At 35.6% G+C, this 72,089-nt stretch overlaps 4 protein-coding genes across 10 annotated transcripts; 2 read left to right on the top strand and 2 right to left on the bottom strand.

Moving 5' to 3' along the window:
* The first annotated feature begins 15,398 nt into the window (after window positions 1-15,398).
* Window positions 15,399-35,416, top strand: LOC105223239 (myb/SANT-like DNA-binding domain-containing protein 3). Of its 2 annotated transcripts, XM_049446129.1 has the most exons (4): window positions 15,399-15,766; window positions 34,383-34,830; window positions 34,901-34,987; window positions 35,046-35,416. In XM_049446129.1, the coding sequence occupies exons 2-4, from the start codon at window positions 34,419-34,421 to the stop codon at window positions 35,339-35,341; spliced, it is 795 nt and encodes a 264-aa protein (XP_049302086.1). In that variant the 5' UTR covers window positions 15,399-15,766; window positions 34,383-34,418; the 3' UTR covers window positions 35,342-35,416. The 2 variants fall into 2 exon arrangements, with proteins under 2 accessions (XP_049302086.1, XP_049302087.1); XM_049446130.1 differs by lacking the exon at window positions 15,399-15,766 and having other exon boundaries at window positions 33,373-34,830.
* Window positions 35,386-49,311, bottom strand: LOC115066023 (putative nuclease HARBI1). Of its 6 annotated transcripts, none has more exons than XM_049445951.1 (5): window positions 41,819-42,219; window positions 36,706-41,172; window positions 36,368-36,641; window positions 36,031-36,317; window positions 35,386-35,969 (listed from the first exon to the last, which is right to left on the bottom strand). In XM_049445951.1, the coding sequence occupies exons 3-5, from the start codon at window positions 36,583-36,585 to the stop codon at window positions 35,386-35,388; spliced, it is 1,089 nt and encodes a 362-aa protein (XP_049301908.1). In that variant the 5' UTR covers window positions 36,586-36,641; window positions 36,706-41,172; window positions 41,819-42,219. The 6 variants fall into 6 exon arrangements, with proteins under 6 accessions (XP_049301908.1, XP_049301909.1, XP_049301911.1 ...); XM_049445952.1 differs by having other exon boundaries at window positions 39,382-41,172; XM_049445954.1 differs by lacking the exons at window positions 36,368-36,641; window positions 36,706-41,172; window positions 41,819-42,219 and adding exons at window positions 44,593-44,866; window positions 47,606-49,311.
* LOC125775477 (myb/SANT-like DNA-binding domain-containing protein 3) lies at window positions 42,412-43,641 on the top strand. Its single transcript, XM_049446132.1, has 3 exons — window positions 42,412-43,055; window positions 43,126-43,212; window positions 43,271-43,641. The coding sequence occupies exons 1-3, from the start codon at window positions 42,644-42,646 to the stop codon at window positions 43,564-43,566; spliced, it is 795 nt and encodes a 264-aa protein (XP_049302089.1). The 5' UTR covers window positions 42,412-42,643; the 3' UTR covers window positions 43,567-43,641.
* LOC125775475 (putative nuclease HARBI1) lies at window positions 43,611-44,493 on the bottom strand. The gene is made up of 2 exons (XM_049446127.1): window positions 44,256-44,493; window positions 43,611-44,194 (listed from the first exon to the last, which is right to left on the bottom strand). The coding sequence occupies exons 1-2, from the start codon at window positions 44,476-44,478 to the stop codon at window positions 43,611-43,613; spliced, it is 807 nt and encodes a 268-aa protein (XP_049302084.1). The 5' UTR covers window positions 44,479-44,493.
* Window positions 49,312-72,089: the final 22,778 nt, after the last annotated feature.

Here is a 72,089-nt window from a genome sequence, read left to right as displayed (position 1 = left end):
TATAAGGCAGTATCATTTGGAAGATTTCCCGCATGGTGATGACCGCAGTGGGTAAAAGAATTTTGCTTTTATTTTCTGAATTAAGCGCTTGAATTTTTGCTGCTTTAGAGCAACATGGTTGTTCTTCCCTTGTTCTGGATTTGAGGTTTCGGGATTACTTGATGTAGTTGTAACGACTAACCCCGTGGTTTTTTTGAAATTGATTTTTCTTCATACTTTGAAAATTTGTAATACGAGGTGTGTTCAAAAAGTATCGCGAATTTTGAATTTTCTCGGGTTACGCATATTCGAATTTCGAATTTTTTGTGGCGTCATGTTAGTACTCATGTCTCTCACTTATGCCGACAAGCTCGGCCATTTTGAATGTTCATTTAATTCAGTGGTTCCCAAACTTATTTTGTCTACCGCCCACTTTGAGAATAAATATTTTTTTAGCGCCCCCCTTTTTTCACCTATTTAAAAACAACTATAACTTCGAATTAATTATTGCGACATATATATGTATATTAACGTAGAATTCTAAACGAAACTTTTACTATAACCAGCAACTTGAAACCTGGAAGCAGTATGTAACATACAACGGCGCTTAGGTCTCAAGTTAACTCTTACGGGCTCCACCTGCCAATAAGAATGATTATTGAAACACAACTTTATAGTATTAAAACAGAGAATCTTTTATTAAAAATAAAACTAAAATAATCGATCCATATATAAAAACTAATGTGAAGGATGAATCTGATGCTGTTTAATAAGTTTGTTAATATCAGGTTCCAATTTACTCAAGAACAGTCGCAAGTCGCCACGTTCGGTAACAAGCAAACGATTTCTATTTTTAGTAAGCAGTGTTGTCACAGCACTAAATCCGCGTTCACACAAATATGACGATGGGGATGTTATCAAGAATCGTTGAACGTTTGACCACAATCCAGGGTACAATTGCGAGATCGGTTTTTGTAGCCAAAATTCTTGGTAACCATTTTTGAACTTGATTTTTATTTCCTGGTTTGTTGTCAATTCTATAAGTTCTTCTTCCAGCTGAGGTGACATTCCTGTGTTGACATTTGAAAACAGATCCAACACCCAGTCTGGTATTTCTAAGTTCAAAATGTCCTGGTATCGTTGGGTGAAATCAATGTGAAGGTTTTCCAAATGTTGGCAGTAGGCAAACAATTCGTCGTTACTGCATGATACTGATAAATTCGGAAAATTGTGAAACTCACGTCTGCGCAGATTTTTTTTGTGTAGCAGTTTGGCTGCGAAAGCAGCAACGACGTTTTTTGTTTTATTTAAATTTAGTTTATCGCCTTGCAGTTGGAGATTCATGTCGTTGAACAATTTATACAGGTCTGTCATGTAAGCTATATCATTCTTTGATGTTATGAGCTTGTCTTGAAATTCTGTATCTTTAGTTTCCAAGAACTCTATAACAGAGTCAATCAGGTTGTAGAATCGAGTCAGACAATTGCCCCTTGATAACCAACGAACTTCAGTATGAAACAACAAATGATTGAAATCCTCGTCATTAGTAACACAAAGCTGTTGAAATAATTTATCATTCAAAGAGCTGTTGCGGATTTTATTGACTGCTTTGATGACATATTGCAGTGAGTGAAATAGTTTTTCACTTAAGATTCTAGCAACTAAATGTTGTCTATGAATAACGCAATGGTCACCAAGGACATCTGGAATTTTATTTTTTAAGTGCGCTATTAAGCCTTTATGGCACCCTATCATAGCCGGAGCGCCATCCGTAGCAATTGAAATAATATTTTTCAAAGGAATCTCTTTCTCATCGCAAAACTTCTCCAATATATTGAATATGGTTTCGCCTTTTGTATCGGTCTCTAAATTTCTAGCAAATAATAGTTCTTCACATATTTTCTCATCTTTAATAAACCTCACGTAAGACAACAACAATGCTTCATTAGTTGGTAAAGTGGACTCATCGAGCTGAATTGAGAATTGGCTTGTCCTCAGGGGATCGCACAATGATGCTTCAATGTTTTCAGCCATTTAATCAATTCGTCTTTGCACAGAATTATTACTCAAAGGAATTTTTTGGATAATATCTGCGGCCGGTTTATGAAGCACGGTAGTTATTACTTCATTTATTGCTGGCAATATTAACTCTTCTCCGATGTTATGTGGTTTGCCTTTTTGAGCAATTAACAAAGAGATATTGTACGAAACTCGAAGTCCGTCGTCATCTTGCTTAGCAGCCGCCGAAAATAGTTTTGCTACACTTTGCTGAGTATTATGCTTCTTCTCTAGGTCTTGAAAATATGCTATATTCTTGTCTCTCATTTATTCAAATGATCTTGTAGTCTTGACGGCTTCATTGCTTCATTCGAAAATGTTTTTAGACATAGAAGACACAAAGGCGAGGATGGGTTTGTGGGATTTTCAATGAATCCGAATTTAATGTATTCCGCACAGTATTGCCGTCTCTTATTTTTTACTTCCGACATTGTTTTGCTTTGAGAAATACGTTTAACTTCGCGAGTAGTGTAAAGGAGGCGTAAGTAATGCTCATCTATTGCGCGCAAAACCACAAATGAATATAGAATAAATATTACATTATTTATATAGGAATACTTAAGCACAATTATTATATAGTAGTCCAAAAATATGACTTCTTATTTTTCCTAGAAATACATTTGTAAAAAAAGGATCTTTCTTCTTTTCGTATTATCTAATTTTTCCCAGAAATACATTTGTGAAAAAAGGACCTTTCTCCTGTTCGTATTATCTTATTTTCCCCAGAACTACATTTGTAAGAAAGGATAAAGATCCTTTTTTATTTTCCACATAAAAGATTTAAGGAGTTCAAAAGCTCAAAACATGCGCTACATCAGCTACCTACCCGATGTCGTTTCGCAAGTGATAAAATAAATTTTTCAAGAGCTCAAAGCATGCGCTACATCAGCTCGAACCTACCTACCCTACACCTTTGCGCAAATGATTATATTATGATAGCAAATGCCCACATACAGATTTGGCAATGGCAATAACAATACGTTTGACAGTTAGTATTCTATAAATTCTATCCTGTAGAAATGCCCCGTTATGAAACGGAGCCACCGATGGACATGATTTTCATTTTTTCTATGTTCAATAAAATAGGAGAGATATACGCCCCCATTTTCTTTCTGGGTCTCTTACCGTCCCCCTTGACACCTGCAGCGCCCACAAGGGGGCGTTATCGCCCACTTTGGGAAACACTGATTTAATTGTTGACAGCTGCTTTGCTTGCGCGTGTTTTGGATCGTCTTCGATTTTTACCTATTCAAAATGCTATTTAAGATGCTCACACATCGTTGCTTGTGCGCGACTTTTTGGCCAAAAACAACATACTAATGATGCCGCAGCCACCATATTCCCCAGATCTGCCTCCTGTGACTTTTTCTTGTTCCCTAAACTCAGGGATGGCCATATTAGCCCTCAGTGGCATTTTGCCCGTGCGGGCACGAGTGCACATTTTGAGCGATCTTTATTTAATCACTTAAACAGTGTGAATTTTATGAACAGAAAAGTTGTTGTATACAAGCGGGTGCTTGTATTTATACAAAAAACTTAGCTTCAAAGTAATATATTTATCAGTTGTAGTTTTGTGGTTTCTATTCTATTGTGGAAAAGTACTGATGTGGATGACAATTAGTTTAGTTATTTGGATAGTGTTATCTTATAGTAAGTGATGTCAGCTTATTGCTAGGCAGATGTATATGTGTGATAGCTATTATCAGTTGGGTTCAGTGTAAGTCATGTATTAACTCCCCCGTCCTTTATTGAAAAGATCTCCTGATCTTTTTATACGCTGGTGATTGCATCTTTCTTTATGAGATGTTCCAATCCTTGAGCCTTCAGTATTTGTTCATATCTTTTTGTTGATTTTCTTTAAGTTTTAGAGTTTTACATTTCAATATGGCATAATACAATTTAAAACTTAAGTACATATATTGTTGTAGCTAGTATACATATAATTATTAGGGTTACAAATATGTTTTGTATTGGGGGTTCTTCGTATGGTATAATAAATTTATGTAGTTTTTCAATGTTATTAAATTTATATTTTGAGTTTGATTCTAATATATCTAGGATTTTAATATTATTTTCTTCTTGTGAGAGGATATATTTTTTAATTTCCTCGTTTTGATTGTGAAATGTTATATTATTTAATTTTATATTTTCTTTAAACTGCACTAGGTATGTTCCTATGATAGTTTCATTATTTATTTTATTTTTACCATTTATTAAAATATTTCCTTCATTTATTTCAATTATTTCTTCATTTGATTCTTCTTTTACATTGCATTGTGCTTTGAGGTTTAATAACATTGGTATTGTAAAAATATCTGTTTTTGTTTCTTGACATATAAATTTTGATAAAATATTTTTACATTTGTTAATTCTTTTTATTTCGTTTTTACATTTAGATACTTTATTGTCTAATTGTAACTTCCCATGTCGATATGCTATTGGTGTAATATCATATGTTTCACATTTTTGTTTAATTATAGGGTATTTATATATAATAATAAATGTGTTATTAATTCTACAAGTGTGTATATCTGAATATTCCATTATATTTATTACAGGCTAAGTTGCCTCTGGAAATGTATTAAGTCTTCAAGTTCTTTGAGTATTTCTTGTAGCATTACTTGTTGATGAATTGTTTTATAATTAAAGGTTTTCGAAGTGAGTGTTGATTAACCTCTGTTTATTATTATTTTCTACTATATCATTAATTTGTTGTTTTGTTTTTATCATATCGTCATGATCTGGTACGCCTGTTATAAAGCTAAGTGCTGAGAAATGTATGCTCCTTTTCTTTCTTCTAATTATTAATTGATTTTTTAACACTTCTATTCTGTTGACTAAGGCTATGTCCCTATGTAATTCCGGAGAGTTTTTAGCTAATGTTGAAAGTGTGTCATAATGTTCTAAAATTTTTGTTAAGTTTATCATGTGATATAAGTAATCTGATTCATTATAAATGTATGACGGATATGTCTCGGTTAATATAAACTTTTTATTTTCCACATTAGTTATTTGGTATTGTAGTGATTTGTTCACTAGAATTATTAATATTATTATCGGGTAGTACATTTCGTATGTTATCTTTGTGTATTAGTTTATTTTTCGTTGTAAGCACCGTATTTTCTTTATTTTCTTTTACTATGTGTTTAATATATCTTTTGTTATATTTTTGTCTTCTACTACTTTTCTCATAAATTATTTGTCCTGGTTTAAAATCTTTTTGGCTTCTTTTTTTATGGTATTCTAACATACGTTCTTGGGTTTTTTCTATATTATTTTTCACTTTTTCGTTAATTTCCTTTTGTCTAATAAGTCTACTGGTTTTTCCTTTATCACCGAATGAATAGTCCTGTTATATTCCTTGACTGCTGAGAATATTTCTTCTTCCGTAATTGTAGTTCTGTCGTTAGCTAAAGTCCTCGCGATTTCTAATATCGTTGAATGTAACCTTTCTACTTGTGCGTTGGAAATTGAATGATTATTTGCTGTCTTTTCGTGTTTAATTTGTAATTTATTTAATAATGCGGTTGTGCCTATGCCGACGAATATGCTTTCATTATCGGTCATGAGTTCGGTACAGTTCGGAAAAATTTGTGATAACACTTCTTCTATTATTTCATGAAAATGTAGTTTACTTCCTAATTTACGAAAATATGCGTATTTAGTAAATCTATCTATAGAAGAGAGATAACTTTTGCCATTGATATAAAATATGTCCATTTGTACTAATGTGCCTGGTGTATTTGGTACTGGGCTTTTTCCTAATAATTGTTTAATTGGTTTCCTTTCATATTTATTCTCCGTGCAGTTGACACAATTTTTCACTATCTTTTCTGTGTCTCGTTTTAGTGTTGGCCAATAACAAGTTTCTAATATTTCTTTATAGTTGTTTAGAGCGTTTCTGTGTGCTCTCTTGTGTGTAAAGTTTAATATATTTTCCCTATCTTTTTGTTCTATTATATCGTGTAGTTTATTTTGTGTAAATACTTTGTAGTAGGTTGAAAATATGTTTGCTATCTTTCCTTTGTGTTTATGCCACGTCTCTAAGTCAGTGTGGAATGCTGTTACTATTTTAGGTTTCATTATTTGTTTTAATGTTTGAATCATATATTCTTCAGTGTTATATTTTATTTCGAATCGTTCGTGTCGCGGAAATATAGTTGTTGCTGTTTTTTCGTTTGTTTGTGACGGTGGTAAAATAATTTGGGTTTGGAATGAATTTAATGGTTTTGCTATCATTTTTATGTTTCTTGGTGCAGATGATTCAGCTGAGTGCATTGACGTATCTGACATTATGTTTATTTGTCGTGATAAAGCGTCTGCTACAATATTTTCATGCCCTGGTTTGTATTTTAGCTCGGCACCGTATTCCTCTATCAAATTTTCCGTCTCATTAATTTAGTATTCGGGTTTTTTTCTGATATGGAAAATATTAAAGACTGATGGTCTGTGTATATAGTTAGGTCTGCTATTACGTATAAATAATTTCTAAATTTCTGTAATGCCCAAATTATGGCTAACATTTCATATTCATTTGTAGAATAATTTTTTTTCCGTTTTCGTCAATGTTCTTGATATGAATGATATAGCATTTCTTCCTTGGCTTAGTACTGCTCCTATTGCGTAGTTACTAGCATCTGTGGTTAAGTCAAACCCTTTATTAAAATCTGGTTGATATAGTTCAACTTTTTCTTTTAATTTATTTTTTATTTCATTTATAGCATTTAGTGCTTCTTTATCTAATTGTAACTTTACGTTTTTACTTTTATTTTTTAAAATATTTCCGTTTTCTCCTCTTAGGAAAATTGTTAATGGCTTGCATATATGTGCGAAGTTCTTCACGAATTTCCTATAATAGGAGGCTAGTCCTAAAAATGATCGTAATTCCTTTAGTGTTTCAGGAATTTTATACCTATCAGAGACCTGCATTGAGTATGATCGATCCGGTTTGATCAGCCTCGCTCAAAACGGTCACAACTCAGCACAGCGGTTCGCAACAAAATTGTTCGATCGAGTTTCGTGCTCAAAACGAAGGAGTTCGATCAATTGATTTGATTGCTCTGCTTACTGATTGAAACTGATTGTTCGGTTCCGGTATGATGATTGGAAATGATTGTACAGAAAAACACGATCAAGTCCAATGATGCACGAAAACTCATACATCGATCAAGTGTGCGTTCGAATTGATTGTGATTGAACCAATCAGATTGAGAATTGCCCTGCAAATATATATGTGCATAGTTTGTATGTACATATTTGTGTGTTTTAACGGAAACAAGTTGCGATGCATAAAATCCAAAACATTACTGCATATATTTCTTCATTTTTAACGCTTAAAACTAAAATTCAATTAATGCTTAAAATTAATAAACAAAGGTAATGCTTAAAATATTAGGGAACACAAATTTAAAATTTGTATCACTTCTTCATTGAGATCAACAAAAACTTAAAATTAAAAGAAGGTAATAAACTTGATTTCTTAATCGCTAAAACCTTGGAAAAATGAATTTAAAAACAATAAATTATCAACTGAACATGGTCCGAGCCTATTTCTTTTTTCAGTTATAATATTTCCAGCTAAAGAAAAAGAACGCACAGCGACTGCGTTGCTGGCAGAAACCACCCGGTATGACCAAACGGTATGATTGTGATCGATCGGAATGCAAGCAGCATTCTCGAACATTCTTTGCTGCTCACACAAGGCGTTCGATCGAGAAAAATCATTACGAAACAAGCAACAGTGATTGAAACTGATTGTTCGCTTTGAGCACGCTCGCTTACGATCATTCATTTTTGTTGAAGCAAAGTTTTCCGTCACAAAAATCTGAGTCAATGATCGGGTATGATTGAAAAAATTGTGATCGTTGCAGCTCTCTGATACCTATCTATAGCTTCGATTTTCCCTGGATCTACTGTAATTCTTCCATTGTTTATGATATGTCCTAAGAATTCTGTTTTTGTTTGAAAAAAATTAGATTTTTCTTCTGAGATTTTCATATTGGCTGCATGTAGGGTATGTATAATATTAGTGATGTCTTTAATATGTTGCTTTGGGTCAGTAGAGTAAATTAATACATCGTCGATATATACATATGCACATTTTCCAATAAAGGGTCTCAGTATGTCGTCGACACATCTTTGAAATGTGGCTGGAGCATTCTTTAGGCCGAACGGTAGGCGAAGGAATTCATATTTAGCTCCATTGACTGAAAATGCGGTTTTTTCTCTGTCTTCTGGTTTTATCATAATTTGGTGGCATCCTGATTCTAAGTCAATTGTTGTAAAGTATCTGGCTTTCCCTAAATTCTGGAGAGTCATAGTTATATCTGGAATAGGGTATCTATCTGCTATCGTTTGTTTATTTAATTTTTGGAAGTCTATAACCATTATTTTTTTCTGTTTACCTTCTTCATCTAATCCTTTTTTTGAGACTGTCCATATTGGTGAGTTATATGGGCTTTTACTTTTTTGTATTATGTTATTTTTTAACAGCTTCTGTATTTCCTTTTCGACAAAGTCCTGATCCGCATATGGATAGGGGTATTGTCGTACCCAAACAGGTTCTCTGGTTTCAGTCCTGATCTCTGCTTGTATTGTGATTGTAAAAGGTAACAGTTCATTGTTATTATTGTTATTCATTAATTCTTTTATTTCTTTTTCATAAGTTTTGTCTCCTATAGGATAATTAATTTGTTCCTTTACTTGTTCAGATATTTTTTTAAATGTTATAGAATATTCGAATAAATCTATTTTTGCTTTCATTTTTCTTAAGGAATCTTCTCCTAATATTAAATCGAATTCTTTTAGTTCTTCTGCTTCAAAAAAATCTAAGTCAAATCCTACTAGATTGATTTCTCTCTTGTGAGTAACTGTTGAACTCCCGTGTAGTGTGTTAAACTTAATAGGTATATTTAATTTTATTCTTTCTGCAAATGGGTAATTTTTACTCACATAGCTACAGTTGCACGTGAATCTATCAGTATATGCACGAATCTTCCATTAGGTGCAGTGCGTCTTAACGTCGGAAGACCGTGAAACCTTATAAAAAAATGTTTTTGTTGGTTAGTATTTTTATAACTTACGCTAGCTGCTTCATTGTAGAGTGATATGTTATCTTTATTAGTTTGTGCATCATTCATTTGGTTGATCCGCTGCGCTTTGCGTTGATTTATATTTGATGATTCGTCTCTGCTTCTCTTGAATTGTTCTCCTACTCGTTGCATTACTGTTTTGAAGGGATTCGGTGTTTGTCTGCTTGTCTGCTGAAATTGTGGTGGTTGTGGATTGTATGGTTGTCTTCTGAATCTTGTTGAGGAAGGATCTACATCCATTGGTACCACTGGCTGTGTTTGTTGCACGAAAGTTGGTTGAAGAGGTGGGTATATTTGTGGTCTCTGCCATTGTTGCTGACTCTTCTGGTATGTTCTGGGTATGTGTTCCAGTTGGTGATAATGAGTGTCATGTTGCATGGTCCTTGCTATACCGTAGGCTTCCATCAGGTTTGTGCAATTTCTGGAGTACAGTGCGTTTTTTGTTGCTGTACTTTTTAACCCTGCGATAAATGTACGTATCGCTTTTAGTTGCACTTCTTTTGATAGAGCTTCTATCACAAATTCATTTTTGTGTAACATTTCTATCTTGGATAATACTCCGTTGAGTGCTTCGTTCAGGTGATCATAGTATATGTGGAGAGGTTTTTCTCCTTGTCGTATTCTCATCATATCTTCCTCGAGTACATAGAGCGGGCGTTGATCTGCATAAGAGTCGTCTAGGCGGTCTATGATTTCATCGAGGTTTAGCTTTGTGTTGTTGCTGATGAGGATTTGTGCAGCTCGTCCTGTGATATTTCCTCTGAGAAGGATCAGGGCTTCAGTGTAAATGTTTTGTCCACGAAATATTTTCACATTATTCATTAGAGTTATTGCTAGTGTTCTCCAATTTCTGTATTCGTGATAATCTCCACTAAACACTGTTATTGCTGATTTGAAGAGTCCTAAGTCGACTTCTTTGGGATCAGTGTATGTACAGATTTCATCCTGGGCTTCTATTATTGGTGTATTACCTATTTGAGCTTCGGCGAATTTCCTCTGCAAATCAAGTACCATCGCTAGGAATGCTTAGATCTCTGCTGCTTGTTGTGCCATTTTATTTTTTTTTGTTTTTAAGTTTTGAACCGTTTTGAAAATTTGCTTGAATTTTAGTTACTGGATTCAACCTTATTTCTTGTCCTTGAAGGATTTTTGTATCGAATACTTCTTTGTTGACAGGTCCTTTTTAGTTTTGGGACACTTCCCTAGGATATGTTTTTATATCCTTCACTTGTTAAAGAATTTATTCTGATTCCTTTTTATTAGTGTGTCCCTGCTCGGGCGCCAATTAAAATTTACACTTTATTATTTTCTAAAAAATATATTTTTAGCTCCGTAGAGCGATCTTTATTTAATCACTTAAACAGTGTGAATTTTATGAACAGAAAAGATGTTGTATACAAGCGGGTGCTTGTATTTATACAAAAAACTTAGCTTCAAAGTAATATATTTATCAGTGGTTGTATTTTACACGAACTTAGCTTCAAAGTAATATATTTATCAGTTGTAGTTTTGTGGTTTCTATTCTATTGTGGAAAAGTACTGAAGTGGAAAAGTACTGATGTGGATGACAATTAGTTTAGTTATTTGGATAGTGTTATCTTATAGTAAGTGATGTCAGCTTATTGCTAGGCAGATGTACATATATGTGTGATAGCTATTATCAGTTGGGTTCATGTATTAACTCGGGCTAAAAATGTGCCCATCCCTGCCTAAACTGAAGAGGCCCATGAAAGGACGACGTTACGCTTCTCTTGACGAGATAAAAACGGCATCGAAGGAGGAGCTGAAGAAGATAAAAAAATGATTTTTTGAAGTGCTTCGAAAATTGGAAAAACCGTTGGCACAAGCGCATAAAATAAATAAATAATTTTTGAAAAAAAAACACAAAATTCGCGATACTTTTTGAACACACCTCGCATGAAGCAATGAGTGATGTCTTCGTTGACAGTATACACAATTGAATTTGCTTTCACAGTCTTTTGTCATATGAGAATTCGACAGACAGTTTATGCAAAGTTTGTGTTGACGGACCAGATTGTTTCCATCTGAAACGGATAACTTTTTGAATCTCTCGCAACATCTTAATTTATGACCTCCCTTACAGAGTTCACACAATGATTGCCATTGACTATTTTGATTTATTTTTGTGATCACAATTTATGTTTTGATAATTTGTATATTTTAAACTTTTGATTTAATGTGATCAAATTTTCGACTCGCTACCGCATAAAATGATTAAAGTTTTTTTTTTTATATTAAAAATCGGTAATAAATTTTTTTTAATGTAATTGAAATTTTTTGTAAGTGTATCAATGTATCTTCAGTTCACATGCGTTTCTGTTGTATATTTGTATCTGTAAACGAATAAAGAACGCTAGAGAAAAATGCAATAAGTAAATTGTTTGTATGTATCTATTTATTTCCATCTGTTTGCATGTCCCTGCCAGCCACGATTAACCACTTTTCTCAAATATTTCAATGCAAAACTTCGTGTTATTTTTTTGTTTGCCAAAAGAAAATCCCAAAAAGGGTAATAAAAAAACGATTGGACTGCGCAGTCCAATATAACTCGTAAAAATAAATACATATGTGTTTTATGCTTTTAAGGCGGCCTGCATAATCCAATATATGTACATATGTAATATGTGAAAACAAATGTTTGGTAATAATATTTATCTTTTCTTTCAGATGCTATTAGTATTTTGTATGCAATTAATCTTTCTTTTCAGATTTTATCACTATTTTTATTTAATTAATCTTTTCTTTAAGATATTAATAATTTTTTCATTGAATATATTTGTATTTCTGTAAAAATTGTATATTAATAAAGAAGAAATAAAAATATTTTAAAATAGGAATCATAAAAATGAAACCCTGCATCAGCTGACGATTAGGGCAATTAGAGCAGTTCGGCTATATTTTTATATATAATTTATATGACACTGCTGAATAAGCGGAACGTATTCCTTATAAATAATTCCGAAACAAACTATCAACTAATAATAAGTAAATATACTAGTTTGTATAAATAGAAGTATGAACGATGTAATAAGTTAGTCTTAAGAGTATAAATAAAGAGTACACATTTCGGGCGAGAGATATGATAATATATAAAGGAACATATACATTCTTAAATCTCTTTTAGCACTATTACTATTCCTATTTCCTTTTTCTTCTGCCTTTGCATAGTATTATTAACGATCCTGCTTTTTGCTTTATTAGCTTAAGGGGTATCGCTGGGAAATCTTCAAGTATCTAATACTTGACTTATGTAAAATATTAATTTTGTGGTTTATTTTGTGGTGTGTTTCGGAACATAAACTAAGCATATAAGCAGGTAGTTTTCTTTGTTTTTTTTAGTATTTATGTATGTATTATTTCAATTATTAACGATCCTGCTTTTTGCTTTATTAGCTTTAGGGGTGTCTCTGAAAAATTGCAAGTATTTATGTAATATTTGTTTTTGTAATTTTTTTTTGAAGTTTATAAAAGGTGCTTAGTTACACAATTAAGCAAAGTGACATATATAACTGAACTGTTTTGATGTTATTAACCCCTTGACGTATATCCACGAGTCTGACTCGTGGTACAATTTTTGTGCCTAACATGATTATCACGAGTATGGCTCGTGGTACAATTTCTGTGCCTAGCATTTTTTGTTACGCATTAAAATTAAATTGCAGTATTTTATTTTTTGTTAATTTGTAAAACAAGCGTGCGACAGTTCGTAAGCATCAAAACTGGTTTGTTTAGTGCATTGTACAAACCTACAAGTAACCAATCCTTAATTTTTCACTAACACATACGCAAAAATATACTACAATTTAGGCACTTGGTACGGGTTGCCCCTAAATATTCTACTACGAATTAGGCACTTGGTTCGGGTTGCCCCCAAGTATTCTGCTACTAATTAGTCACTTGGTACGGGTTGCCCCCAAATATTCTACTACTAAAACGTTCAAATGCTTCAAATCTGATATAGTGTGTTGCCGTGTTAGGTTTTAAAATTTATAACTTTAACAATATTTTTATTAAATATTCAAATATTTTTCGATTATTTAAATTCCTAAATATTAAATTTAATCAGTTTTGTAAAAAATATTAATTATTATATCAATATATTATTAAATGTTTCCAATTTTATAAAAAAATATTTATATAATATTTGTGTAAAACTATGTATTTCGTGCAACGGTGTAATGTGTCAAATCATTTCAACGGACATTTTTCTAAGCTTAAGAAGCTCACAAAAATTGCAATAGTAATTTTAAGTTTGGTTTTTAAAGGAAATTAAAACATTTTTCAAAGAGATATTCAGCGTATGTAAGTATAGTAACTTTAATTAATTAATTAATTTGTTAATATTTGTTGTTTGATTTCGTATAGGATGCCTTGCAGAAAGTGTGTTGCTGGTTGGGTTTGGGAGTTTGGGGGTGCCGCTGTATCCCTTCCCATCAGAAGGGGAAATGTCCAGGTGAGTTTTATGTATAAAAATAATATAATTATGTCCATAATATTATCGTATGTATATAAATATGTACATAATATAAATAAGTGAACAAGATGTGTCCTAAACCGTGATTTTATAAAAAAGTGAAGTTTTAAAATGATTTCTTGAAAGTTTTCATTAATGTTTTCCGTTATAAATATTTTTTCACAAAAAAGTTGATCGACTACATTCTTTTAATTACATCTCTGTGCCTAAAATAGGCAGATTTCGATCAGGTGATCTCAGCTGTGAAAAATTCTTGGAAAAGAGCTGATTCTTTGGTTACTTGTAGGTTTATAACATGCATCCCGAAAAATGCACTGTTTGGTGTGTTGACATGTGGTTTCAACAAGATGGCGCTACATGCCACACAGCTCGCGATTCTATGGCCATTTTGAGGGAAAACTTCGGACAACAATTCATCTCAAGAAATGGACCCGTAAGTTGGCCACCAAGATCATGCGATTTGGACCACCTAAGACGCAGCCGCGGTCAACATTTAAATGAAATTATCTTCAAAAAGTAAATGTCATGAACCAATCTAACGTTTCAAATAAAGAACCGATGAGATTTTGCAAATTTTATGCGTTGTTTTTTAAAAAAAAGTTATCAAGCTCTTAAAAAATCACCCTATACAATGGTTTAGTGCAAGTTGTGTGCGAACAGTTGGAAGCGAATTTCGTTGCGCTAATTCAGGGATGGGCACATTTTTAGCCCGCAAAGTTAGCAAAGTGCCCACGGGGGCTAGATGAGGGGAATATCAGTTTACGGAGAGAAGGGCATAACAAATTGCGAAAAACTGCGAAAAAAAATCAATCACATTCCTCCGTAATTTAATGTTCATCGCAGAGTCATGGATAAATTGATCCGAAACTCCTCTCTTCGCTTTCTGAGAGAGCCCATGATCTCACGGTTTGGTATGGCAACACTGAAAGTTCATGGGCTACGAATCAGGTGACAAGCAAAACAATGAACTGCCAGACAAAATCCCATTAAAAATAACTGACAAAATCAGTTCGTTTTTTTTTTCATTGTGGAATACATAAGTAATTGTGTTGTGAAAATATAGTGTTTTTTTTATTAAAAATACAGTGTATAAGTGTTTTTACTAAAAATAAAGTTGGTAAGTGTATTATTAAAGCCATCGTAAATACATGTATATAAATATATTATGTTTTCCTAACGTATTATAGGAAAATGCCGAGAACTAAAAATAAGTGTGTGGCTGGTTGCGTAGGAGCGCGACGGTTTTTCAATTTCCCCAACAAGGAGAAGGATGGATCCAGGTTCGTAAATAATTTTAATTAGTAGAAAAATATAGTTATTTAGTGAAATTTAGAAATATTTTTTCATAAATTTTTAACAAAAAACTGTAACAAAACTTTATAATTTAAATAGAAATTATAAAATCTAATTAAAATTTACCTTTCTCAACAATTTAACGACGTAATATGTCTTTATGTAAAATGGCAACTACAACAGGGTTGCAATTTTATTTTTGCGTGACATTGCACGCCAATATACACGGGTTTTGGTCTGACATATTTCACAGCCCTTGCAAATATTTTTCTGCCTGTGTTTGTTGTTGTGCCGTTGTAAATTTGCAATGCTTGCACCGTGCACCGGGTTTTGCAAGAGCAAGAGAATACCCCTAATGTAATTTAGTAAATAGTATTGTAATATTTAATAGATCCAACTTAATATGTTGTTTGGAGTAGCGTAGTAGATGTAAATATTACTATAATTATAAATTATAAGTACAAATAAATGTAATACTAGTAGAAAGTATAGTAAATACTAATAAATGTTGTGATTTTATTTTGTACCTATATGGGTGATATAGGCCTATAGGGGAACCGAGCACCCAAAACTAACTTCGGTAACGCGCCTTTTGTATACCTCAGCGGTGGTGTGGAAATTACAAACTCCCAAAACATTTACTAAAAATTCCCTAACACATTTCTTCCATAGTGGCATCATTGGCAAACGTTATAAAAAATTTGGACTTTGACAGCGCTCTCTCGAATCAAAGAGTTTCGTATCAATTTATCCATGGCAGAGTGGTTGCGGCAATACTGACATTGTGCACAAATTAAAGAGCGGAAGTTTACTTCATTTTGGAATTGTACAGATGTGTGAACAAAAAGAGGTAAACATAATTTGCAGGGTTTAGAGTTTCGCATTAAAATTTGTTTTTATTTACCTTTGCATGGAGGGAAATTCTAATCGCTGTTAGGAAAAAATATATAAGTTATACTTGTATCTAAAAACAATTTTATTTAATAAGAAAATAGCACATGTACATGTGATAGATCAGTTAATGGTGGTGATGCCAGTTGTAAAAATTCATTTTAGTTACAATTCTGCAAACTTTTCTCAAGTTGTGGGCTTTTATGCGTACATATGCATATCTGCATATATAAAAAAGAAAAGATACTTGTGACCATTATATTTATATATTGTGTTTAAGCATATTGCAGTTCCATTTAATGAAAATGCTTATATAAATATATGATTTGTGATATCTTCAGTTTGGTGGTTTTATCAAAATATTCAAAGAATTGAGGTTTTTTTCTACAATTGTTTTGTTAAATTTTAAAAATCTAAGTTACCTCTGGAAATGTATTAAAATAATAATATGCGCTATAGAAAGGAAACACATACATATTTTCAAAAATATAAGAAACTATCAAATAAAAATATATTTGCGCTGTATGGCATTATTGATTGAGAGTGGCTAAGCACACAAATACTCGTGGAATGCAAACGCTAATGGCAGAAACATCTTCTCACTTCGCCACGAGCGGCAAGAGTTTTGTTCTCGTTTTCATTCGAACAATGTTGCCATTACTCAATACGCATATGTAGTTTTGTACACATCTATGTTTTCAATTATAATTTTTCATAATAAAAAATATCAAAACTGAAATCAAACTATTAAAACTAGTTTATATATTTGTAATGCTGGTATTGTCACTGGCGAAGCGAATGCATTGGCGAGTCGAATGTTTTAGGCGAAAATTCGCCATGTTCATATTGTGACTGGCGAATGAACACATTCGCTCAACTTTTTTGTTGCCATACTAAAATAATTGAGAAATGTCACACGAGTTCATCCGAAATTGATATATTTGACGTATTATTGTTATTGTTTTGAAATTTGATTATTCGCTTATTCGTTATGTGTTTTGAAATTTTACCGTGATTATATATGTAACATAACTACAATAAAATAACTAATAAAACAATAAATAACTATAATAAATTTTTCTGTTGTATCTAGAAATTTCATTACACACCGAATTAATATTTTGCATAATACCGACAAGGCTTTCTTGCGTTTCTGCTTGCTTCTCCAAAGCCTTCATATGCAAAATTTCGCGCTCCTTCACTCTGCTTGTAGGTGCCTGCCTAGACGTAATGCTAACATTTGCCGCCTGTTCAGGCTGAACAACGATTTAATTAGATTCTCGAATCAAATAAACGTTCGAGACAATTTTTATAATTACTACAGTATGTCGAGCCTGGCGACCCTTATTTACATTGCGCTCTCATAAGATTCATTTGGTCATATGTGTTTGAAGAAACAGTGGTTCATGAACTGAAGTTATTATTGAAATTACTTTTTATAAGGAAGTTTAAAGAAATAACCTGGTTTGAAACTTTACATTGCTCTCACTTCCCTTTTCATTTTGCCCGCGACGATCCCCTCACCTAGCCCTCAAAATGTGCACTCGTGCCCGCACGGGCAAAATGCCACTGAGGGCTAATATGCCCATCCCTGCGCTAATTGATACGTCAAGGGTTAACAGCAGTTCGGATATTTTTGTATTTAACGGTGTTCCATCAAACTGTACCGAAATACTGTCAAAACCGTGCAGAAATACCGTCAACATATTGTATAATACATCCATATGAGCATACCTATTTGATTTTGTTTAATTTAATATGAAATGGAACGGACTCACTTTGTTTTCCGCCGCTAAGGGTTTTGGGTAATACTTATTATTCCCTTCTTCTTGTTGTGTGTCCCACGGTGTCTCTGTTGAATTGCTGTTCTCTTCCCTCATTGTTTGCTGGTGTAGACTCCTTCACTTATTATTGTTCTTATGATTCTTTTTCGTTTTCTATTTTACGTTTGTGGTGTTTTATCTTAGGCGCCTTTTTGTAGGGCTCGAAGGACCATTTGTACAATTGAGGCACTTGTATACTTACGTGCGGAAAGTATATGTCGAATGTGAGAGCGCAAACACATGATATTATTCAAACGTCATACAATTTATTGTTCACTATAGTTATATATACAAATATTGAAATTGAATGTATTATTCTTCAAAAAAATATTTTATTTATGGTGAGTCACCACACACTGCGCGCGAGTTAAATAATAATAATATTCTATTTATTACTTTACTTATTTGTTGAGTTTAATATTTCCACCTTCACGCTTGATGGCAATACTAAGACCAGGAACAAATTAATGTCCAAATTATTCCGTTGTGAAAGCGCCTCAAAATTGGCGTTTTTTATAACATTTTCCATTATGGCCAGATTGGAAAAAATAATAATTTTTGGGCATTTAAATTAAAACACCCATCATTCGGTACGAACAAAAATTACTATATAGTGGTACATCAAGAACTTTATGACCAAGAATACCCTGACTATATTCAAGACCAAGACCAGGGGGGTTACTCTGTAAGGCGTTACGAATAGCAATGCGTTGCGAAGGGAAATCGGTACTCTGTAACACTTTCGCATTATAAACAGTGTTGCACTGTTTTCCCGTTGAGAAATCTCCAGTATAGTTGACATTACTGACCGAAACGAAGGAGAATGAAAACAAAATCAATAACAGCAAAGTGAAGAAATGTAAAAAATTGACAGACAAACATAATTAAATTTGAAGAGTTTTATGCATATATAAAAGTAATTTTAAATAAATAAAAAAGGTGTGAATATGGATTGCGTTGTGTTATGGGAGGAAACCGAAAAAAATTAACGAGTGGAGCGGAAAATGATTAGGGACAAGTCCAATGTAATGAGTCTTAGTGAAAAAAAGTCAGTTTGAATGATAAAGTGTAATGCAATTCTTTAAACTTGTTTGTGCTTTTACTCGTAAATAGTTTCGTGCAAAACTTTCGCCTAAGCAAGGAATCATTAAAATATGTGTTGGATAGCATAAGTGGTGAGCTAAAAACTCCACGCAGGTCCACAGGAATACCCGAAATTGTGAAATTAGCGGCAACTTTAAAACTTTTGGCGGAGGGAGGGTAACAACAGCAAATTGGACAAGATCATCATTCAGGACCAGCTCAACAAACTGTTTCGCGTTGTGTGTTTGAAGTTTGCAAAGCGATTGAAAAAGTGCTGTGTCCAAAACATATAACTTTTGGAATGACATCAGAGGAGAAAAATGAAGCGAAACGAGCTTTTTACTCAGTGTCAGGAATTCCAGGAGTAATTGGAGTGGTGGATGGTACTCACATCCAAATGATACGACCGGCCGTAAATGAACATTTATATTTCAATAGGAAATTAAAACATAGTATAAACGCTACGGTGGTAAGGCAATTGCTTTCTAATTTATCTTAGTTTTTTATAAATATTGTTTCCAAAACCTAGATATGTGATCATAAGATGATTATCAAAGCCGTTAACGGTCGGTTTGCTGGGGCGTGTCATGATTCTCATGTGTGGAATTTATCAAACTTATCAAGCGAATTTATCAAGCGGTGGTAAGGCAATTGTTTTCTAATTTATCTTGGTTTTTTATAAATATTGTTTCCAAAACCTAGATATGTGATCATAAGATGATGATCAAAGCCGTTAACGGTCGGTTTGCTGGGGCGTGTCATGATTCTCATGTGTGGAATTTATCAAGCGAGCGCCAATATTTACAAACCAACTATGTGAATGGAGAAAGAGGAATTCGCATTCTTGGTGAGCATATACATACATACACATTCGTTAATTTTACTCGTTAGCTATTATATGCATCAATTATTTTGCTAACTTAATTTTTTTCTTATAGGCGACTCTGGATATCCGCTTGAGCCATGGCTTTTAACTCCATATAGAAATGCTGCTGAAAACTCTGCTGAGAGTTACTACAACTACAAGTTTTCAAAAGCCAGATCCCTTATAGAACGAGTATTTGGAGTATTAAAAGCGCGGTTCCGATGCCTTTTAGCTGCTAGAGAACTACATTATGCCCCAGAAAAAGTGGTGCAAATTTTGAACGTATGTTGTACTCTTCATAATATTTGCACTCTTTTTAATGTGGAATCACCTGCCAATATAGCAATCGAAGTTGAAGAAGTCGATGCTAGTTATACTGAAATCATAGGAAATGCGAATGAAACCAAAATTGCTAAACGTTTAAGGGATCAAATAAAAAACAGTATGACTACTTTATAAACATATAACACTATTTAGTTAAGTAAACATTTTAATTTTTCACATTTTCACATTTATTTGTTTAAAATTCACATTAATGATATAAAGCTTTAGTCTCTTGCACATGTGTATACATATCTATATATGTAAGTATTATATACTTGTATGTAATAAAAAGTAAAAACTATCACATCAACACAAAATACGTTTTTAAATCAAAACAATTCATTTAAACTATTAATATAATAAATAAGTAATTATCAGTAAGTATTAAAAAATAAGTAACAGACTTCAATATCAATAACTAAAATACAATATTTTTATTGGCCGGACTGTTCAATTTCTAGCATTTGCTTTTTTAGTTCTAGTGTTGCAAATTTTAGTTTTGTTTTGTCCAAATCAATTTTATTTCATTTAAAAGGCTATCTTTCTTTTGCGGAGCGACTCTTTGTCGTGAACAATGTGGCATTTCATCCACTGGCGTTGGTTCATTCTGTCGGAATTCGTCGGTTGTGATGTCTGACCCACTTGGTTGTATTAACTGTGCTGCACCAAATTCTGAGGTGCCGCTTATTCCACTGACGGATATTTCCATTGCCAGAAGCTCACTAACCTCCAACGGTGTTAAGGAGCAATGACTTGGAGGACCACCACCAGTTCCAGAGATACTTACTTTGTTCCGCCGCATTTTTACTTTCAAATGGGTTTTATAATCCGACCAAACCTTTAAATAATTAAGTAATATGTGCTTCAAAAATCATTTATAATTAATCTTTTTTACCTTTTTTCATTTTAAAACATCGCGCGATGGTGGCCCCGCAGCATTAAGGTCACATACCAACTCTTTCCATAAATTATTTGCAGCATTTTTCGCGTCCACAGTTTTCAGTTGTCCTTTGGAAAGTTCCCAATGTGTTTTCATATAATTGATTAAAATTTCGAACTGTGTTGGGTTTGTTTGTTTATTTTTGGAATGTATAAACTTACATTTTTTGTCCGTTGCGTTTGCCAGTTTGATATCGAATCAAAAATACGTTAAATGCACAGATTTGACAGTCGTTTACGCAATACAGAGTGCTGTCATTGCGAAGGGGTAAAAATAAGTGCGTAAAACGCAATTTCCAATGCGCTTATCGCCTTACAGAGTTGCTTTTTTTCATTTACGAGCTTTTTCACTTGCGCAACGCCTTACAGAGTAACCCCCCGGCCTGAATCGCGGCAGTCGTGAGCGAGCAAGTAATCGTATCGAGTGAAATTTCGTAACGTTTCGAGTGTGCGGATCGTCGCACTCGATACGAAACGAATAGAAATTTTATGAAATAACTTCCCTGGTGTAGCTGTGAATGACATTTTCGAATACATTCAAATGCGAAACAAAACAAGTGTTTGAATTTGAATTGAATGTAAATATTCAATATACGTTTATACAATATGTGTAATAAATTGTACATAAATTTACTAAATTTCGTTTTTGTATTCAATAAAATGAACCCTAACGTGTTTTTTATACAAGTTCATCTGATCCAGATGAAAAACATCACCAAATTGCCATACGATACAGGATTCGTGATAAAAGTACTCGTAATCCCATGGTTTTACCTGAAGCAGCGTACGAAAATTAAAAATTAATTATACCGTTTAACTTAGTATAGATCATATTATTTTAAATCATTTACAGATTCAGGAAGTGAATTAGACTGACCAAAGACGCATTTACTTCCATCCTATCGGAAATAAAATGTAACAGGCACTTATCAACCGCAGTACCATCAATGCTTCAATCAGCCGGAGGGCCGTTGGAAAATTCTCAGTAATGATAAAAGAAGTCGGCATAATTCTGAAAAGGTACTACCTTCGGCAAGTTCGGCATTGGTCATAAAATTAGAGATCATATTATGCTTTATTTAGATAATAATTGAATTAAACGTTCCAACAACATTTTAATTCATATTTTGTTTTAATAAATATATTTTCAATAAAAACAGGAACTTGGGATTGTCATATCATATATATTGGTGTTTATTTCTGAACTTTTCTTTTTAAACTATCAAGCTCATGTGTTTTAATCTGCAACTCTACAGCTTTTTTTTGCATATCTGCTTTATGTACATCTTCTTTTATTTGTAGCGATCTCTACTTTTAAGCAAAGTGTGTGTGTGTGTGCAATTGGATTCTTAAGATTTTTACTTCTATTGCAAAATCTATCCCCGTAGCTTGGAGGATTTGCTCTTCTGATACAGTTAAAAGCTTTTCCTCGTACTGACAACCAACAGTCCTTTGTTTCGAGGCTTTGTTGAAAGAAAATTTCTTTTTTATATTGTGCTTTTGATCAACAAATACCTATTTTGTATTATTATTTCAATCATCTATTATTTTATTTATTTAATTAATATTATTTACTTGCATTGATCTTACTTTTCGTCTAAATTAAGCATCTTTCATTGGTGGCCCGGCATTACTCATCAAATTTTTTTGACGCATATTTATTTGGTTTACATTTGTCCTTAAATCATTAGTTATAATTATAATATATGTTAAATAAACTCAATAAAAGAAAAATAACTTACATTTTGCGTCCGATTATTTTTAACTGATATATTGAAAACCTTTTTGAAGTTATACTTCTTATACGAGTTCGGAAAAGGTTGCGTTAAATGCATATTGCGCAACCTTGTCTGCGAAGATGTTCGAGTAGCAAGGGAATCGGTGACAATCGGCGATCGTTTGTTAGTTTTTTTCGGCACAGCTCGGATTTTCTACCAGCAACACAATGTTGCCATGCTTATGCTATTGTTGTTTTTGTAGAACAATGTTTCAATTTTTGGTTGATGGCATATTCACATGTGTGCGCATATGTACGTTTGTATGCTTGTGCATTATTAAAGTTATACTAGTGATGAGCGATATTTCACTACCGGTGATTTTTTCACTGTGATTGAAAAATCGCAAATCGCAACTGCGATCACATTTTATAAATAGCAGTTCGCTTCTATGAACTGCGATTGCGATCGCAGTTCGAAACTGTGATCGCAGTTCGAACCTGTGAACAGCGATCGCAGTTCGAAACTGTGATCGCAATTTGAACCTGTGAATTGCGATCACAGTTCGAACCTGTGATTTACGATAGCAGTTCGAACCTGTGAATTACGATCACAATAGCAAATAGCAGAAAAGTAACAACTTTCTTCAGGGTATTGTACATACATATATATCGTATATGCTATTTTTCGTCATAGCGGTTTGAAGTTTTGAGTGTAACGCTCTTATAATTTTGAATAATGGCAGGAAATGTATCAAGGAAAAGAAATGAAGTATAGCAGATGTTTGAAGTGGTAGATGAAATGTAAGCAAAATGGAATTATGGAATATTTTAATTTGTTTTAATTAAATTTTTAATTTTACTTATTGTTAAAACCAAATATGAAAGCTTTTTGTGATGAAAACAAGAATTGTAACTAATTAATTTCAGAAAAAATTATGGAATAAAAAAATTACGGGGTTTTAATATTTTCCCAAAGATTAGGAAACTCCCGTTAATTATTAGGTCTTGAAAATATTAAAAGCGGGTATTCTAAACAAACAAATTATCACCACACTAATGGTAATTCCTTCTAGGAAATGTGTGAAACCATCATACCAACATACAAATGAACTAAGCTATACGGTCTAAGTGTCAGGTAGCCGAACCGCTCCAACATTTGCGAAAATGTAGTGAAAAGAAAGGCGGAAAAACTTGACTCGAGTTACAGGAGCCAAAATAGAATTTGCCGCCAATAACGACAAAATGTTTTCGTCGTTCCCACGACAGTCGGGTCTACGTAAGTGGAACAGATCAGGACTTTTATTCGGCCAAACAGCGTCAAATTGGTAGAATCTGCCGCTACAACAACAACAACAACGAAGTTTTAACGTCGACTTAGTTGCGATCGCAATAGCAGTATAAAATCACAGTGATTTAAAAATAGCAATCACTGAAATCACAGATATCGAAAAATCACCATATCGCTCATCTCTAAGTTATACTTCTTTTTCTTTCGTTTGTGTTTCATTTCTGCGAATTCTCAACTATTTTGTGTGACTTTTGGTTGAAATACTCTGCGTTGGCCGTTGAAAAGTTAAGACTATACTTCACATAATCATTTCTGTAGTCACAAGTCGCAAGGAGGAACTTTCAATGAAATTGTTTATTATTATGAAAAAGTTCAATCTCAACAGTTAGTTTATGTCGCACTGTCAAGACCTGTTGCCATTAAAGGAGTTTACATTATCCAGGTGAACAAATAGAAAAAATTTTATCATGGCATTGGAAGTAATGACAGGTCATGTCGCGCTTTGCGAGATGAAATGATAAAATTACGTCAAAATCCAATTATTAGCTTAGAAAAAGAATTATTCGAGTTTCTTAGCACAAGAAAATGTTTATCAATACTATCATTTAATTATCAAAGTCTTCGTGCTCATGTTGATGATTTCTCAGATAGAGTGTTTAAACAGTCAAAATATCTTGATGTTATCAGAAACATTTATGAACGACAACGAGCCTCCTGTATCCGTACCAAATTTTGATTTCGTTGTAAGATTTCAACGAAATGAAAAAAGAAATTTATCACAATGAGCAAGACAAATGTCATATTCGGTTCGCAAGCTTTTGTAGATATTATCGGAGAACCAGTAGAGTATGATTTCAATGTAAATTTCTTATTGCCAGAAGCTGAACCATTACTGGCATTCCTCAGAGAGAAATTTTCATTAGAAATGATCAATGGAAGAAATGATCCTACGACAAGAGGAGGTACTACTACTACCATATTTTTATCCTTTCCCTCTCGCTAGTTTTCTTTCATATGATATGCATTTCTTGGAATATCACTAAGAAGTATAACTTCTTCCGCGCGTAGAGACTCCACGCACCTTTTTTTTTTAATTTGTAAATACTATAACGTTTCTCAACTAGCTAGCGAGTGAGATTTCGATTCTTTCGTACAAACGAGAACACGTTATCGAATGAGGAAATTTCAAATTTCGAAAGAGCGTATTCGATAGCGAGTACAACGATCCGAAAACAAAAAAAAAATATTTGAATTTCCATTAATAACTACTTAGAAATCAAGCACGGAAATTGTACTTACAAATGCTTGATTGACACAAAATCCACAACTCATATGATACAAAAAAAAATTTTCTCTCTTCCAATCCAAAATACAGAATGCTAAGTTTTTACATCAAACGGCTCCATGGTACTAAAAAATTCCGTTGCCATACCCAGTAACACCCGAACAATTTTACTTGCACTATTTTTTTAAAAATAACGATATGTTAATCGGCAGGACACTTCGCAATAAAGCACAAGCTATTATAAAACTCGGACAATTTCACTTTTTGATAAGATATAACTGGTAGATTCTGATATAGGCAAAGATCAATTTTACATACTTTACCCAAAATTCGTACGAAAATTGAACTCCCACAACTGTCAAAAAAATAGATTTTTCACTTTTTCGATTGGATCTTAACCCTAGAAGGGTACGGTTAAATTGTAGGCGCTTATAGGTACCGATGAGTAAATTTTACTCACACAATTTAGTACGTAAAGGGTACCGATGAGTAAATTTGACTCACACAATTTAGTACGTAAAGGGTACCGATAAGTAAATATGACTCACGTAAAGGGTACTGGTGAGTAAATTTGACTCACACAATTTAGTACGTAAAGGGTACCGATGAGTAAATTTTACTCACACAATTTAGTACGTAAAGGGTACCGATGAGTAAATTTTACTCACACAATTTAGTACGTAAAGGGTACCGATAAGTAAATTTTACTCACTAACTTTTTTTAAATTGTCCACAAGCGCGATAAATCAAACAACACCATTCAATGCTTGCGGCAGCCGATTAATGACAGAGTGGGACAAGCACTGCTAGTGGCTTGACTTTCAGTGTGGCCAACCTGCTGATTTACGAACAAATCTATTCCGTATGTGAGTAAATTTTACTCACAGTACCCTTCTAGGGTTAATCAAGAAGAAACTTCCAAATTAAAACATTTACTAAACAAACTTAAAAATCTTCAGTACTTGGAGGGAAATCGTTTGACAACTACAAATACAATTAAATATGAAATTAACAACATATAATTCTCCTATTTATTCAAAACAATACCCACTTGCACAAATTCATGAAATAGAAGATCAAGAAAAGTACAGGAAATGCTTTAACAGGGACTAATTAGAGAAAGCAACTCACCTTAAAATAGCCCTACTTGGGTTGTACCCATGAAACCCGACGCTTCAGGTAAAATAAAATATGGAGTAGTAATCGATTACAGAAAACTAAATGGCATAACTATTCCCGATAGGTATCCCATGCCCAACATAAAACACTTGGAAAACTCGGAAAAAGCCAGTATTTTACCATTATAGACTTAGCAAGAGGTTTTCACCAGATAGAAATGGATCCGGAATCCATACACTATGAATACGTCCGCATCCAAAGGTGCATGAACAATATGCTTCGACCATTGATTAACAAACATTGTTTGGTTTATTTTGATGATATAATTATCTTTTCCACATCTCTCGATAAACTCACTGCAATTAGTTTTTGAAAAGTTGTCCGAAGCAAATTTAAAGTTGCAATTAGATAAATGCGAGTTCCTAAAAAAGGAAACTATACTTCTTCGTGCGTTCTAGCATTTCTTGGAATGACTAGTTACTATCGTAAATTTATTCCAAATTGCAAAACCAATGTTTAACAACAAACGAAACAATTTCACAACTTCCAAATTTTGAGAAAAAAATAATCGTACTAACTACAGACGCTAGCTTGGTCTTTGAAGGTTCTTTCCCAAAACAATCACTCTATATCTTTTATAAGTAGATCATTAAACACCCATGAATTAAATTACAGCATTACCTGCTTGGAAGACAATTCCAGATAGCTGGTGATCATCAACCTCTCAGGTGCTAAGTTGTAAAGCTGAGAGCTAGACTGGCCGAGTTCGACTTTGAGATTGAATATATCAAAGGTAAATAGAATTTAATCGCCGACCCATTGTCCAAAATTAAGATCGAAGAGAACTATTTTAGTCAGATCACCCAACATAGTGCAGAAGAAGACAGTGGCGAATTTATTCAGTTAACAGAAAAAACAATAAACTTATTCAAAAGGCAGATAATACTCATCAAATTAGAACAAAAAAATATAAAAGAAACAAATATTTTGGAAATTTTTTACGAAAAATGACAATTGAAAGTGCTAAACAATTTCTTTTTGACCATTTCATTTCAAAAAACATTGCAATGTACATTAAAAGTGATTCCGATTTCAAAATCATCCAGGCAGCTTATAGGAATATTATTAATACTTCTTATAAATACTTATGTGATTCGGAGCCTTATCCTTCTTAAAAATGCAAACTTATATGCAGAATTCAAAGAAATAATACTTCATACCCACGAAAAACTTTTACACCCAGGCATCCAAAAAATTACCAAATTATTTAAAGAAAATCATTATTTCCCAAATAGCCAATTATTAATTTTAAACATTATAAATTTATGCAATATATGTAACATGACCAAGACAACACAGAGACACTAAAATGCCATTTAAAATTACCCCTAGGCCAGAACATTGTCGCGATAAATTCGTCTATTCTACTGAAAGAAAACATTACCTTAGTTGCATAGACACGTAATGCACTTATGCGTATTTTTAACCAACTGTTGCCCAGTTATGTTAAAAGCAGATAGTTACGGTGCATTCTCTAGTCTTTCTCTTAAACAATGGAGAGAAAGCGAGGGCATTAAATTACAACTAAATACATCAAAGACGGATGTGGTAGATGTTCATAGACTGCACAAAACAATAAATGAAAAAAATCGCATAATCAATTCCTCAAATGAAAATGAACTTAAATTAGGGGAAATGGAAAATATACTTTACATATACAACAGTGGTCGGCATGAGAGGATCTGTCACTGTGTTGGTGAGCATGAAAAAAAATTAGCCCAGTAAGAAATTGGAATTAAAATTAAGCAAATTTTATAAACAAAATTATAAATTATTGTTCAATAAAATTTGAAAATTAAATATGTTTTCACTACGTTGGAGCAAAAATAATAAATAAACGATTATTCAAATTTCAGAGCAAATAATAAGCAGATAAATAAGAAGTACTGCAGTTTCTCGAAATGTGATCACATTATTTGATATATATAATTATGGAGAAAATCAATGCAGTTTTTGGGAAATTTGCCTAATGACCTTCTTTGATTTGTGCAATTAATAAAAATAACTTCGTTTTGAAATGCAGAGTAGTTTTACCACATCATGTATGTTTTTTTTCACATCCTTGAAGTTGCTTATTTAATTCATTTAATATTAAGGAAATATCTGTTATAAATGCTAAATTAAAAATAAATTTATTGTCTTTCAAAGAACCGACTACAGATTTTTCTAGACCTTCAACCTCGAGGAGCTGCAGAACTTCTTCTCTTAGCTGAAATAATCTGTTGAGACACCCCCTTCGACGTAACCATCGAACTTCTGTAAACATTTTTAAGTCTGAGTACCCAGCACTTTTATATTTTACAAATTTTCTGTGGGTAAGTGAGTTATGCCCACCACGTATTCTGTTTATTATTTTCACTGAGATTTTCATAACGGGATTTCTACTTATGAATTTGGAGCAAAGTGAAACTTGATGTATGATGCAATGAAAATTATGTACATTTATACCATGCCCGGTAAAACCCGGTAAAACCGTCAAGTTACCAATCATAATGTTTGCTCCATCTGTACACACTCTTGCGAATTTTGTCAGATCGACAGCTGAAAAAAGCTTTTCATTAACGACCTCGAATAACAACTTTCCAGTTAAATTCGAATCAAAGCTTTCTAGAGAATATACGGCTTCAAATACATCATAATTAGTATTTACGCATCGCACGCATAAAGCTAATTGAGATAGGTCATTAAGGTCTGTGCTGTCATCTAAACAAATAGAAAAGTATTTACAATTTACAATTTTCAATTTTTTCCTTTATTTCACATTCAATACGAGCTCCTATTTGATCGGTGCGCCGCGCTACACTTCTAGGTTATAAGGAAAGTTTATCTATAAATGTTTGATTATAACTAAGTTTTTGCAAATCTTTACTACACATTTTTTTAATAAAGATTCCATCGGAAAACGGCCTACCTCCAAACTAATGGAACCTGATAGCTGTGTTTTTAGATTTTCATTAATTCACTATAATCTAAGTATTCATATTAACGTAACCAATCAGATATTTTTTGCAAAAAAATGTATTTCTTTCTTTAAAAATACATTTTCGTTCTTTTTCTTCTAAATAATTAATAGTATAATGAAAATTAACAAAATGTCTTTTAAGGATATATTCCCTATTATCTTTAAACGACTTGGAACATAAAAGGCATTGCACGGCACCAAAGGCATTTAGAATCATAAAATATTTCTCGCAGGGTATATTTGGTTTTGCGCTATAGTCTTGCGTGATGTTAATTCATTGCTGGCTCGACCACAGTATATACAGTAGATAACCTTTTCGTGGTAGCTTTCTGAGGGGTGAATAGCGGCCATCTTGGATTTTCAGTGGTAGCAACGCAGTGCTGTATAAATTGAGGTAGTAAATACTTAGCAAATTTATTTTATTAAATAACAAAAACTATAAATATTGTTGCTTAATACAAAAGAAAATTATTTATTAATGTTTTATATATATATATTAATAGGTGATTTAAATGCCATAGTGTGCAATATTTCGCCCATAAAAATATCATTTACTGAGATTCAGATATTATTTTTGTAGTGAGTTCTCAATAATTAGATGCAGCCCTGTTTTTAGATTTCTCGGTGGTGAGTTTTCTTCTGAATGTATTTGTTTACATTTGACCGACAGAAAACATAAAAGGTGCAGTTTTCCATATTCGAACATTCAAATTAAATCAAAACAAAGTTTAGTTTGTATAAAGATACTAAATAATTTATTTAAAGTTTAATAATTGGAGTGAACATAGGTTTTATACAATAGAAAATGTTGAACCAGATGTCGCAAAAAAAACGGTACTTAAACAAAGTGAAAAAACACACGGTAAACACACCCATCGTGCGAGGATACGATTGGACACAAGGAATTGATTACTCAAAATTATTTGAGTCGTATGTTAAAATTTGATGTGCCGAAAATGAGGGTTGGCTGCCTGCCTATTAAAAATTCTTAAAGAAAAATATGTTCTAATTCTTACAAAAATATGCAAATGAATTTCGCCGTAGGAAATCGCTTTCAATTACATCGATTTCGATACAATTCCTAACATTATAGGGACTATCTAAGAACGTTCTTGGCAAACCTTGAAATGTTTGCCAAGAACTATACTGAATCAAAGGGTCATTACATACTCTTTCAAGGGTATTGAACGAAAATAGCTCTAAATTTCTCTACCCTGCAGAGATTCACAATTACCACGTGTCACGAATTTGACATGCCTAAGGCCCCAAGATTGGCGGAAAAGATCAGAAAGCATAGACGGAGTTGTTCCTGTGTTCAATCCTCGCCCTTTCCTAATCTGTCCGAAGTAGTGTTCTAGTTCGTCTTGGCAAAGTCTTCTTGTCTTGATATATTCAAATCCCTCCCGGGACAATATGCGCCACAATCGTCTTAAACTGCGAATGTTAAGAAGCCAACCTCTAATAAACGAAAATGTATTTGTGATATCTCGACCAAACATATCACAAACAGTGATAGAGTTAAGTGCTTCTTCGGCTGCTACTAAAAAATTCATTTGATCTAAGCTGACCGAAAAGGGTTCACCATATTTTGTTTAATGCTCCGAGGCATTTACTATTAAAAATATTGAAGAGTTGGTCGAAAAACAATACAAACTCCGCGGTATTTAAAAAGGTTTGGGACTGAGATGTATTTAAGTGACCCGTTGTATACATGGCTAACATTGCGCTAGGAACTGTATTGCTAAAGATTTGGGCAGCTAAACGTACATTCATTTTTTGAAAAGTACTGGGCTTTAAATGTGCGGAAGTCAATTCACGTTGTGAATCCTGCTCATAGAAATGAACTATATCTTTCCAATCTACAGAGCGCCCACGAAATAGGTTTTTGAAGTTTTCAATACAATTTCTCGTGTTCTTTAACAGGTAAGGAGAATCATAAAAGAATACGATTTCTTCACCATTAACTTCAAAATAGGGCCTGTCATCTGTAATCCCCACTACTCTGGCAAAATTAACAAAATTGGATCCTTGATCACAGACTAATTGAGAGCTATGAAGACCTATTGGGGGTCTCAATCACTTCAAAAACATACTTCCGAACCACATCCCCTTTACAAGAATTATGGACGAAAAAGTATGCAACTGGTTGAGACCAGGAGTTGCCTCCAATGCCTTGAGCTAGTACTCTAAAAACACTGTTGGGTATCCTGGACGTGCGTTTTTCATCCCCTTAGTCCCTCAATCCTACTATAAAATCCCTATACCTATCATATTTCAAATGAGTTTTCAATGACATTTCATCACAACACAATGAAATGTATTTCTCCTCATTACTAAAACCTCGGCTACGCAACTCCAGGGACTTAATGCTTCAAAATGAGCATCCAGGATTTCTTGGCCAATCTTTTATAAATTTTGAAAGAGTGGTTGTAGAAGGCCAATGAAAAAGGGGGCGCAAATATCTATAGGCCAAAGAAGATGTGAATTTTACTCCAAGGGCTATAGTCTTCATATTTTTACTATATCTGCGACCTGAAGGGCTGCGAGAAGTATTTTTTGTACTATTTCTGACACATATTACGAGATGTGGTGGTAATTTGCCACAAATCTCATCAATTTGGGGATGAATATGGTTTTGGTTAATTAAACAATCTCTTTGGGCTTTTAGCTCTAATATCTCCTGTTCTTTTTCTTTAAGTGATTTCATTAATAATAAAATTTTGCAATTTTGATGACTGAAGGATCCATCGCAGAAATATGATTCGGTTTGGGTCCCCTGACATCGAACCCCAAAAGGAATCACTTCTGCCCTAGCTTTTTCTGTTTCCCTAAAATAATCAAAACCCTCCTCCTGAGCAGCAAAATCCTCAGGCCCTAGTCGAATTACCCCGTCATTTGCGTCCGTCTGTTCGACTAAGCTACCTATTCCAAACACTAAATTATTTTTTGGAATTACATCCACTGTGGGTGCGTACAAATTACTATCGGGGACTGCCCCTTTACTTAACCTTAATTTGTCCTCATCCGGAACGAGAAATGGCGCTGGCTCCTTTTTTGGGGTGTCTGTTACTCCCAAAAGTTGCATCCATTTTCCTCGCCTATGAAAATTTTCATAAATTTAAAGAAAGAATATGAAAGCAAAATGGTTAGTATAAAACAAACAAATCTTGGTTAGTTTTTTTTTTTAAATAAAAATTAAAATGGTGCAAAAAAAATGAAAACGCGTGAAAAGCATTAAATGAATGCATGAAGTGAACCAACCTTTAGAGGCATCATTCAAAACGTCGCCGGAATTTTTAATAAACCATTTATACGTTTATTTTCATACAAGAAAACTTATTTTTTAAAAGCTATCATATTATCTATGACTAATTTTTAAGGTTTAACAAAATGAATTACCTTAAGTAATTAATACTATTTATGGTATTGATAATTTAAAAGTAACATGTAGTCATATTTTGTATAACTACGCTCTTATAAGTTAAAATAATATTTACTTAATGAACTATATTTATAATTAAACACTTTCGTAACAAAAATTTTGTAAGCCATTTGTTCTTTAACCTACATAATTAAAACTAATATAGTTTTCATTATACTTAAAAAAAGTTCTTAACTAAAACTGTATTCCATAGGCCATCCCGAAAAAAAACATAACCACTTCACTTGGGTAGTTTGTATTGGTGGAAAGGCTGCCTGTAGATAATACACATGTGGCAAAAAAAATGTTTTTTGAATTAATAAAAAAGAGATTTCAAATTTTTATAATGCACACTTTTATGAACTAATATGCATTAAGGGGGTACACCAGTGTGACACTTTCAAAAAATCGTTTTTTTTTTCATTTTTTTTGATAGTTTAAACGACATTTTCAAAATTGCTGACATCATAACTCAACGAGATATTGACCAATCGACTTCAAATTGAAACTGAGTATTGTATAGTATATTCTTTACTATACAATGACCTACGACCTTTTTGATTGGTTGAAAATTGTCAATTTGCCATTAAAAAAACGACAATTGTTTACACTTTTTTCGGAACCTCCGAAGACAGCACATAACTTCGTTATTATTCAATATTTTTGTAAAAAAAAACTTAAAATATAGCCGAAAATATACCTTATTATGTCCAAAGAACTTCGAAATATTCGATTGAGTACTTTCTTTAAAAAATTACGAAATTCGCCTAAATTTCTATGGGTAACATTGGTATCGCCCCTTAAATATTTGATGAATGTACATATATACGCATATACATATATAAAAATTCACCCAAGTATCAATAAAATACCTAACACATATTCCAAAATAAATTCATACCTTGCTAATTCTCGTTCCGATGGGAATTTGTAGAATGATTCAGCTGCCGCACATCCGCACACACAAGATTTCGGCATTCTTCTGTAAACACAAACTTATTAAAAACTTCGACATATTTCTAATATATTTATACACCTTACCTTAATGTTGCTTTATTTCAGCAACAACACTTATACACAATATAAACCATATAAACTTATAAATAACAATAATATGTATTATTAAAATCTTCAACATACATATGTTTCTGTTTAAACTCAATTTCCAATTGATGTTTTCCTATAACGGCTAACGAATTGTCAATTTGTACACATACTTATATGTAGTATGTCAAACGCCAAATTACCACCCAGGATTGTATCCTACTGAAATTTAGAAATACTTGAAGCGTGTTTAAAAATTGCACAAAAAAAAACTGATTTAACATCAAACAACAAGTAATATCCCAATAAAATTGAACAGATATTCAAAGTAATTCAATCTAATCACTTAAACAACGTTAACACTTGCATTATTTAATATATTTTAAAGTGTTGATCATCAAAATTTAAAATCTATATGTAACTCAAATGCTAACACCCTAATGCCCGGTTTCACAGTCCATACTTAAGTTGTGCCTAAATAAAATCTTAGCTAAGCATTGTTGCGAACTGAGTAGTCGTTTGCGTTTCACAGTCAATGCTTAAGTTATATAAAATTTTATTATGATATATGGCAACGTTGTGGGCAACATATGTTTTACAAATATCATCCACAAACATATGATTGAAATATTTAAATTATTATAGACAACGTATAAATTTGGAAGGAAAATTATTTCGTAAATGGATGAAACCCAGAAAAGGACCCCGAATTTCACCGCAAGCGAGGCGGAGCAGCTATTGGAACTGGTGGAGAAATATAAAAATATCATCGAATGTAAGCGGACGGACACTTGCACAAACGCTAAAAAAGATGTCGCATGGAAGCGTATCGAACATGATTTCAATTCACAGTGTCCATCTGGCTGCCATCGCAATGCCAAAATTTTGAAGAAAAAGTATATCAATCTTAAAAGAGAGGTAAAAAAGCGAGTTGCAGAGGAAAAAAAGTATCTTTATTTGACTGGAGGAGGACCGCCACCAAAGAAATTGTTAACTCAGTTTGGTGAAAAACTTTTGACTGTATTACATGAGAAGCAAGTTAGTGGCATGCAGAGTGTGTATGACAATGATGTGATTGCCGGAAATATTGATGGTGAGTTTATACACTTGATTTTATTTTCATGATATTTCAAGTGAATGATTTTATCAATTCTCTAAAATAGAGTCCGTGATATTGGAGGAAGAGACATTGGAAAGCATAGTGGATTTCGAAAAATCCACTGAAGTGGAAAATTATGAAGGAATAAATGGTAAAGAATGTTTAAGTAAAAAAATACCAGAATCGTTACAACTAAATATATATTTTAGAATCCGACAACGTTGAATCAAGCCAGCTTTGGAACAAATATGATCCCAGCCAGTTAAAAACACCAAAAAATTCGAAACTAAAATTTGAAGAAAAACCCCAAAGATCTGCGAAAAATTCTTGGGCGAAGCTAGCAGATATGAAAGCAAAATGGACGGAAGAAAAATATGAAGCGGAAATAAAAATAATGTATGCGGAGCACGAGCAAAGAATGAAGCTGATGAAAGAAAAACATAATATGGAAATGAAAATTTTAGCAGTTGATTTGGAAAGAAAGAAAAAGAAGCTGGAAGGGTGAAATAAAAAATACATATATGTAAAATTATAAACGTATTTATTAAACTACAATAAACTGAAGTAATTATCTATTAAACATTTTCTGGTAACATTATTTATTGTATGACTTTCAGCATTCCGATTATTGGGTATATTAATCATATTGTTTACAACATCTTCAATTTCATTTGAAAGTGGCGGAGCCATTATATCGCGATTATTGCAGCAGATGTTGTGTAATACTGCTGTTGCAACAATAATGCTTTGGGTTTTTGCTAGATGCAAGCGCAAGCCCAGTGATAATACCGGAAACCTACGCTTCCAGACTCCATATGAGCGCTCGATACAATTCCGGGTTCTTATATGAGACTCTTTAAAAAGATTTTCGGCACTCGTATTGACATGCATTAGTGGCATAATTACGAAGTGGTTATTTTCATAACCACTGTCTGCAACTACTATTCCAGAACCAAATTCTCCAGATTCTAATCGACAAAGAATCTGAGAGTTACGGAAAATAGTAGCATCATGAGTGGATCCAGGCCACCGTGCAACGATGTCTATGATGCGGAGATTACTATCACATAACGTCTGGACGTTGATGGAAAATATACCTTTTCTATTACGAAATAGCTCTGCATCTTCCCCACCTGTATACATATAAAGTATATAAAAAGTTTTTGAGTGAAGTATTTTTTGGGCTTTCTTTACCTGGAGAAATTATTTTTACATGAGGGCAATCAATTGCTGCGATCACTCGAGGAAATTTAGCTAATTTAAAAAAGTCTCTCTGGGACTTTTTCAGGTCTATTTCCGTTTTTGGCATATAAATGTGATGGTCTTTTAATTGGGCTATGTGGTGCGACACTACTGTTATAACTCTTGATACCGTACTTTGAGATACTCCTAATAAATCTCCTACTGTCCTCAACATACTTCCCGTAGCATAAAACCTCAATGTAAGCAAAAGCATTTGTTCTGGTGATAATGCATGATTCCTAAAAGAAATGTATACATAATTGAGTCGTTTAAGGCAATTTAGATGTACCACTTGGTTTTGTGTTCAATTTGTAGTCGAATACAATCGAGCACATTCCAGGCTGTTTTTTTGCTAATCCAAAATCTGTCGCGGAAATCTTTATCGTCATATAGCTTGAAGAATTTTGGCCGGGACCTGATTTCTTTTGTTCGTCGCATTATTATAACATTCCAGAGGTCATCGTATTCTGGGTCACTATCAAAATCGCAATGCCAATCCGATTCCATATTTTTTTCACAAAATATAATTTGTTATATCTTATTATTCTTCTTTTCACAAATATCTGAAAATTCAAAACAAAAAACAGCTGTTATTTAAGCACTGCTTAAGTCTCCACTTTTCAGTACTTAAGCATTATATAAGTATGAACTGTGAATCACAATTTTCCTGTTTTATCTTAAGCACAACCTAAGTATGGACTGTGAAACCGGGCATAAGATTTCTTAGAGTTGAGTATATGTATGTAAACAAAGCAAAGGTTTATTACTGTATATACTGAGGGCTCGACAACGACTGAACGATAGAGCATAAGCGTACGTGTGAAATTAGTTTGCACAATTGTGCTAAGAAATGCCGACATTACAAAATAACTAACCGAAATAGAATATCTAACTATTACAAAACACAGATTAAAAAACGAAAACAATTAACGAAGTTCCAATTCTCCAAGTTCCTGGCGAATTATCGTGAATATTACTATTATCCACCATATACCGATCACGATTATCTTCTTTTTTAAAGCAAACCAGTTCAAGTGCCATCAGTGTTCGAACACCATTGTTTAACAATCAACTTAACAGAAATCCCTGCAATAACGACATATTTTGGCAATAAAGTACAAAACAATTCAGACATACAATAAACTAATAAAAATATTATGTGCAATAACTTTGCATAGGGAATAAATATAAAAACGTGGTTTTCTTAACATTGTAGGTTCCGCTTTCAAATATCTTTTCGGAACATTTGACGAATCTGATTGAGTAATGATTGAGGAGAAATTAAACGCGGTCGCTGAAAACTCAATTACAATGGATGAATTTAACGACGTAATAAAATTCGTTAATGATGGACTACAGAGAAAATAACAGAAACAGTACTGATACACTCGTCTACGAACTCATGCAATTTATTGAATATATTGAAGACTTGGAGAAGAGCATGCAGCTTTCGCGACTTGGACTGTTTAACCCAAAATTACTAAATTACGACAAACTAAACAACGTTAACAGCCAAAACATACTACTAAAAGTAATGAACTACTTATAAAATCACATATCCCCATTCATTATGTATTTGCAATATGCACTCGCAATTCTGTGTTTGTATTTAATTTATTAGGGATTTGTGCCACAATTATTTGACTAATTTTACTATATAGCTGGCGCTGACTTATGGCTTTTGAGATATTTCCAATTAAAGGTCAAAAATTTAACTTTTTAAAATCCGTGTTTAAATAACACATTATTAGTTTTTTGCACAGAACTCCTTTCTGTAGTGGCGACCTTAGGCCGCGCTTAAAAAAATAACGCTAGTCGGTTCAACACCTAGGTGTCTTCAGTCCTGTCACGTTGAATTCATTTTCACTTTGTTGGCCTTCAGCTACGCTTCAAAAAAAACCCTGGTCGGACCAATACCTGAGCGTCTTCAGTTCTTTTTGTGTTGGCGGCCTTAGGGCGCGCTTAAAAAAAATAACCGCGTCCGATCTAACACCGAGATTTATCTAGATAATGAAAATTCTGAAAGATCTTACATTACTCATCACACGATAATGAATTTTATATTGACGGCATAACACTGGTCAACACTAGTTTTGCTGCCAATAAACTGTATTATTTTATTAACTTAGAACTGTTTTCTGATTACAGACATACCAAAAATTTCGACTTCCTACGTGTACTTTTCTTAATATTTGCATCTAACAAAAAAACAAATTTATAAAGGAAAACAGCATTTATTAAATTATCATGTATACAAAAATTTTCTTTTTCGCGACTTTCGTGAATGAGATTTATTAGGACAATCGCGTTGCATACCCCTGCTGCTGGTAGGCCATCATATACCGATCCCATCGTCCTTGACACCTCTCCTCTAAGGTTTTAAAGCCGTGGTGAAACCGCTCACCCTGTTCCTCGCTATAAAATCCAAGATCCTCTGGAAATTGAATGAAGTGATGACTGTGGAGGTAGTGCACATTGATGGACAAACGAAGTTCAAATTATTGTTCCAAATTATTCATCGAACTAAAGTTCTTATCTTTGGACTGTCAAAAATTCCTGTTTAAACTATTCTATGCTTAGACCAGTAATTTTCCTTGATATGTCTATAAGAAAAACATTGTCCATTTTCATCTATCGTATTAACAAATTGTTTCATTAAGCCTAGTTTTATGTGCGTGGGGGACAATATAATTTTATTTCTTGAAACCAAAGGTGGGTTGATGACATTTTATAGGACAATCACTTTTTTCCCACTGTTGATGGGTATTTGGTGTATCCACTCTGCTGTCCTAATAAGAATTTGACCATTTTAAAATCAACACGACTACTCCTTTGGTGTTCGTTATGTTTGACTTTGTCTAACACGCGTGCTATATTTTGATACCCCTCTTTTAATTTTATTTAATGAGCACGAAGAACTGACTCACACGGTTTCTTTGATGCTGACCCACTGTCTCGAGTATTCACAATATATTTTATGAACCATTTGAGGTATCCACGGCTTGTATTCATCCACAATTTTTGAGTTGAAATAAGAAAAATAGGCACTTCTTAGAAAATTAGTTATAGGTTTTCTATATATTTTAACTGTGAATTCACCACAGATGAACCAAATCACATTTGGCTCCTTAAGACAACTTCTTCGCGATGAAGACATGATGTTAGAATAAATATATTTGCACAAATGTTACGATAAGTTAGCAAAAAGAACTAGTTAAAGTACTGATTACAGCCAATATTCAAAAGTGGGCGTATATCGGAAACGACACGTAGGGGAAAAAAATCAAAATAATTTAGTTTTACCAATTGACACTTAGTCCAAAACCGTCGACACTATCTATGCACCAAATTTTTTTTCTTTTTGTGGGCCAGTGTAATTTAATACTCTTCCTTGATTTTTGAGTAAACATCTTCTATTTCCAAATACTTTGCCCGATTGGAAAATACGTCTTCCGGTTTATATCCAGTAGTTGAATGGATAGTTTTATTGTACTATCGTACCGCGTTTAAACAATTCTTCGCCAGGAACTGTTTTGTTTTCGCTAGCTAAGCTTGTCGAAATTTCGATTAGCGTACTGCGAACCCGTTCAACTTGACCGTTCGTTGTTGAATGGTGTATTGAAGTCCATGCATGTGTCATTTGAAGTATGTTATACACTGCCTCCGCTAGGTTGCCTACGAACACATTTTTATTATCAGTCATAAGATGCTTGACGTTGGGGTACACTTGAGATAATATTTACTCTATGTACTCATTACAATTTAGTTTGTTTTCCAGTTTTCGTAATTAACAATATTTTGAGCAGTTATCAGTGGAGCTCATTTATATATGTATATTCATGTGAAATATATCTATTTGTATGTATTCCCCCACTTTTGTTGGAATTGGAGTTTTTCTTATAGGTTGATTGTTTGGAAGTCTTTCATACTTGTGTTGTAAATAAATTTCACATTTCATTGTTTCCGTTCTACACCTTAATGTTGGGGCAAAAATTTTTAAGTAAAATTTCTTGTGTGTGTTTTTTTTATAATTGCGGTGAGCACGTCTGTGTGTCTTTACTACTAGTTCCTATTGTTCGTCTATGTTTATAACATCTATCAATAGATTTGGTGATATTACAATAGTGCAAGTTGGAAAATTAGCAATAATGTCATCTTTGACATGAAATGATATTTCCTCGTCTATTTCTAAAGCGTTCGTGACAGTTGGTCTTGCAATTTCTTTTAATTTTTCTATTAAGTCATTCTTGTCTTTGTAGTGGATTGTATGACGTACTCTATTTGGAAAAATTGTTTTCGTTGATACGCCTATGTTTGTTGGGTCATAAATACATACATATGTACAATTTAATTTTTAAATGAATTCAATGATTGTTTTACCCGTTTGAAATGTTCTATAGGTGAACTTTCTGCCGAATGTTGAGAACAATCAGTAGTCGCATTTATTTGTTGTTTTGATCAAGCGTCTGCTACAATATTTTGGTGTCCTGGTTAAAAACAAGTTTTGCTCCATATTCTTCAATTAAATTTTTCCACCTTTTTGAATCTGGTTGAAAAAATTCTATTTGTTCCCGAAGTACTATTTATATTTTTTGCAGTGCATCATACCTCGCCTCGTCTAATTTTATGTCTACTTTGGCGCTCTAATTTTTTCTTATCATTCTTTGATCTCCTCTTAAATGAAGTGTTAAAGGTTTAGTGATAGATGCAAAATTCTTAATAAATTTTCTTTAATAACTAGCTAATTCTAAAAATGACCATAGTTCTTAAAGAGTTTTTTAGAACTGGGATATTTTTTATTGTTTCAATCTTGTTCTGAAATTTTCGTATTGGCTTTATGTAGTGCATTTAGTATAGTTGAAACGTGTTTAATACATTCTTCGGGTGAGGAAGAGAATATTAATACATCGTCTATATATGTATACATATGCAAATTTACCAATATATTATCGTAAGATATCGTCTACGCATCGTTGAAGGATTGAGGGTGCGTTTTCAACCCAACCGGCATCCTAACAAACTCATACTTTGCTCCATTGACTGCAAAAGCGGCATTTTCTCTATCGGATTCGTGTTTTAAAATTTGATGGAATCCTGTAGATAATACACATGTGGCAAAAAAATGGTTTTGAATTAATAAAAAAGAGATTTTAAATTTTTATAATGCACACTTTTATGTATGCATAAGAACTAATATGCATTAAGGGACTATACCAGTGTGACACTTTCAAAAAATCGGGTTCTTTTTCATTTTTTTTTTTTTTGTTTTTGATATTTTAAACGACATTTTCAAAATTGCTGACATCATAACTCAACGAGATATTGACCAATCGACTTCAAATTGAAACTGAGTATTGTATAGTATATTCTTTACTATACAATGACCTACGACCTTTTTGATTGGTTGAAAATTGTCAATTTGCCATTAAAAAAACGACAATTGTTTACACTTTTTTCGGAACCTCCGAAGACAGCACATAACTTCGTTATTATTCAATATTTTTGTAAAAAAAAACTTAAAATATAGCCGAAAATATACCTTATTATGTCCAAAGAACTTCGAAATATTCGATTGAGTACTTTCTTTAAAAAATTACGAAATTCGCCTAAATTTCTATGGGTAACATTGGTATCGCCCCTTAAATATTTGATGAATGTACATATATACGCATATACATATATAAAAATTCACCCAAGTATCAATAAAATACCTAACACATATTCCAAAATAAATTCATACCTTGCTAATTCTCGTTCCGATGGGAATTTGTAGAATGATTCAGCTGCCGCACATCCGCACACACAAGATTTCGGCATTCTTCTGTAAACACAAACTTATTAAAAACTTCGACATATTTCTAATATATTTATACACCTTACCTTAATGTTGCTTTATTTCAGCAACAACACTTATACACAATATAAACCATATAAACTTATAAATAACAATAATATGTATTATTAAAATCTTCAACATACATATGTTTCTGTTTAAACTCAATTTCCAATTGATGTTTTCCTATAACGGCTAACGAATTGTCAATTTGTACACATACTTATATGTAGTATGTCAAACGCCAAATTACCACCCAGGATTGTATCCTACTGAAATTTAGAAATACTTGAAGCGTGTTTAAAAATTGCACAAAAAAAAAACTGATTTAACATCAAACAACAAGTAATATCCCAATAAAATTGAACAGATATTCAAAGTAATTCAATCTAATCACTTAAACAACGTTAACACTTGCATTATTTAATATATTTTAAAGTGTTGATCATCAAAATTTAAAATCTATATGTAACTCAAATGCTAACACCCTAATGCCCGGTTTCACAGTCCATACTTAAGTTGTGCCTAAATAAAATCTTAGCTAAGCATTGTTGCGAACTGAGTAGTCGTTTGCGTTTCACAGTCAATGCTTAAGTTATATAAAATTTTATTATGATATATGGCAACGTTGTGGGCAACATATGTTTTACAAATATCATCCACAAACATATGATTGAAATATTTAAATTATTATAGACAACGTATAAATTTGGAAGGAAAATTATTTCGTAAATGGATGAAACCCAGAAAAGGACCCCAAATTTCACCGCAAGCGAGGCGGAGCAGCTATTGGAACTGGTGGAGAAATATAAAAATATCATCGAATGTAAGCGGACGGACACTTGCACAAACGCTAAAAAAGATGTCGCATGGAAGCGTATCGAACATGATTTCAATTCACAGTGTCCATCTGGCTGCCATCGCAATGCCAAAATTTTGAAGAAAAAGTATATCAATCTTAAAAGAGAGGTAAAAAAGCGAGTTGCAGAGGAAAAAAAGTATCTTTATTTGACTGGAGGAGGACCGCCACCAAAGAAATTGTTAACTCAGTTTGGTGAAAAACTTTTGACTGTATTACATGAGAAGCAAGTTAGTGGCATGCAGAGTGTGTATGACAATGATGTGATTGCCGGAAATATTGATGGTGAGTTTATACACTTGATTTTATTTTCATGATATTTCAAGTGAATGATTTTATCAATTCTCTAAAATAGAGTCCGTGATATTGGAGGAAGAGACATTGGAAAGCATAGTGGATTTCGAAAAATCCACTGAAGTGGAAAATTATGAAGGAATAAATGGTAAAGAATGTTTAAGTAAAAAAATACCAGAATCATTACAACTAAATATATATTTTAGAATCCGACAACGTTGAATCAAGCCAGCTTTGGAACAAATATGATCCCAGCCAGTTAAAAACACCAAAAAATTCGAAACTAAAATTTGAAGAAAAACCCCAAAGATCTGCGAAAAATTCTTGGGCGAAGCTAGCAGATATGAAAGCAAAATGGACGGAAGAAAAATATGAAGCGGAAATAAAAATAATGTATGCGGAGCACGAGCAAAGAATGAAGCTGATGAAAGAAAAACATAATATGGAAATGAAAATTTTAGCAGTTGATTTGGAAAGAAAGAAAAAGAAGCTGGAAGGGTGAAATAAAAAATACATATATGTAAAATTATAAACGTATTTATTAAACTACAATAAACTGAAGTAATTATCTATTAAACATTTTCTGGTAACATTATTTATTGTATGACTTTCAGCATTCCGATTATTGGGTATATTAATCATATTGTTTACAACATCTTCAATTTCATTTGAAAGTGGCGGAGCCATTATATCGCGATTATTGCAGCAGATGTTGTGTAATACTGCTGTTGCAACAATAATGCTTTGGGTTTTTGCTAGATGCAAGCGCAAGCCCAGTGATAATACCGGAAACCTACGCTTCCAGACTCCATATGAGCGCTCGATACAATTCCGGGTTCTTATATGAGACTCTTTAAAAAGATTTTCGGCACTCGTATTGACATGCATTAGTGGCATAATTACGAAGTGGTTATTTTCATAACCACTGTCTGCAACTACTATTCCAGAACCAAATTCTCCAGATTCTAATCGACAAGGAATCTGAGAGTTACGGAAAATAGTAGCATCATGAGTGGATCCAGGCCACCGTGCAACGATGTCTATGATGCGGAGATTACTATCACATAACGTCTGGACGTTGATGGAAAATATACCTTTTCTATTACGAAATAGCTCTGCATCTTCCCCACCTGTATACATATAAAGTATATAAAAAGTTTTTGAGTGAAGTATTTTTTGGGCTTTCTTTACCTGGAGAAATTATTTTTACATGAGGGCAATCAATTGCTGCGATCACTCGAGGAAATTTAGCTAATTTAAAAAAGTCTCTCTGGGACTTTTTCAGGTCTATTTCCGTTTTTGGCATATAAATGTGATGGTCTTTTAATTGGGCTATGTGGTGCGACACTACTGTTATAACTCTTGATACCGTACTTTTAGATACTCCAAATAAATCTCCTACTGTCCTCAACATACTTTCCGTAGCATAAAACCTCTATGTAAGCAAAAGCATTTGTTCTGGTGATAATGCATTATTCCTAAAAGAAATGTATACATAATTGAGTCGTTTAAGGCAATTTAGATGTACCACTTGGTTTTGTGTTCAATTTGTAGTCGAATACAATCGAGCACATTCCAGGCTGTTTTTTTGCTAATCCAAAATCTGTCGCGGAAATCTTTATCGTCATATAGCTTGAAGAATTTTGGCCGGGACCTGATTTCTTTTGTTCGTCGCATTATTATAACATTCCAGAGGTCATCGTATTCTGGGTCACTATCAAAATCGCAATGCCAATCCGATTCCATATTTTTTTCACAAAATATAATTTGTTATATCTTATTATTCTTCTTTTCACAAATATCTGAAAATTCAAAACAAAAAACAGCTGTTATTTAAGCACTGCTTAAGTCTCCACTTTTCAGTACTTAAGCATTATATAAGTATGAACTGTGAATCACAATTTTCCTGTTTTATCTTAAGCACAACCTAAGTATGGACTGTGAAACCGGGCATACGATTTCTTAGAGTTGAGTATATGTATGTAAACAAAGCAAAGGTTTATTACTGTATATACTGAGGGCTCGACAACGACTGAACGATAGAGCATAAGCGTACGTGTGAAATTAGTTTGCACAATTGTGCTAAGAAATGCCGACATTACAAAATAACTAACCGAAATAGAATATCTAACTATTACAAAACACAGATTAAAAAACGAAAACAATTAACGAAGTTCCAATTCTCCAAGTTCCTGGCGAATTATCGTGAATATTACTATTATCCACCATATACCGATCACGATTATCTTCTTTTTTAAAGCAAACCAGTTCAAGTGCCATCAGTGTTCGAACACCATTGTTTAACAATCAACTTAACAGAAATCCCTGCAATAACGACATATTTTGGCAATAAAGTACAAAACAATTCAGACATACAATAAACTAATAAAAATATTATGTGCAATAACTTTGCATAGGGAATAAATATAAAAACGTGGTTTTCTTAACATTGTAGGTTCCGCTTTCAAATATCTTTTCGGAACATTTGACGAATCTGATTGAGTAATGATTGAGGAGAAATTAAACGCGGTCGCTGAAAACTCAATTACAATGGATGAATTTAACGACGTAATAAAATTCGTTAATGATGGACTACAGAGAAAATAACAGAAACAGTACTGATACACTCGTCTACGAACTCATGCAATTTATTGAATATATTGAAGACTTGGAGAAGAGCATGCAGCTTTCGCGACTTGGACTGTTTAACCCAAAATTACTAAATTACGACAAACTAAACAACGTTAACAGCCAAAACATACTACTAAAAGTAATGAACTACTTATAAAATCACATATCCCCATTCATTATGTATTTGCAATATGCACTCGCAATTCTGTGTTTGTATTTAATTTATTAGGGATTTGTGCCACAATTATTTGACTAATTTTACTATATAGCTGGCGCTGACTTATGGCTTTTGAGATATTTCCAATTAAAGGTCAAAAATTTAACTTTTTAAAATCCGTGTTTAAATAACACATTATTAGTTTTTTGCACAGAACTCCTTTCTGTAGTGGCGACCTTAGGCCGCGCTTAAAAAAATAACGCTAGTCGGTTCAACACCTAGGTGTCTTCAGTCCTGTCACGTTGAATTCATTTTCACTTTGTTGGCCTTCAGCTACGCTTCAAAAAAAACCCTGGTCGGACCAATACCTGAGCGTCTTCAGTTCTTTTTGTGTTGGCGGCCTTAGGGCGCGCTTAAAAAAAATAACCGCGTCCGATCTAACACCGAGATTTATCTAGATAATGAAAATTCTGAAAGATCTTACATTACTCATCACACGATAATGAATTTTATATTGACGGCATAACACTGGTCAACACTAGTTTTGCTGCCAATAAACTGTATTATTTTATTAACTTAGAACTGTTTTCTGATTACAGACATACCAAAAATTTCGACTTCCTACGTGTACTTTTCTTAATATTTGCATCTAACAAAAAAACAAATTTATAAAGGAAAACAGCATTTATTAAATTATCATGTATACAAAAATTTTCTTTTTCGCGACTTTCGTGAATGAGATTTATTAGGACAATCGCGTTGCATACCCCTGCTGCTGGTAGGCCATCATATACCGATCCCATCGTCCTTGACACCTCTCCTCTAAGGTTTTAAAGCCGTGGTGAAACCGCTCACCCTGTTCCTCGCTATAAAATCCAAGATCCTCTGGAAATTGAATGAAGTGATGACTGTGGAGGTAGTGCACATTGATGGACAAACGAAGTTCAAATTATTGTTCCAAATTATTCATCGAACTAAAGTTCTTATCTTTGGACTGTCAAAAATTCCTGTTTAAACTATTCTATGCTTAGACCAGTAATTTTCCTTGATATGTCTATAAGAAAAACATTGTCCATTTTTATCTAGTGCCTTAACAAACTGTTTCATTAGGCCTAGTTTTATGTGCAAGGGGGCAATGTAATTTTATTTCTTGAAACCAAAGGTGGGTTGATGACATTTTATAGGACAATCACTTTTTTCCCACTATTGAAGGGTATTTGGTGTATCCACTCTGCTGTCCTAATAAGAAATTGAGCATTTTAAGATCAACAGGAATACTCCTTTGATGTTCGTTATGTTTGATTTTGTCTAACACGAGTGCTATATTTTGACACCCTTATTTTAATTTTGTTGAATGAGCACGAAGAACTGACTCACATGGTTTCTTTGATGCTGACCCACTGTCTCGAGTATTCACAATATATTTTATGAACCATTTGAGGTATCCACGGCTTGTATTCATCCACAATTTTTGAGTTGAAATAAGAAAAATAGGCACTTCTTAGAAAATTAGTTATAGGTTTTCTATATATTTTAACTGTGAATTCACCACAGATGAACCAAATCACATTTGGCTCCTTAAGACAACTTCTTCGCGATGAAGACATGATGTTAGAATAAATATATTTGCACAAATGTTACGATAAGTTAGCAAAAAGAACTAGTTAAAGTACTGATTACAGCCAATATTCAAAAGTGGGCGTATATCGGAAACGACACGTAGGGGAAAAAAATCAAAATAATTTAGTTTTACCAATTGACACTTAGTCCAAAACCGTCGACACTATCTATGCACCAAATTTTTTTTCTTTTTGTGGGCCAGTGTAATTTAATACTCTTCCTTGATTTTTGAGTAAACATCTTCTATTTCCAAATACTTTGCCCGATTGGAAAATACGTCTTCCGGTTTATATCCTGTAGTTGAATGGATAGTTTTATTGTACTATCGTACCGCGTTTAAACAATTCTTCGCCAGGAACTGTTTTGTTTTCGCTAGCTAAACTTGTCGAAATTTCGATTAGCGTACTGCGAACCCGTTCAACTTGACCGTTCGTTGTTGAATGGTGTATTGAAGTCTATGCATGTGTCATTTGAAGTATGTTATACACTGCCTCCGCTAGGTTGCCTACGAACACATTTTTATTATCAGTCATAAGATGCTTGACGTTGGGGTACACTTGAGATAATATTTACTCTATGTACTCATTACAATTTAGTTTGTTTTCCAGTTTTCGTAATTAACAATATTTTGAGCAGTTATCAGTGGAGCTCATTTATATATGTATATTCATGTGAAATATATCTATTTGTATGTATTCCCCCACTTTTGTTGGAATTGGAGTTTTTCTTATAGGTTGATTGTTTGGAAGTCTTTCATACTTGTGTTGTAAATAAATTTCACATTTCATTGTTTCCGTTCTACACCTTAATGTTGGGGCAAAAATTTTTAAGTAAAATTTCTTGTGTGTGTTTTTTTTATAATTGCGGTGAGCACGTCTGTGTGTCTTTACTACTAGTTCCTATTGTTCGTCTATGTTTATAACATCTATCAATAGATTTGGTGATATTACAATAGTGCAAGTTGGAAAATTAGCAATAATGTCATCTTTGACATGAAATGATATTTCCTCGTCTATTTCTAAAGCGTTCGTGACAGTTGGTCTTGCAATTTCTTTTAATTTTTCTATTAAGTCATTCTTGTCTTTGTAGTGGATTGTATGACGTACTCTATTTGGAAAAATTGTTTTCGTTGATACGCCTATGTTTGTTGGGTCATAAATACATACATATGTACAATTTAATTTTTAAATGAATTCAATGATTGTTTTACCCGTTTGAAATGTTCTATAGGTGAACTTTCTGCCGAATGTTGAGAACAATCAGTAGTCGCATTTATTTGTTGTTTTGATCAAGCGTCTGCTACAATATTTTGGTGTCCTGGTTAAAAACAAGTTTTGCTCCATATTCTTCAATTAAATTTTTCCACCTTTTTGAATCTGGTTGAAAAAATTCTATTTGTTCCCGAAGTACTATTTATATTTTTTGCAGTGCATCATACCTCGCCTCGTCTAATTTTATGTCTACTTTGGCGCTCTAATTTTTTCTTATCATTCTTTGATCTCCTCTTAAATGAAGTGTTAAAGGTTTAGTGATAGATGCAAAATTCTTAATAAATTTTCTTTAATAACTAGCTAATTCTAAAAATGACCATAGTTCTTAAAGAGTTTTTTAGAACTGGGATATTTTTTATTGTTTCAATCTTGTTCTGAAATTTTCGTATTGGCTTTATGTAGTGCATTTAGTATAGTTGAAACGTGTTTAATACATTCTTCGGGTGAGGAAGAGAATATTAATACATCGTCTATATATGTATACATATGCAAATTTACCAATATATTATCGTAAGATATCGTCTACGCATCGTTGAAGGATTGAGGGTGCGTTTTCAACCCAACCGGCATCCTAACAAACTCATACTTTGCTCCATAGACTGCAAAAGCGGCATTTTCTCTATCGGATTCGTGTTTTAAAATTTGATGGAATCCTGATTCTAAATCTATAGTTGAAAATACTTTTGCCTTTCATAAATTTTGGATAGTCATATTTACAAAATGTATAGGATATCTATCTGTGATTGTCTGCTTTAAGAGTTCTAAGTTCCTGTTCTCCTAATATCGAATTCATTTAGCTTATTTATTTCATAATATACTAAATCATATTCATGTGTCCCAATCACTTTTTTGAATTAATGACTGAAAAGCCATGTAAAGTTTTTGTTTTAAAAGGAATAATTTGTATTGACTTACCGATTTCACATTTGTTGCTAATAAGTTGATCCTGTGTCCACTAAAATTGTAACGGGTGTGCCGGTTAATAGACGTTTTGTTTCGATACAAGGCAACCCGCTTACACGCCTAAAAAAATACTCCGTGTCTCAAAATGTCCACTGTAGTCTGCTTGTGCGGTTTGATTGATACGCTATATTTTTGGTTGACTGAAGTTTGGTGACGAGACTTATACTTTTAGAACCACTGTGGTTTTCGGACATCTCAATTTTTGATAATGCTAAATTAAGCGCTTCACTGTGGAATTCGGCTAAGGTTTTCCTTTCTTGTACGATCTTTTTCATTTCCTCTAGAAGGATGGCCTTTGGTCCGCAAACGTGCAATCCAATCTATTTATTATGGAATAAAAATGCATCTTCGTGTTGTGGTTTGTAAGAATATTTGCTGCTGCTTCTGTTATTTTTGTGCGTACTATACCAAGTGCAGTCTAGTATCTATGGTGGTTCGTGAATCCTTTTATACCAGCCATAAAAATCCATACTTGCAATCTCCAGGATCTACATTGATCTTTGTTTCCATCGAAGCGTGGAAGTGCTTTGAATAATTCCAGGTCAATTTCCATAGGGCAATGTGCAAGCGTATTGCTTCGTGTTCATCGACCGTCGATACTCCTTTAAACGATTGGCTTGATCCAATCGTTGATAGTCGATTCTAAAGCTCAATGTTTTGCAACTGCAAAGTTTGAGTTAGTACGTCGATATGAGCGCGTAGTCGTGCCATTTCTGATGTCATCGTAATTGCTTCTGATTTTCTACCACTGCAGTGGATGTTTGCCCTTTTTTCCTTCCAGAAGACTTGATGTGCTGCAATTTTTAGTGGTTCCTCAGAATTCTGTTTTTGTTCCAATTTCTAAGGAACCTGCGGTGTCTTTCTTTAAGACCGTAGTTTTTGTTTTTTTAAGTTTTATATTTGTTTTATATTTCAAAGACTGTCGGGAAAGCCATGTTGATATATTAAGGCTCATGAGTACGATAAGGAATGTTATGTTCCTAAACTCGTGACAGGACGTGGTGGACGGACGGACTACGATTTCTTATTGGCGCAATGATGAAATCGGGTATAAGTGTAAGTATCAAACTTTCTAGTTCACGGATGAAATCGAAAGACATGATCCCGTTCGGATCTATCTCTTTTAGTGGTTTGAGTGGTGAGTATTAGAGACGACTCGTTGGCATGGAGGCATGGACGACACTGTATGCAGATGGATACAATCGATGCTTGGGGATAGAAGGTTATAGCATCAAACAGCGCTGCAACACAAACACGTTATGTGAGTAGAGAGACGCCTCAAGGAGAGGTCTTCTTCCCGCTGAGCGAAATACTACTTCAATTAAAAGGTGGAGGAGTGAAAGCAGTAGCATATGCTAACGACATAGTGTTGTTGGTATCAGGCAGTGTTCTTGCAACAGCCAGTGAGGTTATGGAAAGAACACTATGAAGGTTAAAATTATGGGCTTAGAACAATGGACTAGGTGTTAACCCTAATAAAACATAATTGATGATATTCACAAGCAGAACCAAAATCCCTCAGTTTCAAGCACCAGTAGGAAACGGTACAACATTCTCTCTATTCACCACAGCTCAATACTTGGGGGGTGGAGATTGACACCAAACTGTCCTGGAAAATAAATAGAGAAAAAAGAATAAATAAAGCAAGTGGATGTATAAGACCTGTACTTACATATGCAGCTCTGGTATGGTGGCCAGCGCTAAAGAAACAATACAACATTAGAAAATTAAATGAAATACAAAGAACAGCATGTGAAGATCTTACTGGTGCAATCAAATCATGCCCGACTAACGCCCTCAATATGGTCTTGCATCAACTACCCATCTTCATTCACTAAAAAAGCATGTTCTGCAATAAGAAAAGAATTGGGTGGTGGGAATTAGCAGAACTATGGACATAGTGATATCCTAACCAGCTCAAAGTTAAAAAATCAGACTATATTCTCCCAATGCTGGTAAGTAAGTGCTGGATTTCAATAGACACTTCAAGGTGAGGATACCCTCTGGACTGCTAGGCATAGAAGAGCCCTGCGAAGCTCTATTGGAAAAACCACGAGAGGATACGTCAAGCAGCAATATTTACAGATGGCCTTGGATCGATCAAAAGTGAGATCAATAGACAATTTCAACAAGTTGCAAATAACAGATGGAAAAACATAACTAAAAGTAATATAACTAAATAATTATTGCCAACATATGACAGGAAAATAATTAACGACTTTTTAAATAGGTCAAAGAAAAGTATCTACAGAGTAAGAGCTACCATAACAGTGCATTGGCCATTTGGAGAACACGCGTCCAAAATGGGTATACCCTTCAACAACATCTGTCGAGGCTGCGAAATAGCAGGGAACAAAGAAACAATTTTCCACTTTCTCGGTGAATGCGCAGCCCTATCACAAATCCGACAGAGAACACTTGGAATCCATCAAGCACCAAACTTTGAATAGATGTCTACAAAAAGCATATCGGACATAAGTAGCTTCATCGAAACTTCAAAATAGTTTGAAAGAGAAAGTGAAACGTGATATCAAATATAAAAGTTCTGCGAATACTGCTCAAAATAGCACAGCCAGTGCTAATTGAGCCCGAAAGGCTGCTCTCCTACCTACCTATGGCAAAGAAATAATGTATGCTTGTAAATTCGTACGTCCTGTGTAAACATTTGCTTATTTTGCTTGTCGGTCTATGCGCAAGAAATATATTACAAGTACATATTTACAAATTATATATGTATATGTGTTTACATGCAAATTTACAAACATTAAGAGTATGCCTTCTTTCATATTTTTTACTTGCACGCATAATTATATAAGAATGAGAATTGTGCGTCTGCTTTGTCTTTTTAGATGATATCAAAACTTTAAATGCTAAATAACTCATCCGACTTATATTAACTATATATTTAGATAATAATAAAAACAAGAAACTGTTTAAAGACAATTTTCAATATTCATCTGATTTGTATATATTTTTCCATCTGATTTTATTACCAGAGATAAAGAGGTTGCGCGTTTTACGAACATTTTTTCAAAAACGCTAGAATATACTTGGGCCTCTGTTAGTTTTGGACATATTTTGACAAATGTATTGTCCTGTTCGATAGAGTAAAGTATTTTTATAACTTTAAAGCTGGCTATTACATCTGGAGTTGAAATATCATATTTCATAAATGTATTACGGACGGACCTAAAAATATGTCAATACTCATATAAACAATATATCTTTGAACCTTCAGAAATTCTTAAAGAATTTATAAGTGAAGTATTTGAGGGCTCTTGGTCACTTTAAGCTTCAGCCTTTACCTTTTGGACCAATTGACTTTAGTGCTGCGTTCTTCTAATTCAAAATTTCTTCTAGTTAATATGAAAACACATATTTCCATTTGGAACTCAACCCTTTCATCATAAAAAAACAAAACACTTACTACCTAATTTCATTTCACGATGGCCTTCCCCATAATTCACAACCTATCCTCTTTGAAGTTGGTCGCCTTGTCGTGGCGAAGAGGCTTATGTAAGAGTAAAGTGTGCATCCCAAAGGAAACGCACTCTAATCTTACGAACTAAGAGGGACACTTCATAATTCCCACAATAATGATATAGATGAATAAACCCTAGGTTTTACGTCCATCTCCTATTGTGGAAGTATGAGGATACCCGAACCAACACCACCCTAAGCCAAGGTGTTGAAGTACCCGTGCCGATAACTGAATGGTCAGCGGGCGGTAATGAATAGCTGATCGCGAACAACAACTACAACAACCAAATTAACCACAACAGCGATAAATAAGGACATGAACAGTAGGATTCCTATTACGGAATCCGAAGAAGACGAACTACTTGCCGACTTGATACAGCAGTGAAAACCTCAGATATAAGGGAGGAAGCGTCCACCTCCAAGGTTGCCATGAGCACCAACAAAAGTGCCCTGGCGGCCAAAGGAGAGAGCAAAAAGAAGCGCAAGAAATACCAGAATTAGCTCAGGAAAAACCGGTACCAGAGGGCAGTCTTCATTCTAGGGAAGATAGCCAAAGACCAGGCAGCCGGTACCCCAGTTGATGAGGCTGAAACAAAGCGCCTCAAATCTATCGTAGAGGAATATGAAAGCTACCTGAAAAGGAAGCAATCACAACCTCAAGAAGAGAGCAAACGAGAGAGCACTTCTCAGAAAAGAATCGCTCCACCACAGAAGTTCCCGGAACTCAGCCCAAAACACCGAGGCAGAGTGAAGGTGAACACAGCAGCACAACAACAGCAAGGCATTTCTGCGACGTAGCCAGGGATAGCCTGCAAGTGGCAATTATAGATGGAAATTCCTCCTCTCCGAGCACTATACAGGAGAGATGGGGGGAGGTCGATGTCAGATTGTCGAGTACGGTGCTAAGCTATGTACTCGACAATCCTGCGGGTCCTCACCCGGAGTTTGACTCCTCTGAGACTCTCAGGGGCTACAGGGTCATCAAATGCGCGGACCAGGCCTCGCTGGATTTCCTGACGGGTAGTGTTGCTAAAATTAGCAACGCCTTTATAGGCCTCCAATTGAGGCTTATACCAGCCAAGGACATTCCGAAGAGACCTCGTGCTCGCATTTGGCTACCCCCACTAGAGGAGTCAGGCAAAAAACTCTTGAGGTTCATTAAGCTGCGGAACAAATCTATACCTGGTATAGATGAGTGGCAGCTTATCAAGAAGGAATAAAGCAAGCAAGCCAATACTAGTGGCCATTTGTGATGAGTCCATTGAGGCTCTGAAGAAGACTGACTACAAAATCAGCTTCGGAATACGCAAGGCCAGACTAAAAATCTTCCAAGGCGACAAAGCGGCTGACGAAGACGACACGGAAGAGGTCGACGATGCCGGCCAGTTGCTAAGGAATGTGGGCATCGAAGAACCCCGAGATGTCCAATAACAATAACATAAGATGCGTACAGATAAACCTACAGCGCTCGAAGAGTGCTACAGCGAATCTGACAACCCTCGTGAACGAGGGGGGCATCGACATCAGCCTAGTACAGGAGCCCTGGGTCAATGAAGATTCCATTAAAGGGCTAAACAGCAGCAACTATAATCTGTTTTCCGCACGGAACAGAGGTAAACCTTGGGCATGAATTCTTATCAATAAAAGTATAAATGCATTTCTTTGTCCTAATTACAGCACAGCAGATATCACAGTGGTAAAGGTGGAACAGAAGGAAAAGCCCTTCTTCTTGGTCTCGGCCTACTTGGCCCATGACGAAGACATACCACCGGCCCCGCTCACTAGAACAGTAGAGGAGGACAGGAAGAATGACGTCCTAATAGGGTGTGATGCAAACGCAAGGCACACCGTATGGGGTAGCTCCAGTATAAACACCAGAGGTGAGGCACTCTTGCAGTATATTTTGAACAGTAATCTAAATATTTGCAACAAGGGCGATAAGCCAACTTTTATTTCTCCAAGCTCGGATAGGTTTCCGGGGTAAGAGGAAGTGCTTGACCTCACGCTATCGGCAGACACAGACAGTCTCGTTGTGGATAACTGGAGGGTATCCGATGAGCCTTCCATGTCGGAACACTCCTGGATACTCTTCAGCATCCGAGAGAGGTACTGTGCGCCTCTCACATACCGGAACCCTAAAGGAACGGCATGGGGAAAATTTACCAGTATAGCAACAAAATGCCTTGAAAAGAGAGGCAATAAGAGTATCAGAAATCCTGAGGAACCAGATTCAGAAGTAGAGACGTTGGAAAAAATCTTAACCACAACTTTTAATAAATCTACTCCGCTAACAGTTTTGAAAAAGAGAAACTTTCTTCCTTGGTGGAACAGTGAACTCAAGAATTTGAGAACACAACTAAGGAAAGCTTTCAATGAGAGTTTTAGAATCAAAATTTGGCAGCCATATAAAGATATTATGAAATAATACAAAAAAGCAGTCAGGAAAGCTAAAAACGACTCATGGCGATCTCTCTGCACATCGATAGAAAGTTGCAGAGAAGTAGCTAGGCTGAGTAAAATGCTATCCAAAGATTATATTAATACTGCCTACATTAGGACGGAGAGAAGTGATTGGACCTCCTCGGCAAAAGAGTCTCTGGAGGTACTAATTACAACGCACTTTCCCGGGAGTCAGCAAACACCTTCAAAGAAGGTTCAACCAGAACCACCGCGGAACGCAGCTGACTATCGAAGCCAAATAGTAGACAAAAAAATCAAATATGCCATAAATAGTTTTGCACCATTTAAAGCGGCAGGTCCTGACGGGATTATGCCCATAATGCTGCAAAAACTGTTAAATCCAGTGATTCTATGGCTTGAAAATATATACAAAGCTAGCATTAAACTATCTTACATCCCAAGAAGTTGGAGAAGGAGTAAAGTTGTGTTCCTTCTAAAACCAGGCAGAAGAACACACGAGAATGCCAAGGATTTTAGACCTATAAGCCTTACCTCCTGTTGCGTCAAGCGACAAAATATAATTTAAACCTAAAACTAAAATTAAGTGAAATGAATTATAAAAAATTATAAATATTGTATTAAATTAGTATTGTATACTTACCCTAATAATGTTATATATACTTACCTTAATCTATTACTATAAGTTAACAAAATGAACTACTCACCTCTTTTTGTACATACCTGTATACTTCCATTCCAACTGTTTTTTCCCGTTAGCTTTAAGATTTAGGCTAAGTCATTTAGTTGCTAAAATAAAGAATTGTATTGTAATTAGACCGCCATTGAATCCGCACGCGTTTTCTTTCGTTCGCTAACTTTTCGTATTTTCCGCAAGTTTGAGTAGTGCCTGTACCATTTACTGGGTTGGTCAAGTTTTTATTGAGTGAATATTTTAAAAAATATAACAACACGCATCCCGGATTAATTTTTATTCTCAAAAACGCTTGAGAAATTTCATGGCACCCGAGCAGGGACAAATGCGTGTTTAAAAAAAATTTAACTTGAATTTTACATAGTGGAATACTAATAGTGCAAACCTTATTTTCGCAACCAATTGCCTACTGTACCCTTTTCGGTGTTCGGTTTTCGGATTTCGGTGTTCACGGTTCAGTGAAAGTGAAAAAAAAACAACGAATTATCAAACAAAAAAAAATAACAAATTAAAAAAAAAAAGAGGATTAAGAATCCAATTATACACATACATATGTATATGCAAGTACATATCGATATGTAAAGTGCGTGCAGTGAAACCTAAAAAAGAATAAATACATATATACATACGTGACCAGTGAAAAAACATAAATACATATACATATACATACGTGACCAGTGAAATTCAAATCTGTAAAATAATATACATATTTACATACATACAGTGTAAAGTGCAGTGCCGAAATACTTACCCGTATACTTACCTCAGTGTCAAAAATCAAAAAAGAGGAAAGGGAAGTATTGTGGAGTGTGAGCGTACACGTAGACAAAGTGTAAAATGTGAAATTCACCAACCTAAGAATTAAAATAAAAGGTGGTACTTGAGTACAGCGCAAGGTGAATTATTTATGCGGTACAGTGCTGGGCACAAATAAAGGCTCAAACGTTTTTTGAAATACCACAAAACCAAAAAAAAAAAAAAATTTTAAATTTAATTGCGTTACAGTTTCAAAAAAAAAAAAAGAAAACCGTTTGCTTAAAGTACCGCAAGACTGAAAAACCGGTAAAACCCAAAGTGCCGATAAAAAATGCAAGCCGTTGCCACCGCTATCCGTTGGAATCACATTGCTGCTGCCATCACGTCGCTGCTGCTGTCGTCGCTCCGCTGCTGCCATCCCGTCACTGCTGCTATAACTCCGTCGCTGCTATCACTCCGCGGCTGTCATCCCGTCGCTGCTGCTATAACTCCGTCGTTGCCATCACGTCGCTGCTGCTGTCATCGCTCCGCAGTTCCTATAAATCCGCTGGTGCCATCACTTCGTTGCTGCCGTCTATCCGCTGCTGCTTAAGTCGTCGTGGGAATGAGCTGCCGCTGTATCCTGTGCCAGAGGGACGTAAGCGCCGGCAAACAGCCGACGCACCAGGTAACGAGTGCGAATTATTGAAAGTGGTGCAAACAAAAAACAATAATAATAAAACTGCAAACGCACACTTTCAGTTTTTGGCTCTCCCTTTTCACATTACACGCCTATTTACACACATATAAAGGGTGATTTTTTAAGAGCTTGATAACTTTTTTTAAAAAAAAAACGCATAAAATTTGCAAAATCTCATCGGTTCTTTATTTGAAACGTTAGATTGGTTCATGACATTTACTTTTTGAAGATAATTTCATTTAAATGTTGACCGCGGCTGCGTCTTAGGTGGTCCATTCGGAAAGTCCAATTTTGGGCAACTTTTTCGAGCATTTCGGCCGGAATAGCCCGAATTTCTTCGGAAATGTTGTCTTCCAAAGCTGGAATAGTTGCTGGCTTATTTCTGTAGACTTTAGACTTGACGTAGCCCCACAAAAAATAGTCTAAAGGCGTTAAATCGCATGATCTTGGTGGCCAACTTACGGGTCCATTTCTTGAGATGAATTGTTGTCCGAAGTTTTCCCTCAAAATGGCCATAGAATCGCGAGCTGTGTGGCATGTAGCGCCATCTTGTTGAAACCACATGTCAACCAAGTTCAGTTCTTCCATTTTTGGCAACAAAAAGTTTGTTAGCATCGAACGATAGCGATCGCCATTCACCGTAACGTTGCGTCCAACAGCATCTTTGAAAAAATACGGTCCAATGATTCCACCAGCGTACAAACCACACCAAACAGTGCATTTTTCGGGATGCATGGGCAGTTCTTGAACGGCTTCTGGTTGCTCTTCACCCCAAATGCGGCAATTTTGCTTATTTACGTAGCCATTCAACCAGAAATGAGCCTCATCGCTGAACAAAATTAAAGCGCGAAACACATTTCGAACCGAACACTGATTTTGGTAATAAAATTCAATGATTTGCAAGCGTTGCTCGTTAGTAAGTCTATTCATGATGAAATGTCAAAGCATACTGAGCATCTTTCTCTTTGACACCATGTCTGAAATCCCACGTGATCTGTCAAATACTAATGCATGAAAATCCTAACCTCAAAAAAATCACCCGTTATATATATCGTTTTCTACATATATTATATATTATACATATACGTATTATATACTATACATATATTGAAGTGAATGTGAAGGGATTTTGGGATTGCGGATTTGCCTGCATTAAGGTGCGACCTTTTTGTAAATCGCATAATTTTAAAATTTTAATTCGGTCAGTTTTTTCGCATATTATCTCGTGTTTTCGCAAATTTAATTCTTGGACAATATTTTTTCGCGTTAAATTTTCGACTGTGCTAGTGCTCATTTGCATAACTCATCGGTTTGGTATACTTGGGAATCGATATTATTTTTTCTTGTTTTCGCAATCGATTCCAAATATATTTGTTGCCAACCTTATTGCTATTGGTTTGGCTTTCGTATATTTGGGAATCGATATATATATATTTTTTCGTTTTCGGTATCGATTCTTAATATATCTGTTGCCAACCGTTGTAGTTCTTTGTTTTTTCGGAAATTTAATTTAAACAAGCAAAATGAGCAAGCCAAAGCCAACTATCGCCAACCTCTCTCCAAGTAAGGAGTTAATCGACTTAAAGTCATTAAAGCGTCAAAGGACGGTGGCAAAAAATAGTATTTTGCGAATAAAGACGGGCCTTTTAGAAAAAACCATGTCATTAGATCCAATTGAATTGGAATGTCGGCTCGACATATTAAATTCACATAGCGAAAAGCTAATGAAATGCCAATCTAAAATTGAAGAGATTGATGAAGACGACATGGCCCGAGGGGAGTTAGAGGACATAATTGTTGAAACGAAATCAATAATTAAAAATATTTTAGCCAAAAACCGAACGTCAATTGCCGAAACATCTTTCGTAGCTTCTCACAGCTCAAGGCTCCCTAAAATGAATTTGCCGAAATTCAAGGGAGAATATTCAGAATTTAAAAATTTTATGAGTTTGTTTGAGAGCTTGGTTCATAATGATCCAAATATCCCAGATATAGAAAAATTTAACCATTTGGTAAATTGTCTATCTGGAGAGGCTCTGGGAACAGTTAAAGCGTTTCAGATGTCGGATGAAAATTATCCGAAAGCGTTGGCAAGCCTCAAAAAGGTCTATGATAACAAATGATTGATATTTTTCAATACAATATCTAAACTTTTTGAGCTGCTAACCATCCCAAAGCCATCCGCGCCTTCATTGCGATCAATGATTGATGAAGTGTCTGCTGTTTATGACTCTTTGCTATCTCTGGGCGATGAGAAGCAAATAACAAACGCCATTATAATACATATAGTTATGACAAAGGTTGACCCTGCCACCCGATCCAAGTGGGAAGACCAACTTGACTACGATCACTTACCATTATGGAAGGATTGCGAAGCAACTCTAAATAGAAGGTTTCAGCAGTTAGCAACGGAAGGAGCATCTTGTTCGAGGACGAAATCCGGAGCCACAACCAGCATGAGCCACATGAAGCAGCCACACATGGATAGGACTAAATCAGCTTTAGTTGCTGCAGAGGCAAAGCAGCCAACTTGTCAAAAATGCAAGTCAAAGGAACATCCGTTAACTGCCTGCCCCACTTTCAAGGCGCTTCCGGTACAACAGAGGTTTGAGTTTGTGAAATCGGTGCCCTTATGCATAAATTGCTTGCGTAAGGGGCATACTGTGTCCAAGTGTAGAGCGGATCGATGTCGTGTATGCAATCGATCGCATCACACATTGCTACACCAGTACCCGATTTCCTTCCCCGCTGCATCTCATCCGCAACCAGCAACCACACATGCCATGCATACAGCGAGTATGCCGGATCGGGTAATGTTGGCGACAGCTGTTATTCAAGTGAGGACCAGTTACGGCGAATACCTGCCTGCGAGAGCGTTACGGGACTCAGGCTCCCAAGTCAACTTTATGACGGAGGACTTGGCACAAAAGTTGCTGATTCGTCGCCAACACAAAACGTTGAACATAATAGGAATTGGAAATTCCAACACGAAAGTGGGGACAAAACTAAGCGCGTTTGTTAAGTCGCGGGTAAATAATTACGAATTTTCGGCAGAATTCTGGATAATTCGTTGCATTTCGGCTAATCATCCAGACCATAACATAAATGTTAATGGCTGGAAAATTCCGCACAATATTAAATTGGCGGATCCAGAATTCCATAAATCAAAAAAGATTGATATCTTATTGGGTGCAGAAACCTTTTTCGATCTGTTAGCGGTTGGCCAAATTAAAAGTGGCCCTAATCAACCAACGCTACAGAAAACCCTTTTAGGGTGGGTTGTGTCTGGCAAATATGCTAGCAATCTAAGTCCTCCTCCTTCTGCAACTAGCACATTATGCCAGCATATTATGCAGAAACCTTTTTCGATCTGTTAGCGGTTGGCCAAATTAAAAGTGGCCCTAATCAACCAACGCTACAGAAAACCCTTTTAGGGTGGGTTGTGTCTGGCAAATATGCTAGCAATCTAAGTCCTCCTCCTTCTGCAACTAGCACATTATGCCAATCTGAAGATGACTTAACGTCAATTAATTCCGTGGTCCAAAAATTTTGGGCGTTAGAAGAATTACCTTCAGAATCAAATGGCATCAAATTCACACCAGAGCAACAAGAGTGTGAAAAATTTTTTCGTAAATACAACTCAACTTCAGGACGGCTTTAAGTTAGAATGCCCTTTAAAGCTGACCGTAAGTTACTCGGTCACTCATATGAAACCGCAGTTCGGCGGTTTCAGGCCCTGGAGAGAAGGACATTAAAAGATCCAGAACTTCGTAAAATGTATCTGGACTTTATGAATGAATATAAAGCATTGGGTCACATGAGCCCAACGAACAATAAGATCCCGAGTGAGCCACACTACTTCATTCCGCATCAATGCGTTTTAAGGCCCGAGAGCACAACAACAAAATTACGTGTTGTATTTGATGCTTCGAGTCGATCTTCAACTCAAATAGCGTTGAATGAACTTTTGATGGTAGGTCCAACCATCCAAGAAGAGTTATACTCAACTCTTCTTCGTTTTCGCTTACATAAGTATGCACTAACAGCGGACATTACTAAAATGTATCGCCAAATAATTATGCACGAAGAAGACAGAAATTGTCAGCTTATTGTGTGGAGAGAACATCCTTCTGAGCAAATTCAAATTTTTCGTCTTAACACCGTAACATACGGCACTGCGCCTGCTCCATTTCTCGCAACACGGTGTTTGCAAATGCTCAGTGATGCCAATACAATGAAATACCCACTCGGTTCATTGGCCATTAAAAGAGACTTTTATGTTGATGACTTATTAACAGGATCTGAAAATTTTGAGTCTCTAGATCTTATAAGAAGTGAAGTAATTAAAATATTAAACTCGGCAGGATTCACTTTAACAAAGTGGTTTTCGAACCACCCTAAATTTCTCGACAGTGATTGCACTGAAAAGTCATTAAGTTTCAATGACAAAAATTCTACTAAAACACTAGGAATCCATTGGTTGCCGAAAGAGGATTTGTGTAGAATTGTTTTGGATGCCAACTTTAATGATCTGCGAGCCACTAAACAGAACATATTGTCAGTCTCCGCTCGCCTTTTCGATCCTCTTGGATTATTAGCCCCACTAGTAAAAATCTTATTGCAAGAGCTTTGGATTCAAAAACACTAGCTGGCAGAATTTCAAAGCTAACCTACTGCAGCTCTCGTCAATTAGCATTCCTCGGTATGTCAACTTAGAGTCGACTGCTACATGCCAAATCCATGGCTTCTCCGACGCTTCAATAAGAGCGTACGGATGCTGCATATACATACGAAGCCAATCTGCTAGTGGTGTCGAATGTATGCTGCTTACTGCAAAGTCTAGAGTGGCTCCGCTGAAGACCAAGTCTCTTCCGCGTCTCGAGCTCTCGGCAGCACATCTTCTTGCCAAATTATGGTCACGAGTTGCACCAATGTTGAGTCGACGATTCGAGAAAATTACATTTTGGACAGACTCTGAAATTGTATTGCACTGGGTAAAAACGCATCCATCTTTATTACAAACCTTTGTCGCAAATAGAGTGTCCGAAATCCAAGAATTGACTGACAATGTACAGTGGCGACATGTGCCAAGGAAACAAAATCCTGCGGATCAAGTGTTTCGGGGTTGTAACGTGGACGAATTAAATAATTCAATATGGTTTGGCGGTCCACAGTTCCTCCTAGAAGACCCTGCATTATGGCCAATTAATAACCACTTCCAGCTCTCACCAGAAGACGAAGCATTAGAGAAGAAGAAAGCTACATTTACATTAATTTCGACTGCTGAGAAAAATTCAATATTGGACCTCATTGAAAAATTCTCTTCTCATAAAAAATTGCTTCGTGTGGTCGCATATATATTACGATGGATCAGACGACCACCAAAATCCTCCAGGGGACAAGATCTGACTTCAGAAGAGCTAAACTTGAGTTTCTTGAAAATTGTCCAGGTGACTCAACATTCCGAGTTTGCGAGCGAAATCCAAAAACTGACGAAAGGCACGACGCTACACGCAAACTTGCAAAAACTCAACCCGTTTTTGCATGAGTACTCGGATATGTCGCTGTCATTCAAATTAATCCGAGTAGGAGGTCGCCTATTCAATGCACCTCTCCCATACGATGCCAAATTTCCGCTTTTATTAAATAAAAATTCGCACTTCGTTATAACGTACTGTTCCTGCACATTCGAAATCACCACGCTGGGGCAAAAGCGTTGGTTGCGCTTCTTCGAGAACGCATATGGCTAATTAATGCCCGAGAAGCTTGCAGTAGAACCGTAAGAAACTGTATACATTGTTTTCATTACAAGCCGAAGTTGCAAAACCAAATAATGGGAAATTTGCCAGTCGAAAGACTTCGAGCACTACGGCCCTTTCTGATATGTGGCGTAGACTTTTGTGGTCCCATATATACAACGTTAAAAATACGTGGTCGACCACCCGTAAAAACGTATATAGCAGTTTTCGTTTGCTTCACTTCAAAAGCAGTACATTTAGAACTAGTCTCGGACCTGTCTACTAATTCTTTCATTTTCGCTCTTAAAAGGTTCATTGGTCGCCGAGGGATGCCACAGAAAGTATTCAGCGACAACGCAACCAACTTTGTCGGCGCCGACCGCAAGCTGCGCGAGCTGAAGGAGGCGTTCATAGCACAAGCGCCAGAACTAATGGGGTTCGCAGCCGAAGAAGGATTCAGCTTCGGCTTTATACCACCCAGGGCGCTGCACTTCGGCGGATTATGGGAGGCGGCCGTGGAGTCCGCCAAGCATCTGCTCGTCCGCGCACTCGGCAACGCTCTACTCACGACGGAGGAGCTATCAACACTACTGGCCGAAGTGGAGGCCATTTTGAACTCTCGTCCCCTAGCACCGTTGGGACAGGACCCCAACGACGGAGAAGCACTAACTCCAGCGCACCTTTTAATCGGTTACCCTCTGCGAGCGCTGCCACCAGCACAAGTGCCAACGGACCCAATTCGTTGCTGCGAGAGATGGCAACTTGTTTGCTGTCTCAAGCAACAGTTTTGGCGACAGTGGTCCAAAACCGACATGACGTGCCTTCAGGAACGCAACAAATGGCTGCACCCCAAACGCAACCTGCAGCCAGGCGATCTCGTCCTCGTCCACGAGGACAACGTGCCGCCACAGCAGTGGGTACTCGGACGCGTCGTCGCCGCCGTCGAAGGGCAAGACGGCACGGTGCGAGTCGCGGAAGTCGCAACCAAGACGGGCACGATTAAGCGCCCCATCCACAAACTGGCTGTCCTTCCACTGGATATTGAAGGAATCTGATCCTGTCAAGGTGGCCGGTGTTGCGTCAAGCGACAAAATATAATTTAAACCTAAAACTAAAATTAAGAGAAATGAATTATAAAAAATTATAAATATTGAATTAAATTAGTATTGTATACTTACCCTAATAATGTTATATATACTTACCTTAATCTATTACTATAAGTTAACGAAATGAACTACTCACCTCTTTTCGTACATACCTGTATACTTCCATTCCAACTGTTTTTTCCCGTTAGCTTTAAGATTTAGGCTAAGTCATTTAGTTGCTAAAATAAAGAATTGTATTGTAATTAGACCGCCATTGAATCCGCACGCGTTTTCTTTCGTTCGCTAACTTTTCGTATTTTCCGCAAGTTTGAGTAATGCCTGTACCATTTACTGGGTTGGTCAAGTTTTTATTGAGTGAATATTTTAAAAAATAAAACAACAAGCATCCGGGATTAATTTTTATTCTCAAAAACGCTTGAGAAATTTCACCTCCTTTATGCTGAAGGTACTAGAAAGGCTAATAGATCTACACGTAAGAACAATAATGACGGAGAAGTTATCGAAGTCCCAACATGCGTGCATAAAGGGCCGATCAAGCGAAACCGCCCTTCACGAGGTGATAAGCGTGATTGAAAAATCACTACACCACAAACAATACACCATGGCTGCATTTCTAGACATAGAGGTCGCCTTCAATAATATAGAAGTAAATGCGATAATTAATTCTCTGGCACATGGTGGCATAGATGACACTGTGTGCAGATGGATACTATCGATGCTTGAGAATAGGAAGATTATAGCTTCAAACTGCGCTGCAACACAAACAAGTTATTTGAGTAGAGGGACGCCTCAAGGGGGGTCCTCTCTCCGCTTCTATGGAATGTAGCGCTGAATGAAATACTACTCCAACTAAACGGTGGAGGAGTGAAAGCAGTATATGCTAACGACATAGTGTTGTTGGTATCAGGCAGTGTTCTTGCAACAGCCAGTGAGGTTATGGAAAGAACACTACGAAGGTTAAAATTATGGGCTTAGAACAATGGACTAGGTGTTAACCCTAATAAAACATAATTGATGATATTCACAAGCAGAACAAAAATACCTCAATTTCAAGCACCAGTAGGAAACGGTACAACATTCTCTCTATTCCCCACAGCTAAATACTTGGGGGGTGGAGATTGACACCAAACTGTCCTGGAAAATAAATAGAGAAAAAAGAATAAATAAAGCAAGTGGATGTATAAGACCTGTACTTACATATGGAGTTCTGGTATGGTGGCCAGCGCTAAAGAAACAATACAACATTAGAAAATTAAATGAAATAACGGGTGATTTTTTTGAGGTTAGGATTTTCATGCATTAGTATTTGACAGATCACGTGGGATTTCAGACATGGTGTCAAAGAGAAAGATGCTCAGTATGCTTTGACATTTCATCATGAATAGACTTACTAACGAGCAACGCTTGCAAATCATTGAATTTTATTACCAAAATCAGTGTTCGGTTCGAAATGTGAAAATCCGCTTTTTTATCGACAAATTTTGTTCAGCGATGAGGCTCATTTCTGGTTGAATGGCTACGTAAATAAGCAAAATTGCCGCATTTGGGGTGAAGAGCAACCAGAAGCCGTTCAAGAACTGCCCATGCATCCCGAAAAATGCACTGTTTGGTGTGGTTTGTACGCTGGTGGAATCATTGGACCGTATTTTTTCAAAGATGCTGTTGGACGCAACGTTACGGTGAATGGCGATCGCTATCGTTCGATGCTAACAAACTTTTTGTTGCCAAAAATGGAAGAACTGAACTTGGTTGACATGTGGTTTCAACAAGATGGCGCTACATGCCACACAGCTCGCGATTCTATGGCCATTTTGAGGGAAAACTTCGGACAACAATTCATCTCAAGAAATGGACCCGTAAGTTGGCCACCAAGATCATGCGATTTAACGCCTTTAGACTATTTTTTGTGGGGCTACGTCAAGTCTAAAGTCTACAGAAATAAGCCAGCAACTATTCCAGCTTTGGAAGACAACATTTCCGAAGAAATTCGGGCTATTCCGGCCGAAATGCTCGAAAAAGTTGCCCAAAATTGGACTTTCCGAATGGACCACCTAAGACGCAGCCGCGGTCAACATTTAAATGAAATTATCTTCAAAAAGTAAATGTCATGAACCAATCTAACGTTTCAAATAAAGAAAGTTATCAAGCTCTTAAAAAATCACCCTATACAAAGAACAGCATGTGAAGATCTTACTGGTGCAATCAAATCATGCCCGACTAACGCCCTCAATATGGTCTTGCATCAACTACCCATCTTCATTCACTAAAAAAGCATGTTCTGCAATAAGAAAAGAATTGGGTGGTGGGAATTAGCAGAACTATGGACATAGTGATATCCTAACCAGCTCAAAGTTAAAAAATCAGACTATATTCTCCCAATGCTGGTAAGTAAGTGCTGGATTTCAATAGACACTTCAAGGTGAGGATACCCTCTGGACTGCTAGGCATAGAAGAGCCCTGCGAAGCTCTATTGGAAAAACCACGAGAGGATACGTCAAGCAGCAATATTTACAGATAGCCAGGCAGCGTTCCTGGCCTTCGATCGATCAAAAGTGAGATCAATAGACAATTTCAACAAGTTGCAAATAACAGATGGAAAAACATAACTAAAAGTAATATAACTAAATAATTATTGCCAACATATGACAGGAAAATAACTAACGACTTATTAAATAGGTCAAAGAAAAGTATCTACAGAGTAAGAGCTACCATAACAGTGCATTGGCCATTTGGAGAACACGCGTCCAAAATGGGTATACCCTTCAACAACATCTGTCGAGGCTGCGAAATAGCAGGGAACAAAGAAACAATTTTCCACTTTCTCGGTGAATGCGCAGCCCTATCACAAATCCGACAGAGAACACTTGGAATCCATCAAGCACCAAACTTTGAATGGATGTCTACAAAAAGCATATCGGACATAAGTAGCTTCATCGAAACTTCAAAATAGTTTGAAAGAGAAAGTGAAACGTGATATCAAATATAAAAGTTCTGCGAATACTGCTCAAAATAGCACAGCCAGTGCTAATTGAACCCGAAAGGCTGCTCTCCTACCTACCTATGGCAAAGAAATAATGTATGCTTGTATATTTGTACGTCCTGTGTAAACATTTGCTTATTTTGCTTGTCGGTCTATGCGCAAGAAATATATTACATGTACATATTTACAAATTATATATGTATATGTGTTTACATGCAAATTTACAAACATTAAGAGTATGCCTTCTTTCATATTTTTTACTTGCACGCATAATTATATAAGAATGAGAATTGTGCGTCTGCTTTGTCTTTTTAGATGATATCAAAACTTTAAATGCTAAATAACTCATCCGACTTATATTAACTATATATTTAGATAATAATAAAAGCAAGAAACTGTTTAAAGACAATTTTCAATATTCATCTGATTTGTGTATATTTTTCCATCTGATTTTATTACCAGAGATAAAGGGTTGCGCGTTTTACGAACATTTCTTCAAAAACGCTAGAATATACTTGGGCCTCTGTTAGTTTTGGACATATTTTGACACATGTATTGTCCTGTTCGATAGAGTAAAGTATTTTTATAACTTTAAAGCTGGCTATTACATCTGGAGTTGAAATATCATATTTCATAAATGTATTACGGACGGACCTAAAAATATGTCAATACTCATATAAACAATATATCTTTGAACCTTCAGAAATTCTTAAAGAATTCATAAGTGAAGTATTTGAGGGCTCTTGGTCACTTTAAGCTTCAGCCTTTACCTTTTGGACCAATTGACTTTAGTGCTGCGTTCTTCTAATTCAAAATTTCTTCTAGTTTGAACGTAGCAAGTCTATTTTTGGAAATATAATATGAAAACACATATTTCCATTTGGAACTCAACCCTTTCATCATAAAAAAACAAAACACTTACTACCTAATTTCATTTCACGATGGCCTTCCCCATAATTCACAACCTATCCTCTTTGAAGTTGGTCGCCTTGTCGTGGCGAAGAGGCTTATGTAAGAGTAAAGTGTGCATCCCAAAGGAAACGCACTCTAATCTTACGAACTAAGAGGGACACTTCATAATTCCCACAATAATGATATAGATGAATAAACCCTAGGTTTTACGTCCATCTCATATTGTGGAAGTATGAGGATACCCGAACCAACACCACCCTAAGCCAAGGTGTTGAGGTACCCGTGCCGATGACTGAATGGTCAGCGGGCGGTAATGAATAGCTGATCGCGAACAACAACTACAACAACCAAATTAACCACAACAGCGATAACTAAGGACATGAACAGTAGGATTCCTATTACGGAATCCAAAGAAGACGAACTACTTGCCGACTTGATACAGCAGTGTAAACCTCAGATATAAGGGAGGAAGCGTCCACCTCCAAGGTTGCCATGAGCACCAACAAAAGTGCACTGGCGGCCAACCGGTACCAGAGGGCAGTCTTCATTCTAGGGAAGATAGCCAAAGACCAGGCAGCCGGTACCCCAGTTGATGAGGCTGAAACAAAGCGCCTCAAATCTATCGTAGAGGAATATGAAAGCTACCTGAAAAGGAAGCAATCACAACCTCAAGAAGAGAGCAAACGAGAGAGCACTTCTCAGAAAAGAATCGCTCCACCACAGAAGTACCCGGAACTCAGCCCAAAAAACCGAGGCGGAGTGAAGGTGAACACAGCAGCACAACAACAGCAAGGCATTTCTGCGACGTAGCCAGGGATAGCCTGCAGGTGGCAATTATAGATGGAAATTCCTCCTCTCCGAGCACTATACAGGAGAGATGGGGGGAGATTGTCGAGTATGGTGCTAAGCTATGTACTCGCCAATCCTGCGGGTCCTCACCCGGAGTTTGACTCCTCTGAGACTCTCAGGGGCTACAGGGTCATCAAATGCGCGGACCAGGCCTCGCTGGATTTCCTGACGGGTAGTGTTGCTAAAATTAGCAACGCCTTCGTAAGCCTCCAATTGAGGCTTATACCAGCCAAGGACATTCCGAAGAGACCTCGTGCTCGCATTTGGCTACCCCCACTAGAGGAGTCAGGCAAAAAACTCTTGAGGTGCATTAAGCTGCGGAACAAATCTATACCTGGTATAGATGAGTGGCAGCTTATCAAGAAGGAAAAACCGAATAAAGCAAGCAAGCCAATACTAGTGGCCATTTGCGATGAGTCCATTGAGGCTCTGAAGAAGACTGACTACAAAATCAGCTTCGGAATACGCAAGGCCAGACTAAAAATCTTCCAAGCGACAAAGCGGCTGACGAAGACGACACGGAAGAGGTCGACGATGCCGGCCAGTTGCTAAGAAATGTGGGCATCGAAGAACCCCGAGATGTCCAATAACAATAACATAAGATGCGTACAGATAAACCTACAGCACTCGAAGAGTGCTACAGCGAATCTGACAACCCTCGTGAACGAGGGGGGCATCGACATCAGCCTAGTACAGGAGCCCTGGGTCAATGAAGATTCCATTAAAGGGCTAAACAGCAGCAACTATAATCTGTTTTCCGCACGGAACAGAGGTAAACCTTGGGCATGAATTCTTATCAATAAAAGTATAAATGCATTTCTTTGTCCTAATTACAGCACAGCAGATATCACAGTGGTAAAGGTGGAACAGAAGGAAAAGCCCTTCTTCTTGGTCTCGGCCTACTTGGCCCATGACGAAGACATACCACCGGCCCCGCTCACTAGAACAGTAGAGGAGGACAGGAAGAATGACGTCCTAATAGGGTGTGATGCAAACGCAAGGCACACCGTATGGGGTAGCTCCAGTATAAACACCAGAGGTGAGGCACTCTTGCAGTATATTTTGAACAGTAATCTAAATATTTGCAACAAGGGCGATAAGCCAACTTTTATTTCTCCAAGCTCGGATAGGTTTCCGGGGTAAGAGGAAGTGCTTGACCTCACGCTATCGGCAGACACAGACAGTCTCGTTGTGGATAACTGGAGGGTATCCGACGAGCCTTCCATGTCGGATCACTCCTGGATACTCTTCAGCATCCGAGAGAGGTACTGTGCGCCTCTCACATACCGGAACCCTAAAGGAACGGCATGGGGAAAATTTACCATTATAGCAACAAAATGCCTTGAAAAGAGAGGCAATAAGAGCATCAGAAATCTTGAGGAACTAGATTCAGAAGTAGAGAAGTTGGAAAAAATCTTAACCACAACTTTTAATAAATCTACTCCGCTAACAGTTTTGAAAAAGAGAAACTTTCTTCCTTGGTGGAACAGTGAACTCAAGAATTTGAGAACACAACTAAGGAAAGCTTTCAATGAGAGTTTTAGAATCAAAATCTGGCAGCCATATAAAGATATTATGAAATAATACAAAAAAGCAGTCAGGAAAGCTAAAAACGACTCATGGCGATCTCTCTGCACATCGATAGAAAGTTGCAGAGAAGTAGCTAGGCTGAGTAAAATGCTATCCAGAGATCATATTAATACTGCCTACATTAGGACGGAGAGAAGTGATTGGACCTCCTCGGCAAAAGAGTCTCTGGAGGTACTAATTACAACGCACTTTCCCGGGAGTCAACAAACACCTTCAAAGAAGGTTCAACCAGAACCACCGCGGAACGCAGCTGACTATCGAAGCCAAATAGTAGACAAAAAAAAAATCAAATATGCCATAAATAGTTTTGCACCATTTAAAGCGGCAGGTCCTGACGGGATTATGCCCATAATGCTTCAAAAACTGTTAGATCCAGTGATTCTATGGCTTGAAAATATATACAAAGCTAGCATTCAACTATCTTACATCCCAAGAAGTTGGAGAAGGAGTAAAGTTGTGTTCCTTCTAAAACCAGGCAGAAGAACACACGAGAATGCCAAGGATTTTAGACCTATAAGCCTTACCTCCTTTATGCTGAAGGTACTAGAAAGGCTAATAGATCTACACGTAAGAACAATAATGACGGAGAAGTTATCGAAGTCCCAACATGCGTACATAAAGGGCCGATCAAGCGAAACCGCCCTTCACGAGGTGATAAGCGTGATTGAAAAATCACTACACCACAAACAATACACCATGGCTGCATTTCTAGACATAGAGGTCGCCTTCAATAATATAGAAGTAAATGCGATAATTAATTCTCTGGCACATGGTGGCATAGATGACACTGTGTGCAGATGGATACTATCGATGCTTGAGAATAGGAAGATTATAGCTTCAAACTGCGCTGCAACACAAACAAGTTATGTGAGTAGAGGGACGCCTCAAGGGGGGGTCCTCTCTCCGCTTCTATGGAATGTAGCGCTGAATGAAATACTACTCCAACTAAACGGTGGAGGAGTGAAAGCAGTAGCGGATGCAGACGATATAGTGTTGTAGGTATCAAGTATGTTTCCTTCAACAGTCAGCGAGCTTATGGAAAGAGGACTTCGTAGGTTAAACCGATGGGCTAAAAACAATGGTCTAGGAGTTAACCCGAACAAAACAGAACTGATGCTATTCACAAGCAGAACCAAAATATCTCAGTTTCAACTTCCGGTACTAAACGGTACAACACTCAC

This window comes from Bactrocera dorsalis, chromosome 1 (genome assembly GCF_023373825.1).
Source record: "Bactrocera dorsalis isolate Fly_Bdor chromosome 1, ASM2337382v1, whole genome shotgun sequence".
Taxonomy (NCBI): domain Eukaryota; kingdom Metazoa; phylum Arthropoda; class Insecta; order Diptera; family Tephritidae; genus Bactrocera; species Bactrocera dorsalis.
Note: the sequence above shows the minus strand (reverse complement) of the source record. Positions and strands in the feature narration are given on the sequence as shown.

Bases quoted from the DNA above. Each gene is read 5' to 3' on its own strand.
- LOC105223239 (XM_049446129.1), top strand. From the start codon at position 34,419: ATGGATGAAACCCAGAAAAGGACCCCGAATTTCACCGCAAGCGAGGCG. The intron at 34,831-34,900 runs GTGAGTTTATAC...TCTCTAAAATAG, and splicing joins GATTGCCGGAAATATTGATG to AGTCCGTGATATTGGAGGAA. The intron at 34,988-35,045 runs GTAAAGAATGTT...TATATATTTTAG, and splicing joins AAATTATGAAGGAATAAATG to AATCCGACAACGTTGAATCA.
- LOC125775477 (XM_049446132.1), top strand. From the start codon at position 42,644: ATGGATGAAACCCAGAAAAGGACCCCAAATTTCACCGCAAGCGAGGCG. The intron at 43,056-43,125 runs GTGAGTTTATAC...TCTCTAAAATAG, and splicing joins GATTGCCGGAAATATTGATG to AGTCCGTGATATTGGAGGAA. The intron at 43,213-43,270 runs GTAAAGAATGTT...TATATATTTTAG, and splicing joins AAATTATGAAGGAATAAATG to AATCCGACAACGTTGAATCA.
- LOC125775475 (XM_049446127.1), bottom strand. From the start codon at position 44,478: ATGTTGAGGACAGTAGGAGATTTATTTGGAGTATCTAAAAGTACGGTA. The intron at 44,195-44,255 runs GTAAAGAAAGCC...ATATGTATACAG, and splicing joins TGTAAAAATAATTTCTCCAG to GTGGGGAAGATGCAGAGCTA.
- LOC115066023 (XM_049445954.1), bottom strand. From the start codon at position 44,810: ATGGAATCGGATTGGCATTGCGATTTTGATAGTGACCCAGAATACGAT. The intron at 36,318-44,592 runs GTACATCTAAAT...CATTTCTTTTAG, and splicing joins ATTGAACACAAAACCAAGTG to GAATCATGCATTATCACCAG. The intron at 35,970-36,030 runs GTAAAGAAAGCC...ATATGTATACAG, and splicing joins TGTAAAAATAATTTCTCCAG to GTGGGGAAGATGCAGAGCTA.